The following is a 68,789-nucleotide window of genomic DNA, read 5'->3' on the forward strand; positions in this document are numbered from 1 at the left end:
CACCAAGCACATCGTAAACCTTGTACGTCTGTGCCCTCCGTCAGAGAACAAGAAAGGGACTCCTTCCAACACACCGTGTTACCCTCACCATTGATCGGAGAGCAGTAGCAGCTGGATTATGGAATTGCCGTCCCATGCGTAGGGTGCCGTTAACACCACAGCACAAACGGGACCGGAAAGCACAGGATGCTGATGAATGCCATTGCGTTACATTCAGCAATGAATCTCATTATTATCATCGGGCTCCGCTCATCATAACACAACCAAAACGATCATGTTCGACAGTGCTGGAGAATGGCAACGATGCAACTGTCGAACATGATCGTTTTGGTGGTCCAGTTGGTGGTGTGTGGGGAGGCATAATGTAGAACGGATGTAATGACCTTCAAATTTTGTAAAACTGTACACTCATCGGTCAACTTTGTGACACTATACTCCTTCCCCATGCTTTTTTCAGACCTGCATTCAGTTCTGACTTCATGGATAACAATACGCGACCGTATGCAAGAGCGCAGATGGAACTCTTGCAATGATGTCATATTCGGCGACTGGACTGGACCGGCCTGCCCGTTTCCTCGACTTTCCGTCTATTACATGTATGATGCGTTTGGGAGAGGTATCGCAGCACGTCCAAATTCCCCAAAGACCATCCAGCAGTTGGCGGAGAAAAGGAACAACCTATCTTAAGAATTCCCTACCAACCTTGTGATCGTCATAGGAGCAAGTTGCACAGCATGAATTGCTATCAGTGGTAATCACACGCCCTCTTGACAACCATGTGTCGTCTCTTATAATGTTCAGAGCGCCATCATGAAGCACAGTGACTTCAGTGTAATTATTGCCACCAAGAGAGGTGGCGCAGTGGTTAGCACACTGGACTCGCATTCGGGAGGACGACGGTTCAATCCCGCGTCCGGCCATCCTGATTTAGGTTTTCCGTGATTTCCCTAAATCGCTCCAGGCAAATACTGGGATGGTTCCTTTGAAAGGGCACGACCGACTTCCTTCCCCATCCTTCCCTTATCTGATGAGACCGATGACCTCGCTGTTTGGTCTCTTCCCCCAAACAACCCAACCCCAACCCAATTATTGCCTTTGAATAAAAGTGTCGCTTCTGTTCCTCTCATTGCGTATTTCTTTCAGTTACCTACTGTACTGTAGCAGTGCTGTCTACGTGTGGTCCAAGTTCAAGAGCTGTATTACTTGGCAGTGAATCATCAAGCAAAAGTTACTTTCGTCCGTAAGTTTCACACACCCGCATGATTGCAAAATAGAGACTAATTTACAAAGAACTTGGTCATTATGAGCCCATTTATCAGTATCCTGGATGCATGCACTAATTCGGTTTGCAAAGCCTTTATATCCTCTACTTAGACAACCAGGCAAACAAGTGCTGCAACTGGTCATCAATATCATGGATACTGGACAGAGTTGACGTTTGAGCTGGTCCTTGTAATGTTCTGTTGTGGATTGATCAGGGTATCTTGCAGGCCCTTAGATTACCTCAAAAAATGTAGACATTTCATAGAGACAGGTGCCATGGCTGGCAGGTGAAACGTGAGAGAACACACGAGGAGGGAAGATACCCGTGATGTACCGTTGCGCCACCAGACTCCCCACTCCCCACTCCCCACTCCCCACTCCCCACTCCCCACTCCCCACTCCCCACTCCCCACTCCCCACTCCCCACTCCCCACTCCCCACTCCCCACTCCCCACTCCCCACTCCCCACTCCCCACTCCTCCTCCTCCTACTCCTACTCCTACTCCTTCTTCTTCTTCTACTTCTACTCCTCCTCCTCCTCCTCCTCCTCCTCCTCCTCCTCCTCCTCCTCCTTCACTATTACTACATTATGTCATATCGATGGTTCCCCGCACAATGTCGCCAGGAGTACCACCACTGTGCTTCTTTAAAACATTGTAAAAAGAAGGGACCTCTCCCCAGGTCGCCGCCACATTTTCCGACGGTGGTCTTCCAGTATAGTGCGACACTGCGCTTGATCAATGAACAAAGAGCGACGCCAATCATCATAAGTCCACGAACTACTCCAAATGCAGCCGCTGGCACTTTATAAAATGCTTGAGACACAAATGCTGACTTACTTTATATTTTATTCCGACGGCTTTCGGTTATAAACCACGTTCATGGTCGTCGGAAAACTCATCTGCAGCCAAAATTTTTCGACGACAGTGAACATGGTTTATGACCGAAACCGGTCGAAATAAAACAAAGTCAGAATGTGTGCGTCATGCACTTCATAAACTGACAGCTGTCTTAAAAAGATATCCGCATCCGTTTGTGTTATGTTAAGGACAGCCGACAAATGGGATGGTAATTTATTAGGCCAGTTGCTGCTATTCTATGACGAATGGTGCGGGAGACATAGAAAGTTGCAGTGATTACATTCCTTGTTCTATAATGGCAAGCGCAGATGTGAAGGGCTTAGAATATCATTGGAGCACAATAGGGTGATCCTCAAATGGCTCTGAGCACTATGGGACTTAACATCTGTGGTCATCAGTCCCCTAGAACTTAGAATTACTTAAACCTAACTAACCTAAGGACATCGCACGCATCCATGCCCGAGGCAGGATTCGAACCTGCGACCGTAGCGGACTTGCGGATCCAGACTGAAGCGCCCAGAACCGCACGACCACACCGGCCGCAGGGTGATCCTCCCTTGTGGTAGTCGGATATGGTCGACCAGAAAATTGGCAACGAGTACGCTATCCCTAACGCGCTCTTAAAATCCTGCATTGGGCCATTGTCACATCTGAAAGCTCCAAAAAACTGGATAGTGCACAATTCCACCAGCCATCCAAATCGAGACCCTTTCAAATTCAGTCAGTGGAGGACCAGTGGACATACGGTCCCAAAAGGTGCTCTTACATCAGCATTCCTAGAATTCTGACATCATCGCATTCGGTTAATTGCATCAAGGCCATGACCTCAACGCTCGCAGAATTCTGACATCATCGCATCACCAAGGCCATGACATCATCAGTCCTGGAATTGTGACATCATCGTATCACTGCACCATGAAGGCAGTTTCATCTTGGTCCCATTTGATTTTTATATGTTTCCAAAATCTGAAGAAAATCTTTGAGAACTTCACTTCGCTAATGATGAAGCGGTTCAAGCAAAGGTGAGGTTGTGGCTTCATCAACAAAGACATTCTACAGCGGTAGTATCAATCAACTGGTACCTCTTTGGAAGAAATGTTTTCATCACCAGTGTGACTATGTTGAGTAATAAATATGTAGAAGTGAGGAAAAAAAACTTAAAATGTTAATAAAGTTTATTTCAAAAGTTTTAAGAGCAAGGATATCAGTAAGATTCACTAATGAGACTGCTATCCTCAGTGAAAGTGAAGAATTACAGGATTTGCTGAATGGACTGAGCAGTCTAACGAGTCCAGTATATGGACTGAGAGTAAGAAAAACGAAAGTAATGACAAGTAGCACAAATGAGAACAACAAGAAAGTTATCAGGATATGTGATCACGAAGTAGAAGTAGTTAAGGGATACTTCTGTTTAGGCAGCAAAATAACTTAGGACAGTCGGGGCAAAAAGAAATAAATAAACGGACTAGAACTGGCAAAATGTGCATTTATGGCGAAGAAAAGTCTATTAGTATCAAATATAAGAATTTGAGGAAGAAATTTCTGAGAACAGCGTTGTATGGTAGTGAAACATGGACTGTGGAAAAGCAGAAAAAGAAGGAAATCAAAGCATTTGAGAGGCGGCGCTACAGAAGAATGTTTAAAATTAGATGGATTAATAACGTAAGGACTGACTAGGTTCTCCAGAAAATGGGCGAAGAAAAGAATATGTGGAAAAAGTTGACAAGAAGAAGGGACAGGATTATACAATATCTGTTAAGACATCATGCAATAACTTCAATGGTACTAGGGGGAGCTATCAACGTTAAACTGTAGAGAAAAACAGAGGTTGGAATACATCTAGGAAATAATTTAGTATGTATATTCCAAGTAATAATCTGAGATAAAGAGGTTGGCACAAAAGAGGGTTCCGTAGCAGAGCACATCAAAGTAGTCAGAAGACTGATGCCTCAAAAAAACAGTTTTCGCTTTAAAAATTGGGAGGCATTACTTTTCTGCACTCCCTTCCTATCGTGCACTTACTCTAATATCAAAGTGTCTTATATCAAATATTTGAAAAGCAGTTGGGAGCCAAATAACTGTGATGCTGACATGACATCAAGAATTGTGGGAGGAAACTCGTGTAGTTGGAATAACATAATTCATTTATTATTCATAACAAATACCCTCTGAGTATGTAGCACAGAGCCAATTGTTTGAAAGCAGTGAGTCTGTTCGAACGATTGACCGAGAGTGCAGTGACGCTTGTGAAATCGAATTATTGTAGTTACACTTCAGCGTCGCGTCAGTGCGCAGGTCGTTCGGATACTTTGGAGCACAGTACCTGAATGTCACAAATGACACACACACACACACACACACACACACACACACACACACACACACACACACATTGCCTTAAGTTCATAACTTGGAGAGCAATAGTGCAGACCGTTTGGATACATTGAAGCATGCTACTCTCGACACAATGCACACGCAGCAAATTATGAACACTTAAATGTGGGTAAAGATGCGACGTGATGCCAGTGCGTTATCCATGAGATGCTGATGTTACACCAATGTGACATGTGTGACGTAATCAGGTCGTTCGGATACTTCTGACCACATTTCCATTAACGACAAGTAAAGTCATGACAACCACGAGTTAAATAGCATCACGTGCAAATCACTTATGAGACAAGCAAGGGTGCAGGAGGCGAGAGTACAGGCGTTGCGGGGCCTTGGGTGGCAGTTGCCTTCACGTGCAGTGACGATGATATCGGAATTCGAGGAGTGATCATGCTGGTGCGAGCCGCTTTTGAGCCCGTATGCTCATTGATCCTCTACTTCTCAGGTGTCGATAACACTGATACATACGACTACGTGACATCTCCGTGTCCTTCGCCGTTTCACAGTGATCAGTCAACATCTGACGCTGTTCATGCCCCTTATGCTCGTATATTCTATCAGGCCTGGTACCTGGTAACAACACTGAACGAGTCAGTGGACCGGTCTTCTTGTCACTGAGAACTGTGTCCTTAGTCATTTACACATCCACCGGTGTTGCGTACGAGTAGAAAGTTGCGACAACCGACCATTCTTTCTAGGCTTTTTTTTTTTTTTTTGCAGGCAATATATGTCACGCTGAATCAATAGCTGAGTAATACGTGGTAGCTTTAAAGTGCGTAACAAATACAGGACGAATTCGTTGCACAGAGATGTATACCGCGTAAGTTCCGCCATATTTCATGTTGTACTTGCAAATAATCATGAATGTTTCTGTGAAGGTAAAAAAGGAAAGATCTCTTCTAAATTTACGGGACTGCGAACGAAAACTTCGTATGTGACCCAAGCCACGAAAGAGCACAAAACAAGGCTCCCAGTAGGAAAGAAATTCTTTAAGATGCATCTAAAGATGGATTCGTAACAAAATTCGAAACTGATAATGGTTTGTTTTAAACAAACTCCTTTAAATAAACTTTTTAAGCCATTCTTGTGGTTGGTTGCTGTTTAAATAGAAGAAATGGTTCAAATGGCTCTGAGCACTATGGGACTTAACATCTGTGGTCATCAGTCCCCTAGAACTTAGAACTACTTAAACCTAACTAACCTAAGGACATCACACACATCCATGCCCAAGGCAGGATTGGAACCTGCGACCGTAGCTTAAATAGAAGCTGCATAATTGTACTGTTTTCAGAAAGTCAACTTTTGACAAGAGCATTGACATAACTTTTACTATAAAAAATGTTTTTAATATAGGATTTAGAAAATTGTCCTGTGTTTTCACACAGTTCATGCATTACTGGCTTGGACAAAAATGAGGAAACACCGCGAGAAATGCATGGTCCAAAATGCAGGCGCTGGCCAATCCTATTGGTCGTTCTGTTATATTTGAGCACGAACAGCACCTGTGCAATGTCCTCAATACGTAACAAGTGCCATTTGTGGTCAGAATAGCATTCTATGTAGCTTTCAGCGCATTATGTCGGAGCTAAATGAACGTGTTGGTGCTGAAACTTCCCCTTTGTATGTAAAGAATTACAGTGCTGGAAAAACTCTTACGTTATTTCATTTTCAAACAGCTGAGCATAACTCAACGTACTCAGTTTTCTCTTTACTTATTCTGATCATCATCACTAAACTGACAATATTTTAGCGCAAAGCAATCTGACTTTCAATAATCCCTACAAAAGAATGGCCCTGACTAACAATAACTTTTACCTTTCATGAATCACTTACCTCATAAAAATCTTCGTGACTAACCACTGCAATACAGCGAGCGCCAATACTGCCAGCTAAATAAAAGTTTCTGACTACTGAAGGCACTAACTACTGATAGGCATCGTTAGCAAAGGAAAGATTGATAGAGAACAAACAATGTATTTCCCTTAATAGCGTTCAAAAATCATATAGATATATAATTTGTGACCTCCAATAAAACAAATTTCCTTTTTATGACTGACACGTCCAGATCGTCCGGTCATAGTAACCTCTCAAAATTCTGGCATCCCTCTCTCCATATCCACCACTGCTGGCGGTTCACCTCCAGCTGCCCAACACTACGCGCTGTTCACATCCAACTGCCCGACGCAACACTAACCAATATTCCAAAAATGAGTCCAGCCAGTCTCAGACTGCACACAGCGCAGTCAGCGGTTTTCATACAGAGCGCTACGTGGCGTTACCAACATAAAAACCTGTTCCAGAGGAAGCGTCTCGGCCTCCAAGGTCTGGGCATTTACAGAGGGTGGCTTTGCTGGTAGTTGGGATCTCCAACGTTAGGCGCGTAATGAGCCCCTTAGGAACATGGCTGCCAAGGAGGGGAAGAAAGCCAGTGTGCACTCCGTGTGCGTTCTGGGGGGAGTCATTCCGGATGTGGAAAGGGTGCTTCCGGGTGCCATGAAGAGTACAGGGTGCAGCCAGCTGCAGGTGGTGGCTCATGTCTGTACCAATGACGTGTCGCATTGGATCGGAGCAGGTTCTGTCTGGTTTCGGGCGGTTAGCGGAAATGGTAAAGACTGCCAGTCTTGCTTCCGAGATTAAGGCGGAGCTCACCATCTGCAGCACTGTCGATAGAACCGCCTGTGGTCCTTTGGTGCAGAGCCGAGTGGAGGGTCTGAATCAGTGGCTCAGTTGGTTCTGTGACCGTGTAGGCTGCAGATTCCTTGATTTGCGCCATCGGGTGGTGGGTTTCCGGGTTCCGCTTCATAGGCCACGAGTCCACTACACACAGGAGGCGGCTACACGGGTAGCGGGGGCTGTGTGGAAGGGACGGGGTGTTTTTTTTTTAGGTTACAGGGTCTCAGAGAATCACAGAAGCGGCGTCCGTCTAAAAGCGGGCAGGTAAAACACAGTAAGGTAGTTTTAGAAACGATTGGTGTTGTATATTGTCATAGCCGGGTTGGGAAAGAACCAGAGCTCCAAGCCCTAATAGAAAGCACTGAAGCTCAAATAGTTGTAGGTACAGAGAGCTGGCTAAAGCCGGAAATAAGTTCAGCCGACATTTTTCCAAACGTTGCGACAAAATAACAGAACGAGGGCTACAACGTCGCTGCAGAACTGAACGTCTCATTCGCGAATCCTGTCAGCACCAAAACACGAAAGGAGCTCCACAAGCGGAGAATTGTAGGGCGAGCTAGAATTCCAAAATCACTCATCAGTAATTGCTGTAGCAATAAAACCTAGACTATGGAACTTTGGAACAAAGTTGCCCGGACGTGTCTTGTTTCACAGTGTATGCAACTTCTGGCCGATTTTAGTCTAAAGAGTGAAACATGGAAACGACTTGATTTGGGTAGCCCTATCGTGATATTCCATGGGCCCCCAGGCTACTCGGGAAGATCGCATTAGTGCCATTTTGGCTGATCATGTCCATCCTATGGTACAATGCTTACTCCTCGTAGGTGATGGCGTGTTCAAGACGAAAGGGCCCCCTGTCCACACAACTCGCGTCGTCCTGGACTGATTTTGTGAGTACGAGGCTGAATTGTCACTTCTCCCTTGGCCATCAGCTAGACTTCAGTTATTCAATCTTTATGGTATAATTTCGAGAGGAGGGTGTGCGATCACTATTCATCCCCATCATCGTTACTTGAACTTGCGACTATTTTGCAGAACGAATGGAATAAGATTCCCTCTGAAAGCATACAGGACTTTATCCATTCCGAGACGAAAGGAAGCTGTTTATGACAACGGGTTACCTACACCGTATTAAACAAGGTAACGTGTTGTGTTTTGCTATTTCCATATTTTTGTCCAACTCTCACGAGGTGGAACGGTTGTAAATACAGCGATTACACATTTTTTGATAGAACGGTCACTTTCTGCGTCAGAGAAGGAGACGTTACGGAATAGTGTTTTCACTGAGAAGTAAACTGAATGGTAGTATTTGTATATACATGTAAAACCTATTCAGATATAAAATTAGAAAAGTTATGATTTTTCTAATCAATCCATGCAGTGAATTGTCATGTTATACAGGTAGCCCTGTATAAGTGTTGGTGAAAATCTGTATTGGTATTCTTTTACAAATTGTGTAACTAAGTACTTTTACACTGACATGTTTTAGTGCCACATTACAAAAACTAACATCTGGTATTCGATCTCAGGTTAGTTCAAGAAATCGCTTCTCACTTCTTTCAACTGTCATTTATATGAAAACGGCATATTGCATTGCAATTTAGCATCCACATTAAAGTGGAGATCTCACTACAAGTGGATACAGTCTACGAAGGTCCGAGGAAAATTTGGTTAGCGCACCTGCAATGCGAACACGTGGTGTTCAAACCAAATGTTGGAAATTAAGACAGCTTTAATTTTTACTAGAAAGTATAGTAAAGTAAAAATTCCATCCAGAACAAAATAAGTGAGCAATAACATGTGCTGTCATGTGTTTGTAGAAACCTTGAGCACAGCTATAATCATCTCAGTCTATCTGTCGAATATATTATGTTTCGCAGTAAAATAAACCCACTGATTATGGTGCCACCCTAACACGTAGAGGAAATATCGAACAAGAACAAAAATGAACATGACTATCAATGTTCAGAATCCATTCTTACAGCTGAATGCAATACTGTAATCTTCACATGGTTACCTACAAAGTTATTGACAAACAGTTACAGTTTGTTGTCCAAGACTTTTTACGGTATTGCTGTATCAAGCGGTAAAAACGTTTCGAGGTTGGCTAAAAAAATAGAGAAAATAGTTTTAATGAGTCAGGTGTTCTGTCCCTTATTTCAATAGGAAGCGTGCGGAATGTTAATGTAGCTATATGAAACTGTTAGAAAATCCCTTTTGAATCTCTTTGATCTCTGGCGTCACGGCTTGAATGTTATGTCGTCAAAGATTAGGCCCTCCGCGTGAATTTTGCACTTTATCTTAGGTACGTATTTATAACACCAAGTCCCGTCATCTGTGATGTTTCCCCAGAAGAAAAAAAAAGTCCGCAGTCTGCATTTCAATCAAATTGCTCCAGGTGCCCCGCATCGCTGTTTTTAGTTTGGGACTCAAGCTTTACGTAACGTTTTGGACACGCTATTCCCTTCCAAACATTCTAAAGAAAGTCTTTAAACGATGTTGCTCCATCGAGATCTGTGAGACAACAACGCTGACACACCTCTACCGTAGGTCCACTCTAACACTGCCTAATAACTGATTTGTCAAATGCATATCTGTTTACACTTGTTAGTTAAAGCTGCCAGCGTAGTTAGCGCACTCAAGTAGTTTATACGCCAGGAAGGCGTCTCGCAGTTTTTTCGGACTGTGTGTACATGACGCTTTTAAGGGCCTAATCAAAAAGCAAAGCTTCAGAATAGGTGGTATCAGAAACCAACGTCCAAGCCCGCTGCGACTTATCGTTGACTACATCGGCATGATAGTGGAAGTCCTCTTACTTTAGCAAAGTGTGCCTATTTTCCCCTCGTGCGTATGCCATATATTCTGACATTGCTCAAGAAGAAAGTGCTGAAGCGATCCCAGATTGTGATGCTGCAAAAAATCGAAGGCTGTTCCCTACCATCGAATTTTTGCTTGTGGTATCTACTGCCTCCTTACAACTTGAAGAAACTTGTTACTAAAATAGAAATAAGCAATATTTGCAAGAATGGTCAAACATTTTAAAATCTGCTTCAACTTTTTTCCTGCTGTATGCGCTGTTTTCTGTGATCGTAGCTATATTACTCACTGCACAATACGCGCTATTAAAACGTCTATCATACAGTAATCTGTTCCGATGTCTTTTCTATATTAGGTGAGTATTTCGGAAAGTATAGTTTTTATACAGTAAGGTTGTGCGTGTGCTTTTAGTCGTGTTCGGTTTCTGTTTGTATCCTGATTCTGCAGTTCTTCATGAAGAAAACTTCTGTAGGCCAATGCTGTGGTCTGTCCGTCTATTTGTTCGGAAAATTTTCGCAATATATTTTAAACTAACTTTCAGATGAACTAATGACTTGACATTTTAAACATAGCTAAGACCTGTATGAGAATGCAATATTAACTCAATTTGTCTTCCGTGTGGTAAAGGATACTTTGTGTAAGACTGCCATCTCGTAGTTTGCAGGAAAACAGATTGCTGTTAAGCCTACGTGAGCTCTAATCTTTCGAATTTCTGGCTTCATGGTCTTTTCGCGGGATATACACAGAAGGGAATGGTATTTTGCTCGAGTCACGCGAAGAGAAACTGAGCATTTCATGTATGAATAGTCACCTGCTTACTATTGTATATTCATGCCGTCACGTTTTTCGTCTTAAATCTTTCAAGTACATTCATAGCTTTCAAAAATTCAGAATCAAAGTTTACGAGGTATCTGTACGGGGTTAGGTATCTGTTTGGCGCTAGGAGAAATATTTTCTAGTCCAATTTGAGACATTAAAAATTCCACTTTCATTTGAATAGTTATTCTTTCCACTACGATCTTTTGTGTGTAACCTTCCTCCTCCACGGTTAACTTCCGAAGAAGGCCACCGTTGCAGTGTTTAACAATTTTTACATCAGTTTCAATGTTTATTGGCGTATGGTCAATGCTTTTCTGAAAACAATGAGCGCAGACTATCATTTCTCAGTTGCCTTTAAAGGTTCAAATGGCTCTATGGGACTTAACATCTGAGGTCATCAGTCCCCTAGAACGTAGAACGACTTAAACCTAACTAACCTAGGGACATCACACACATCCATGCTCAAGGCAGGATTCGAACATGCGACCGTAGCGGTCACGCGGTTCCAGACTGAAGCGCCTAGAACCGCCCCGCCACACCGCCCGGCTGCCTTGAAAGGCACGTAAAGTCTCTGAGAAGTGATTGTGCATACTCACTGTTTTCAGACGAGTGTGGGCATTGACCATACGCAAATGAACACAGAAACTGACGTAAAAATTGTTAAATACAGCAACGGTGGCCCTCTTCGGAAGTTGATCATTGACGAGGACTGTTATATCGAAACAAATTCGTTCATGTACACAAAAATGGGCTATACCACAGTCGTTTTAAGATGCTATGGGACCAAACTGTTGAGGTCATCAGTCCCTAGGCTTACACACTACTTAATCTAACTAACTTACGCTAAGGACGACACACACACACACACACACACACACACACACACACACACACAGAGTATTAAGAAGCCTATGACCGTGCAGCGGCTACACCACGGCAATTTCATTAACAAAAATTCTGCATCCAAGTGAAATTGTTTTCCCTGAACTAATTCTTAAATCTATTTAGTTGTGTCCTATCACAACACTATTTATTGTAATCATATTCGTGCCTTACTTAATTAGTAAGGCTTAATTTATTCGATTTATAAATATTATGAAACATCTCGCTTATATTAGCATAGCGACGTTACTTAGTACTTAATTTAGCTCCTTTACTACGTAATTTTGTCTGTAAATATAGATTTTACAATCTAGTTACATCACCTATAACATTCTTTGTTGTATGAAGATGCTTTCCGATTAAATTTGTTTCGTTAAAACACTTATTCCACGAAATAAATTCCGTTTCCGAAATCTGTTTGTACAGTAAAAGTTAAAAATAAATTTAAAGCAGGCTAAGAACTATACAATAAATAAGCAAAATTATTTCAAAATATTTATTCTCCTTTAGCACAGAAGTGTTGCAATGCTTTAGGACATCTTTAACACAAAATACATCATAAAAACAAATGCTCTGATGTGATTGATAAATACATGCGTCAGTTACACCAAAAACGTAAAATTCCCAGAGAAATAACTTTACAACAAACACATGCTGATTAGACGTAGTAGTGATTGTACTGTTGCACAACAGAAGATTCATGCTGCATGTATCTGCTTTTCGGACGATCCCATGACGTGACGTCAGGTCGGATTGCAGCTAGCCAGCAAGTGGCGAGCACCTTCCTTTGAAGCTCACTTCTACATCTGAAATACAAAAGCCGAGAAAGTTAATTTGTGCGGAAGGAAAAGAAAATGTTGTTCATATTTTCTCAGTGCTCTATACAGGGCAGTTTTATGTCATTTACGTAGTAGCAGAAATATCTACGTCTACACCTAGTTTAGAAAATACGAGGGCAGTTCAATAAGTAATGCAACAATTTTTCTTTCGGCCAATTTTGGTTGAAAAAACCGGTAATTTCTTGTGGAATATTTTCAAACATTCCCGCTTCGTCTCGTATAGTTTCATTGACTTCCGACAGGTGGCAGCGCTGTACGGAGCTGTTAAAATGGCGTCTGTAACGGATGTGCGTTGCAAACAACGGACAGTGATCGAGTTTCTTTTGGCGGAAAACCAGGGCACCTCAGATATTCATAGGCGCTTGCAGAATGTCTACGGTGATCTGGCAGTGGACAAAAGCACGGTGAGTCGTTGGGCAAAGCTTGTGTCATCATCGCCGCAAGGTCAAGCAAGACTGTCTGATCTCCCGCGTGCGGGCCGGCCGTGCACAGCTGTGACTCCTGCAATGGCGGAGCGTGCGAACACACTTGTTCGAGATGATCGACGGATCACCATCAAACAACTCAGTGCTCAACTTGACATCTCTGTTGGTAGTGCTGTCACAATTTTTCACCAGTTGGGATATTCAAAGGTTTGTTCCCGCTGGGTCCCTCGTTGTCTAACCGAACACAATAAAGAGCAAAGGAGAACCATCTGTGCGGAATTTCTTGCTCGTCATGTGGCTGAGGGTGACAATTTCTTGTCAAAGATTGTTACAGGCGATGAAACATGGGTTCATCACTTCGAACCTGAAACAAAACGGCAATCAATGGAGTGGCGCCACACCCACTCTCCTACCAAGAAAAAGTTTAAAGCCATACCCTCAGCCGGTAAAGTCATGGTTACAGTCTTCTGGGACGTTGAAGGGGTTATTCTGTTCGATGTCCTTCCCCATGGTCAAACGATCAACTCTGGAGTGTATTGTGCTACTCTTCACAAATTGAAGAAACGACTTCAGCGTGTTCGTAGGCACAAAAATCTGAACGAACTTCTTCATGACAACGCAAGACCTCACACAAGTCTTCGCACCCGAGAGGAGCTCACAAAACTTCAGTGGACTGTTCTTCCTCATGCACCCTACAGCCCCGATCTCGCACCGTCGGATTTCCATATGTTTGGCCCAATGAAGGACGCAATCCGTGGGAGGCACTACGCGGATGATGAAGTTATTGATGCAGTACGACGTTGGCTCCGACATCGACCAGTGGAATGGTACTGTGCAGGCATACAGGCCCTCATTTCAAGGTGGCGTAAGGCCGTAGCACTGAATGGAGATTACGTTGAAAAATAGTGTTGTGTAGCTAAAAGACTGGGAAATAACCTAGTGTATTTCAATGCTGAATAAAACAACCCCTGTTTCAGAAAAAATGTGTTGCATTACTTATTGAACTGCCCTCGTAATTTCCAATATAGGAAATAATTTCAAATATAGGAAATAATTTCAAATATAGGAAATAATTTCAAATATAGGAAAAAATTTCAAATATAGGAAATAATTTCAAATATAGGAAATAATTTCAAATATAGGAAATAATTTCAAATATAGGAAATAATTTCAAATATAGGAAATAATTTCAAATATAGGAAATAATTTCAAATATAGGAAATAATTTCAAATATAGGAAATAATTTCAAATATAGGAAATAATTTCAAATATAGGAAATAATTTCAAATATAGGAAATAATTTCAAATATAGGAAATAATTTCAAATATAGGAAATAATTTCAAATATAGGAAATAATTTCAAATATAGGAAATAATTTCAAATATAGGAAATAATTTCAAATATAGGAAATAATTTCAAATATAGGAAATAATTTCAAATATAGGAAATAATTTCAAATATAGGAAATAATTTCAAATATAGGAAATAATTTCAAATATAGGAAATAATTTCAAATATAGGAAATAATTTCAAATATAGGAAATAATTTCAAATATAGGAAATAATTTCAAATATAGGAAATAATTTCAAATATAGGAAATAATTTCAAATATAGGAAATAATTTCAAATATAGGAAATAATTTCAAATATAGGAAATAATTTCAAATATAGGAAATAATTTCAAATATAGGAAATAATTTCAAATATAGGAAATAATTTCAAATATAGGAAATAATTTCAAATATAGGAAATAATTTCAAATATAGGAAATAATTTCAAATATAGGAAATAATTTCAAATATAGGAAATAATTTCAAATATAGGAAATAATTTCAAATATAGGAAATAATTTCAAATATAGGAAATAATTTCAAATATAGGAAATAATTTCAAATATAGGAAATAATTTCAAATATAGGAAATAATTTCAAATATAGGAAATAATTTCAAATATAGGAAATAATTTCAAATATAGGAAATAATTTCAAATATAGGAAATAATTTCAAATATAGGAAATAATTTCAAATATAGGAAATAATTTCAAATATAGGAAATAATTTCAAATATAGGAAATAATTTCAAATATAGGAAATAATTTCAAATATAGGAAATAATTTCAAATATAGGAAATAATTTCAAATATAGGAAATAATTTCAAATATAGGAAATAATTTCAAATATAGGAAATAATTTCAAATATAGGAAATAATTTCAAATATAGGAAATAATTTCAAATATAGGAAATAATTTCAAATATAGGAAATAATTTCAAATATAGGAAATAATTTCAAATATAGGAAATAATTTCAAATATAGGAAATAATTTCAATATAGGAAATAATTTCAAATATAGGAAATAATTTCAAATATAGGAAATAATTTCAAATATAGGAAATAATTTCAAATATAGGAAATAATTTCAAATATAGGAAATAATTTCAAATATAGGAAATAATTTCAAATATAGGAAATAATTTCAAATATAGGAAATAATTTCAAATATAGGAAATAATTTCAAATATAGGAAATAATTTCAAATATAGGAAATAATTTCAAATATAGGAAATAATTTCAAATATAGGAAATAATTTCAAATATAGGAAATAATTTCAAATATAGGAAATAATTTCAAATATAGGAAATAATTTCAAATATAGGAAATAATTTCAAATATAGGAAATAATTTCAAATATAGGAAATAATTTCAAATATAGGAAATAATTTCAAATATAGGAAATAATTTCAAATATAGGAAATAATTTCAAATATAGGAAATAATTTCAAATATAGGAAATAATTTCAAATATAGGAAATAATTTCAAATATAGGAAATAATTTCAAATATAGGAAATAATTTCAAATATAGGAAATAATTTCAAATATAGGAAATAATTTCAAATATAGGAAATAATTTCAAATATAGGAAATAATTTCAAATATAGGAAATAATTTCAAATATAGGAAATAATTTCAAATATAGGAAATAATTTCAAATATAGGAAATAATTTCAAATATAGGAAATAATTTCAAATATAGGAAATAATTTCAAATATAGGAAATAATTTCAAATATCGGAAATAATTTCAAATATCGGAAATAATTTCAAATATCGGAAATAATTTCAAATATCGGAAATAATTTCAAATATCGGAAATAATTTCAAATATCGGAAATAATTTCAAATATCGGAAATAATTTCAAATATCGGAAATAATTTCAAATATCGGAAATAATTTCAAATATCGGAAATAATTTCAAATATCGGAAATAATTTCAAATATCGGAAATAATTTCAAATATCGGAAATAATTTCAAATATCGGAAATAATTTCAAATATCGGAAATAATTTCAAATATCGGAAATAATTTCAAATATCGGAAATAATTTCAAATATCGGAAATAATTTCAAATATCGGAAATAATTTCAAATATCGGAAATAATTTCAAATATCGGAAATAATTTCAAATATCGGAAATAATTTCAAATATCGGAAATAATTTCAAATATCGGAAATAATTTCAAATATCGGAAATAATTTCAAATATCGGAAATAATTTCAAATATCGGAAATAATTTCAAATATCGGAAATAATTTCAAATATCGGAAATAATTTCAAATATCGGAAATAATTTCAAATATCGGAAATAATTTCAAATATCGGAAATAATTTCAAATATCGGAAATAATTTCAAATATCGGAAATAATTTCAAATATAGGAAATAATTTCAAATATAGGAAATAGTACCTAGGTAATGCTACTATAAACGAAAGCCAGCTTTCTTTTTAAGTCTTGAAATCGTCATATCCTTAAAAAGCTGGCGAAGCTTTCTTTTTTTAACATGTTCCATGTAAAATATCAACATAAAGTGACAGGCCAGGTTATTCAAGGGAACAAAGTTATTAAAAGTAAATACTAACGTAAGTTTACGAGGAATGCCGTCAATCATTTTGACCTTTCATGCAATATTGTAAGGTGGCGTTATTTTACAACTTACAAACCGCGTTTACATCCAATACGACATAAGTAAGCCCCTTCAATGATAGGAAAGACAGGTTTGTGCTCGTTCATTAAAAACGTGTATGAGACTGACATCGTCTAGTACATTTAATTTAGTTCATAATGTCTGCATGTTGGGTGACGTGGGAACAAACAGAGCTGTTAAACTCGTGGTAGAACGGAAGGACACAGGAAGCTCTCACATTCCTTCGGACAATAGGACGGCACAGCCGTTTCCGGCGCTAATCCCGGAACCCGCGCGTGAGCTGGACCACCTGCAAAAAGGGAACACGTGGCCGGCATGCAGGGGTGAGAAAACGGCCTGGTCAGTCAGGAACACATGGCAGCAGGTATTCGCGTACTTTCCTACAGACATGGAAAGAACTTCCAGAAACTTCTATCTGGGTTCTAAACTGCGACTGGTCCCCGTTCAGAAACTAGCGCCTTCCTGAAAGATGATTCGCCACCCAAATTTAAGGGGGAGAAAAGACTTAGCAGCGAAAAGACGAGAGAGGTAAAAAGGGAGTCGTTGCGGGGTCGTGGAGCAGGAGAGTTCTCTTGGAAGTCCACGGCAGTCGACGGACGTCTTCGGCTGTAGTTTTAGTGAAGTTCAATTTTGCTATTATCTCGCTGAGGCGAGAAGTCCTGCGGTTATAACTTCTGATCATTACGGTGATCTTGCTTATGCACCGGCTTGTAGGAAACTGTATTTACATTGGTGAATCACGTGTTCCACTCCGTTCTGCACTAAGGTTTCACACTGCTCATTGAGACAGTAGTTCCTAACGGGGGATATCAGTTACTCCGCACCTAATCACAGACAGCTAGTACATTATAGGGCAAAGTCAGACAGTTTAAGGGTCAGTATAAATACAGGGAGAACCTGAGGATTCCTCTCTCTCCTCAGCGATCACAGGCCCTGTAGACCACGCGCTGCATCAATGATCTGCTTCCACCGCCTTCTATCTCTCGCAGCCTCTCTCCACCCTGCGGACATTCCTAATGCTGCGATGTCCTCCTCTGTGTCATCTTTCTACCTTTTACACTACTGGCCATTAAAATTGCTACATCCATAAGAAATGCAGATGATAAACGGGTATTCATTGGACAATGTATTATACTAGAACTGACATGTGATTACATTTTCACGCAATTTGGGTGCATAGATCCTGAGAAATCAGTACCCAGAACAACCACCTCTGGCCGTAATAACGGCCTTGATACGTCTGGGCATTCAGTCAAACAGAGCTTGAATGGCATCTACAGGTACAGCTGCCCATGCAGCTTCAACACTGTACCACAGTTCATCAAGAGCAGTGACTGGCGTATTGTGACGAGCCAGTTGCTCGGCCACAATTGACCAGACGATTTCAATTGGTGAGAGATCTGGATAATGTGCTGACCAGGGCAGCAGTCGAACATTTTCTGTATCCAGAAAGGCCCGTACAGGCCCTGCAACATGCGGTCGAGCGTTATCCTGCTGAAATGTAAGGTTTCGCAGGGATCAAATGAAGGATAGAGACACGGGTCGTAACACATCTGAAATGTAACGTCCACTGTCCAAAGTGCCGTCAATGCGAACAAGAGGTGACCGACACGTGTAACCAAAGGCACCCCATACCATCACGCCGGGTGAGACGCCATATGGTGATGACGAATACACGCTTCCAATGTGCGTTCACTGAGATGTCGCCAAACACGGATGCGACCATCATGTTGCTGTAAACAGAACCTGGATTCATCCGAACAAATGACGTTTTGCCATTCGTGCACCCAGGTTCGTCGTTGAGTACACCATCGCAGGCACTCCTGTCTGTTATGCAGCGGCAAGGGTAACCGCAGCCATGGTATCCGAGCGAATAGTCCATGCTGCTGCAAACGTCGTCGAACTGTTCGTGCAGATGGTTGTCTTGCAAACGTCCCCATCTGTTGACTCAGGGATCGAGACGTGGCTGCACGATCCGTTACAGCCATGCGGATAAGATGCCTGTCATCTAGACTGCTAGTGATACGAGGTCATTGGGATCCAGCACGGCGTTCCGTATTACCCTCCTGAACCCACCGATTCCATATTCTGCTAACAGTCATTGGATCTCGACCAACGCGAGCAGCAATGTCGCGATACGATAAACCGCAATCGCGATAGGCTACAATCCGACCTTTATCAAAGTCGGAAACGTGATGGTACGCATTCCTCCTACTTACACAAGTCATCACAACAGCGTTTCACCAGGCAACGCCGGTCAACTGCTGTTTGTGCATGAGAAATCAGTTGGAAACTTTCCTCATGTCAGTACGTTGTAGGTGTCGCCAACCTTGCTGTGATATGCAAATGATAAGCTATTCAGAGAATTCACATCTTCTTCCAGTCAGTTAAATTTCGTGTCTGTAGCACGTCATGTTCGTGGTGTAGCAGTTTTAATGACCTGTAGTGTACGAGGTCGGCCCAATGCCCTTGTTGCCTGTAGAGTTCCTTCAAATGCTTTCTTGGCGGTTCTGTTGGTTTCCATTCTGGCCACATATACAGCCCACTGCAGTCTCCTACTTTTTAATTTCTGGATGATAGTGGGTTGCTTCGTTAACTGATAAATTTCACTATTCTTTCTTATTTTCCATACGCCATTCAACACAGGTCCCCAGATTTTTCTCATTACTTTTCTTTTGAAAACGTTCAGTTTTTCTCTATCTTTCTTTGTAAGCGTCCAGCTTTCTGAACCGTACAGTACCATGGGGCAGATAGTGTTGTGTATCTTGATCTTTTTGGTGATTGACAAAGCTTTACTTTTGAGTGGGTTGCTTAGTGAGTACAGACTTCTTGATCCCGGTGATATCCTTTCAGATATATATTTATAGGCAATCTGCCTAGGAAATCATTTAGTTTCTTTAAATTGTTTTTTTAATGAATAAATGTGTTAAAATCGTAGCATTTATCCTTTAGTAGATATTATTTTCCTGTTCCAATTAATCTTGTCTCTTGTGAACATTTTAAAACTTATTCGTTAACAGTGGACGATTTTGTTGGCTTATCCTGACACTATCGTTTCCACAAGATAAGATTAGGAAAAGGGGTGGTTATCACATGACAGTTTACATAATGAATGAGAATGAGTTAATCCTACTGGGGGACGTACAAGTGGCAGGGCGACTTCAGGAACGTTAAAATATCCATTGGGAAAATTATCACTTGTAAGTAGTGATGGCAAGTTTCTTCCATCAATAGCCAGTAGAAGTGGAGGTTCGTTAGAATATTAGCGGAATTGAGTACACAACTATTTAACGACATGATCCTGTTCGAATATGTTCCCCTGGTCATGCACATACCTGCACGTTTCGAACTATTTTTCTGAAATGCCAATAGCGTAGAAATAACTAAAACAGACGGTAGAAATGACACTCAACAAACAAGTTAAGCCTCAGTCATATTTCTAGGAGAAGTCTAAGTAGAATGTTTCCCATTTCTAACACCTACGTAGCATGATTTCTAACGATGACACCATTAAGCAGAAAGTACTCAGCAAGACACTGAAAGCATCCATTTTTTTTACAGTCTAATCAGGAAACTTCTCTGGGACGATAAAATGTCACGAAAAGCAAAACCGATCATGTACCACATCTATTTCGTACCAGTGTTTACATAAGATTTAGAAACCTGTACCCTACTAAACAAAGACCTCAGCAGAATTCATGCAACACAAATGAGATTTGTTAGAACCATGACTCAAACAACCAGAAAGGACAAAATCAGGAATGAAGTGAACAGAAAATTAGCTGGTAATAAGCTTCCTATTTCCAATGTCAGAGAAACGCAGGCTTCAGTGGTATGGGCAAGCAGTGAGAATGAACAGCGAAAGCCCCGCCGTAAAGTATTTCAACCTGAATCGTGGTAAGAACCAAGAAAATTCTGGAGAGAGACTAAGATAAGATGTGGAGGAGAAAGGACAAATGGGAAGATGTCGTGGAACAGAAGGTATATGAAGATAGGAGATGGCGAGCGCTTGTACACCACACCCAAGAAATTGCACTTGAAAAACTATGAATACATCGTGTACTACCTCATTTCGCCCGGCATAGTTCAGCAACTATGTGGCATGAATTTAACACAGGGTGACTGTTATTGGACTATATGAAATAAAAGCGTCAACTTTTGAATGGTTTACGACAGGACGTTCAAACTGTACGGTTGTCCGCGAGGGGTGATGGGAATTAGTATGCGCATGTATGGTTTGGTTTAGGGACGAAGCTCATGGGCTCGTCAACAACCAAAATTTGCGCATATGGGGGACTGAGAATCTGCATTTCGCGATCGGGAATTCCCTTCATCCTCAACGGGCGACTGTGTGGTGTGCAATATCCGGTCACAGAATTATCGCTGCGATATTCCTTGATGGCACAGTGAGTACCGAACGGTACGTAAAGGTTTTGAAAGCCCCGTTATCAAAAGTTACTCCGATTTCGACAAGCTGTGGTTCATGCAAGATCGAGATCAACCCCATCGAAGCAGGAGAATGTGATGTCCTGGAGGAGAACTTTTTTGTTTTGGTTTTAGGGCGCAAAACTGCTATGGTCATTAGCGCCCAGCCCGTGACTTAGGAAACAGTAAAAGACCGAAATTGAAAACCAGCAGCAATGGGAACAAAGTCACAGAATTGGAGAAACTAAAAGCAGAAGGAAGGCTTAAAAATCTACTACAGAAAGGGGTTGGTAGTCCCAAAAAAAAAAAAGAAAAAAAAAAGCTTCAAATGACTGACGTCATTTCACTGGCACTAATAAACTGGAGAACGCGGTCGGCTGAGCGCGTGTCATCTGCTAAAATCGACGATAGATCAGGCGATAGCTGTAGACGGGAGCGTAACGGATTAAAATAGGGGCACTCAATTAAAAGGTGTCTTACCGTCCACAGCTGAGAGCAGTGGGGACAGAGTGGGGGAGGATCGCCGCTTAAAAGATGTTGATGGCTAAAAAGACAGTGCCCTATCCGGAGTCTAGTTAAAATTACCTCCTCCCGACGACGCGTTCGGGAGGAAGAGGTCCAAGCACAAGGAAGAGCTTTCACGTCCCGCAATTTATTATGGGTAAGTGTCGACCAATGCGTGTGCCATAAATGAACAACACGTAGACATAGAACGCTCCGTAGATCGGCGAAGGGAATCGATTGAATAGCTGGCCGAGGAAGAGAGACTGCAGCCTTGGCTGCAGTATCGGCCGCCTCATTTCCACAGATACCAACGTGTCCCGGGAGCCAGAGGAACGTCACCGAGACGCCCCCCCGGTTGAGCAAGCGAAGACAGTCCTGAATCCGGTGGACCAGAGGGTGCACTGGGTAAAGAGCTTGGAGACTGAGGAGAGAGCTGAGAGAATCTGAGCAGATAACGTACTGTATCTGCTGATGGCGGCGGATGTAGTGGACAGCCTGGAGAACAGCGTAAAGCTCCGTAGTATAAACCCAACACTGGTCGGGAAGCCGAAAGTGATTTGGGGTGTCGCCAACAATATAGGCACTCCCTACACCTAACGATGTTTTCGAGCCGTCGGTGTAAATAAATGTGGCGTCCGTCATTTGTGCACATAGACCAGCAAATGCCCGACGATAAACAAGTGAAGGGGTACCATCCTTGGGAAATCGACAAAGGTCACGGAGCAGGCAGATCCGGGGACGGAGCCAAGGCAGTGCTGTACCCCAAGTTGTCAAGAAGGTTTTAGGAAAGCGGAAGGAAAGAGAATGGAGTAGTTGACGGAAGCGGACTCCCGGTGGTAGTAGGGAGGAGGGGCGGCCTGCATACCCTACATCCAAGGAGGCATCGAAAAAATGTCATGGGCTGGATTAGCAGGCATGGAAGACAGATGGCTAGCATAACGACTCAGGACTGCTCGCCGATTGGACAGCGGAGGTTCAGCAGTCTCAGCATAAAGGCTTTCCACAGGGCTAGTGTAAAAAGCTCCAGACACTAAACGTAATCAACGGTGGTGGATAGAGTCGAGACGCCGAAGAATAGACGGCCGAGCAGAGGAGTAGACTATGCTTCCATAATCCAATTTCGAGCGCACTAAGGCGCGATAGAGGCGGAGAAGGACCACTCGGTCCGCTCCCCAGGAGGTACCATTCAGGACACGGAGGGTGTTGAGGGATCGCAGACAGCGAGCCGAAAGATAGGAAACGTGGGAGGACCAGCACAGTTTTCTGTCAAACATAAGACCCAAGAATTTAGCGAAGTCTGAAAACGGAAGGTTGACAGGACCTAGATGTAAGGAGGGCGGAAGAAACTCCTTACGTCGCCAAAAATTAACACAAACGGTCTTACTGGGAGAGAAACGGAAGCCGGTTTCGATGCTCCAAGAGTGGAGGCGATCGAGACATCCTTGAAGACGTCGTTCAAGAAGGCTGGTCCGTTGAGAGCTGTAGTAGATCGCAAAATCGTCCACAAAGAGGGAGCCAGAGACATCAGGAAGGAGACAATCTATAATTGGATTTATGGCAATGGCAAACAGTACAACACTCAGCACGGAGCCCTGGGGTACCCCGTTTTCTTGGGAGAAAGTACGGGAGAGAGTAGTGTTCACCCGCACCCTAAATGTGCGCTCTGCCATAAATTCGCGAAGAAAAAGGGGTAGCCGACCTCGAAAGCCCCAAGAGAACTGTGTGCGGAGGATGCCTGTCCTCCAACAGGTATCGTATGCTCTCTCCAGATCAAAAAATATTGCTACTGTTTGGCGTTTCCGGAGAAAATTGTTCATGATATAAGTGGAGAGAGCAACAAGGTGGTCAACTGCAGAACGATGCTTTCGGAATCCGCATTGGGCAGGTGTGAAAAGACTGCGGGATTCCAGCCATCACGCTAAACGGTAATTCACCATACGCTCCAAAACCTTACAGACACTACTCGTGAGAAATGGGGCGATAGCTAGAGGGGAGATGTTTGTCCTTTCCAGGTTTCGGAACAGGAACGACGATAGCTTCCCGCCATCGTCTGGGAAAAGTACTGTCGGTCCAAATTCGATTATAAAGGCGAAGGAGGTAACGCAGACTGTGGGTTGATAAATGCAGCAACATTTGGACGTGGATACCATCCGGTCCTGGGGCGGAGGAGCGAGAAGCAGAGAGTGCATGTTGGAGTTCCCGCATGCAGAAAACAGTATTGTAGCTTTCGCGATTTTGAGAGGAGAAAGCAAGAGGTCGCACTTCCGCTGCACGTTTCTTCGGGAGAAACGCTGGCGGGTAATTGGAAGAGCTCGAAATCTCAGCAAAGTGCTGACCCAACGAGTTAGAAATTGCGACGTGGTCCACGAATGTATCATGTGCGACAGTGAGCCCAGAGACCGGGGAGAAACTAGGCGCGTCTGAGAACCGTCGAAGCCGACTCCAAACTTCCGAGGAGGGAGTGAAGGTGTTAAATGAGCTAGTAAAGAATTTCCAGCTTGCCTTCTTGCTATCGCGGATGACACGACGGCATCGCGCACGGAACTGCTTATAGCGGATACAGTTGGCCAAAGTAGGATGGTGGCGGAAAACGCGGAGTGCACGTCGCCGCTCACGTATTGCATCACGGCATGCCTCGTTCCACCAAGGAACTGGGGGGCGCCGGGGCAATTCAGAGGTGCGTGGTATTGAATGTTCCGCAGCTGTAAGAATAACGTCGGTAATATGGGTGACATCGTCGACGCTGGGAAAGTGACGGTCATCGAATGTCGCTAGAGACGAAAAAAGTGTCCAATCAGCTTGCGCAAACTTCCAGCGTCGCGGGCGCATATATGGCAGTTGAGGCTGCAGTCGAAGGACACATGGAAAGTGGTCACTCGAGAGTGTATCATCAAGGGCGAACCATTCGAAGCGCCGAGCTAGCGGAACAGTACCGACCGCAAGGTCCAAATGAGAGAAATTTGTCGTGGAGGCAGTTAAAAATGTAGGGACCCCAGTGTCGAGGCAAACTAGATCCGCTTGGTGGAAGACGTCTAGCAATTGTGAGCCACGTGGAGAAGGATGTGGAGATCCCCAAAGCGGGTGGTGGGCATTGAAGTCCCCAAACAGCAAATAGGGGGGTGGAAGCTGACCAAGGAGATGAAGGATATCAGCTCGTGCCATTGGTGTGGACGATGGAATGTATACAGTACAAAGAGAGAACGTGTATCCGGAAAGGGAAAGACGGACGGCGACAGCTTGGAAGGAAGTGTTTAAATGGATTGGGTAATAATGGAGAGTTTCATGGAGAAGAATCATGAGTCCTCCATGTGCTGGAGTGCCTTCAACAGAGGGGAGAATATATCGGATGGACTGAAAATGAGGGAGAACAAAGCGGTCATGGGGACACAGCTTTGTTTCCTGAAGACAGAAGATGACCGGCGAGTAGGATCGTAAGAGGATAGACAATTCATCCCGATTGGCTCGAATACCGCGGATATTCCAGTGGATAATGGACATAGGGTGAACAGAAAATGGAGGAATGTGACCAAGGGTGCTGTCAACTCAACGACTGCTCAGAGCTTGCGACCGACAGCATGGAATGGCATTCAGCTGAAGGCAGAAGATCCTGATCCATAGGTTGGTCAGGAGCAGCTCCTGCCACCAGCGATCGGCCGGTTGACCGGCCACCAGCAGTGCGCCTCGGCGACACAGAAGATGGCCGAGGGCGATTTCCGCCAGGTGGTGCTGTAGATGCGACACGCCTTGGCGGAGAAGGAGAGGAACTGGGTTTCTTTGTAGCCTTCTTGGAAGTATGATGTTTAGATGAAGGAGGAACCGATGGCTGTGAAGTTGCGGTGCGTAAAAACTCTTCACGAGTATGCTCTTTTTTCGAAGTCTTGGTGTCTGACTTTTGGGCTCGAGATTTAGCAGAACCCGACGAAGGGTGAGCCATAGAGTGGGCAGGCGAAAGTGGTGAGGTTGAACGGGCGATCTTTGCGCTGGCCGATCTGACGACCGTCGCACTAAAGGTGAGGTCGCAAGTCTGCGTGGCCGCCTCCTTTGTTGGCCGAGGAGAAGCAAGGAGTGCTGTATTTTCCTGTCTGAGGCACGGTGGGCTGTCGACTGGCGAATAATTTTCGAGCAGCAAAGGTCGACACCTTTCCCTTCACTCTTATTTCCTGGATGAGCTTTTCGTCTTTAAAAACGGGGCAATCTCGAGAGGAAACAGCGTGGTCACCCATACAGTTGATGCAGCGAGGGGATGGAGGTGGACAAGCACCCTCATGGGCATCCTTGCCACACGTAACACATTTGGCCGGATTGGAACAGGACTGGCTGGTGTGATTGAACCGCTGACACCGATAGCAACGCGTAGGGTTTGGGACGTAAGGGCGAACGGAAATTATCTCATAGCCTGCTTTGATTTTCGATGGGAGTTGAACTTTGTCAAATGTCAAGAAGACTGTGCGGGTTGGTGTGATGTTCGTGTCAACCCTTTTCATAACTCTATGAACAGCCCTGGTCAGACAGGTAGTGCTGAATTTCTTCGTCAGACAAGCCATCGAGGGAGCGTGTATAAACGACTCCACGTGAGGAATTTAAAGTACGGTGCGGTTCCACCCGGACAGGGAAGGTGTGTAGTAGTGAGGTACGCAGCAATTTTTGTGCCTGGAGGGCACTGAATGTTTCCAACAACAGGGTGCCATTCCGTAATCTGGAACAAGACTTTACAGGACCTGCAATTGCGTCGACACTTTTCTGAATAATGAAAGGGTTGACCGTGGAGAAGTCGTGACCTTCGTCAGACCGAGAAACAACAAGGAACTGTGGCAACGATGGAAGAACTGACTGTGGCTGAGACTCAGTGAACTTACGTTTGTGAGCAGACATAGTGGAAGGTGAGGAAACCATTGCGGAAGAATCCCCCATGATTACCGGCGTCTCCGATGGCGCGCTCCTCCCTTGTGGGGGCCCTCTCTGAGGGCACTCCCACCTTAGGTGATTGTTCACACCTCAGGTCACACATCCCGACAAACGGACGGAGAGACCAATCGGCACTTTCGGAAGTTATCAGCTCGGGTAATCACCCCTCCCTGGGCCTGGCCGTTACCAGGGGGTACGTATGTGTCCTACCTGTCTACCCGGGGCAGGGAATTACGCGTTACCCCGTCACCGGCTACGCATGGAAGTGCGTGGGTCGGCCTTCAGACACGCACAGGGAGGAAAAAAGAGAAAGGGAAAGGAAAGAAGAGGGGTCTCAAACGCCGCAGCAGAGAAAAGGGCAAAGAGAAGAGGGAAGGAAAAGAGAAGGACAGAGGAAGGACGAAGACTTGCAAGTGTAGAAAGCAAGGATTTTGTAACAGTTTCGAGCGTCCGTCTCTGGACGTAGGCACAAACCATACTCCCAGAGGGGGAGAAAGAGAAGGAAAGAGCCAGAGGTGAGGGGGGGTGGGGCGAAGATGGGGGACGGGGAAGGATGCGGAAAGGGAAGGTATGCAGCCCGGAAAGGTAGGAGGGCCACATTAGCTCGGGGTCGTGTGCTCGCTACGCGCGTGTCCACAAAAGAGTTGTGGACCCCCTGGGGGGGAGGAGAACTTTAGGGAACGCTTTCTGGCTCTGGGGTACCCAGAACCCACTGGCATGGGCCTCAGTTGGCCGCCATGTTGTTCTAATCTGAGCAGATGCGACTGCTTTTTGTGGGGCTATATTAAAAAGGTGTACAGCAGTAACCCCAAACCCATTGCTGGGCTGAAAACACCCAATCTGCAGATCATCGATATTCAGCAACTTCAACGGGTTATGCAGAATTTAGCTATTCGTCTGCGTCACATCATCGCCAATTATGGCAGACATATCAAACTTGTTATTACCTATATCGAAATATCTGCAGTCTTTTATATGTTGAATAAAGGGTGTGCACGCCGTAGTTTGTAATGAATTTACTTTTTTCCTACAGTTCAGTAATTGTCACCCCGTATACCACTTTAAGTCCCGTGCGGAAATGCTGAGCCATGCCGCCTCTATAGCTCTTCATAGTTGCTAAAGTGTCGCCGGTGCAGAATTTTGTGCACGGAAGGACCCCTCTATTATGTCCTGTAAATGTTCGACGGGATTCATGTCTATCGATCTGAGGTGCCATATCATTCGCTCTAACTGTCCACGATGTTCTTCAAACCAACTGGGAACAGTTATAGCTCAGTGATATGACCTATTGTCATTCACAAAAATTTCGTAGTCGTTTGGGAACCTTACGTCCGAGGATGGCTGCAAATGGTCTCCAAATAGCCGAACATGACCATTTACAGTCAATGGTCGGTTTGGTTCAGACAGTTCAAATGGCTCTGAGCACTATGGGACTCAACTTCTGAGGTCAACTTAGAACTGCTTAAACCTAACTAACCTAAGGACATCACACACATCCATGTCCGAGGCAGGATTCGAACCTGCGACCATAGCGGTCGCGCGATTCCAGACTGTAGCGCCTAGAACCGCTCGGCCACCCCGGCCGGTAATGGTCGGTTTACTTTGATCAGAGACCATTCCATGAAAACAGTCCACACCATTATGAACCCCATCATCAGCTTGCACAGAGCCATGTTGAGCACCTGGGTCCATGGCTGCGTGGGGTCTGCGCCACACACTAACCCTACCATCAGCTCCTACCAGTTGAAATCTGGGTATGTCCAGACCACAGTTTTCCAGTCTAGGATCCAACCGATATGGCCACGAGCCCAGGAGAGACTGTGCAGGCAATGTGCTGTTAGCAAAGGCACTCGCATCTGTCTCTTGTCATAGCCCATTAACATCACATTTCGCCGCGCTGTCCTAACGGACACGTTCGGCGTACGTTCAACTTTCATTTTTGCCGTTATTTCACAGTTTTGCTTGTGTGTGTATATGTGTCAGCACCGATAACTGCGCAAACGCCGCTGCCTCGGTCGTTAAGTGAATGTCGTCGGCCACTTTTCTGTGGTGACAGGTAATGTCTAAAATTTAGTATTCTCAACACACTCTTGTCACTGTGGATCTCTGAATATGAAATTCCTAACGATTCCCCAAATCGAAAGTCCCATGGTTCTACATCCAGTCAACATTCCACATTCAGAGTGTTAATTCCCGTCGCATGGCGATAGTCACGTCGGAAACCTTTGCGCACGACTCACCTGAACACAAATGACAGCTCCGCCAATGCACTGCCTGTGTGCTTGATACTACCATCATCTGTATACGTGCTTGTCGGTATCCCATGACGTTTGTCACTTCAGTGTCAATATGTTGGGATTACGTGGGAATAAAAGGCACCGTCTACGAGATTCAATCCAGTGACCTCGGGTTTACTCTCTAGTCTACCAACTCGTAATACTAGCGACTACGAGGAATATAAACACGCCTTAGTTGTTCACTGTTTATTATCTCAAAAACAAGACCCGCGTCTTCCCGTTTACATACACTCAGTCGCAAAAATATTCGGACAGCACGTAATGGCGTATAATTTTGCAGTTTGCCGCATGAACAAATATAAATTGTACTTCGTAATGTATTTGGGACTCTGGGTACGATGTCGCAACGTGAAACATGCATCGCCGGCCTTTGGTAGCCAAGCGGTTCTAGGCGCTTCAGTCCGGAACCGCGCGACTGCTACGGTTGCAGGTTCGAATCCGGCCTCGGGCATGGATGTGTGTGATGTCCTTAGGTTAGTTAGGTTTAAGTAGCTCTAAGTTCTAGGGGACTGATGACCTCAGATGTTGAAAAAACACGCGTCAAATACGAAGAATTGTTGTTGGGCATATGTCTGTTACGTAATATTTCCCGAAAACGGCATGGGAAGGTGCAACAAAAGTATTCGGACAAAGACGGACAACGTGAGAGAATAGTTCATTCAGAGACGCACAGAGGATGAAGCGACTGCAGTGTGTCCGACATTTCCGCGAGACGATAGCGATGATTAGTAAACACGTATCGCGGACCTGTGCAAGTCGACGATGGGACGCAGAGGGGAGTGTTTTACGTTCGAACAAAGGCAACTTGTCGTTTATCATCACGCAAAGGGGAAAACCTGCAGGGAAATTGCCGCAATAGTGAACATGAAGGAAAGTACAGTTCACGACATTACTAAACCGTTCGAGAAATAAGACCGATTGGAATTCCGTTGCAGTACAGAACGGCCACGGACATTTTCACAGAGAGATGAACGTGTGATTGTGCGAAAGGTACAACAGAATTCGAAAATATCTGCGATACGAATTGCAAGTGAGGTGGAGGGAGACCTTGGTGTAAAAGTTGATCCCGAAATCGTGTGGAGAGTACGACGACGATCGCAGTACCATGGTCGAGTGGCACGACGAAAGCCATTCATAAATGCAGTGAACCAGAAGAAAACTTATGCAGTTTGCGAGGGAATACGCCGAATACGATCAGGCTTGCTGGAATCGGGTGATATTTTGCGACGAATGTAAATTTACATTATGGCAAAGCGACGGAAAGGCAAACGTGTGGCGAAAGACCAATGAAGAGCTGAATCCCAGGAACCTCAAACCAACAGTAAAGTTTGGAGGTGGGAGCATCATGGTGCAGGGATGCATGTCCGGCAATGGTGTGGGTGAGTTAGTGTTCATTAATGATACGATGAACAAGGAAGCGTATTTGAATATACTGCGAGGACATTTGAAGCAGAGTGCACGACATCTAGGTTTGCGAACAACTTTCATTTTTATCAGAATAATGATCCCAAGCATACCGCGCATATTGTACAGATGTGGTTGCTCTTCAATTGTCCGAAAGTATTGCACCCCCCTCCCCAATCACCAGACCTTAACCCAATCGAACATCTGTGGGATAAATTGAAACGGACCCTACGCGCGTACAACATCTATACGAAGGAGACCTTGAAAGAGAAACTGCGCCAAGAATGGGCAAATATAGGCCCAGATTTCACGAAAAAACTCGTGGAAAATATGCCTAGTAGATTGGAGGAGGTATTGAAAATGAAAGGTGGACCCACAAGGTATTGACATTTTCGTCGTACAACTTATGAACATTTATTGGACAGTGTCCGAATACTTTTGTAGCAGCAGGGTGTGCAGGATGTTTCATTTTTGTTGTTAACTTTTCTGTTATTTATGTTTTGGAAACGGAATAATACAATAATTCTTTTGTAATTAATGTTGTTACGCATATATATTGCTAATAAATGTGTTTGGGTTTCGTAGTGTTTCTCGAGTACTCATTGTGAAACTTCCCACTGTCCGAATACTTTTGTGAGAGTGTATGCCGAAGTCCTAGTCGTGCCCTAGGCTGTCAGTATGAAAAATTGCTGAGCAAAGTTCGTAGAGTTCAAATAACTTACGAGTTTGCTGTCGGGTGACGTCGTCGAACACCGCCGATATTTCGACAGGAGCACACCCTGCCATTCTCAAGGCACAAATGCAAAGAAGAAATGTGCATGGAAATTTAATACCTCGATTCACAGAGGAGAAACAAGGAAGACCCCACACAGAGAACAAGTGTCAACACAAAGATAACCAACATCAGAAATATCGATAGTTACTATTAATCAACACGTGAGGTAGCACTAATTCTGTCCCTCTGTTTTTTGATGAGACAGAATCGGATTCCAGGCAGCATTTAAACAAAATCTACCATCTCTGTTAATAAGGTTGCTTGATAGTCTGATTTCAACAGCTTCCTTAACAACACTATACCAATAGTTGGACGTGCAAGCCAGAATCTCCGTGTTGTATTCCATAGGATGACCGGTGTCAAGGCAATGTTCTGCAACAGCGGATTTGCTCGGCTGTTGTAAGCGTGTGTGACGCTTATGTTCACTACACCGGTCTTCCACAGTCCTGATTGTCTGACCAATATATGACATGCCACAACTGCAAGGAATACGATAGACCTCAGAAATATCGGCGGTGTTCGACGACGTCACCCGGCAGCAAACCCGTAAGTTATTTGAACATTCAATTCGCCGGGAAAAGTTAAGGTCTCACAAACTTAGTACAGTCGCTTGTCAGTGTTTTACCCCTTACTACCCCGAGAATTTTGAAGATTGTACTTAGTGCCAACTAAGTAAAACGATCGCAGTGAGCAAGTGAAATGAGGCTGAGCAGCTCACCACGTCCACAGCGCTGCGCGCAGAGCAGCAGCTGGAGGCTGTTGTAGGTCTGGTTGTCTGTGCCGCAGACGGGGTCGTACTGCAGCGTGGCCGGACACGGGCAGCCGCCCACCGCGGCCTCTTCGTCCGTGCTGGGCAGCGGGGGCGGCGGCGGCTCCGTCGAGGGCTCCGACGGAGTCTTCTGAGGCCGGTTCGCGAACACACCCAACAGCAGCGGTCGCGCCGCCGCCTCGGCATGCAAGGTGGCTGCGGATAGAGTACTCTGCTCACTACCTACAACCAATACTGAGATTACTCACTGTCTTACACTTGTAGAAATTCACCAGCCACCTGCCGGAGGGGCAGCCGGGCTCTAACGAGCTCAGTTCCGTCCTGACGAAACTCCAAATTTTAACTTAATCTTCGCCTTCTACAAGCTTTCGGAAGAGTCCGTCGCGACCTGGTAATGGCCGAGGTGCACTCAAAATGTAACTACTTTATGCAGCTTCAAATTCGAGAAAATTCTTTGCTTACGTCAGCGTGAGACCATGTATTCGTACACATCTTCCACTGTTCCAAAAGGCGCCAATTTAAAATTCAGCCTGCCTCGCAAAGTGGGGAACAGCATGTTATGGACTAACCACACAGCCATTCCATTCCTCGTTGTCTAGGAATCCTGGGTCTGTTAAATTTCTTAAATATTTGAAATGTTCAGAATGCAACCATATGGACAACTAAATTTGAAATATGAATGTAAAATGACTCATTTCCATATCATTACGTTTTATCGTGAAAAATAATCTGTGGGCCAGCCAGCCGGCCGACTTTAAAATTTCCTGCCGATCTACTGCGTCCATCTTAATCAGAGTTGCTAAAACTGGATATTTCGCGCAATGGGCACCCGTGCAGTTCGCTGGCAGCGTTATAAGTCTTGCCGCAGTCACAGCTGGTGCTACGAATGCGGATTCAGCTGGAAAGATGCATCCTAGTGCAAATAGCGTTCGCCAAGAATCCCAGTGGAAAGGGCGGTTGCTTTTCGTGCCAATGTGAAGGTGCTAAATGTTTAGCATGTCGACATTGTTACAGCGACAGAAATATAATGTTGAGTGATACTGCAAATTGAAAGGCGTAAATGTACCAGGGGGGTTACAATTAAACTTCAGCTACTCACAGATCACGTGTGGGCTGTGACCACCGTATCGCACCGAAACTTTGTAGATATTCCAATGCTTTAATACAGAACCAATTTAAGCTGAACTAATTCCAATTTTGTACATCAAGTGCATATCTGGCATTGTACAGCATCTCGTCGATGTCTAAAGCTCATATTGAACAAACTATGTAAGCGGCCGTTAATAATATCAACATTATCCGTTTCCCCACTGGTCTGACCTTTTCTGCCTACGTCCCATTACTAAACCATTTGCAGCATCATATTTGCACTCGGTGGCCAAAATTGCATCTTTTTCCAGCGTAAATCTGTTCGGTATTAACGTATGAGAATATGTATCAATTTTCGCTGCCATACGATAACAGCAGCTCACAATGGACCTTTGAGTAGTTGCACCTCAGTTATGACCAGCCAGTGTTCAGGAAGGCGAGCGTTTGAAAGTAATTACAAGGTTAACAGAATTGGTTCCCAGTGAGAAGCTCTTATTTCATTTAACTTGATACAGACTTAATATTATTGAAATTGCACTGCAGCCTTACGTTCCAGCCTTATTTCTAGGAATGTGAAGCTACAAAGTGAGTGCGAGCTTTAAAACTGCTCAGGAACTTCGACCACTCTCCATTGGGCCATTTGTGAAGGAATGGTTCGACAATGCCAGTGGATCCCCATGTCCTCCATAATTTAGAACTATCTCGTCGGGCAACTGCACACCGTATGTAGGATCTTGGTGCAGCTGTTGATCGACAAGTAACGTTGAGAGGGCATCAGTTCACTGCATATTCCCTTTGCCTTGATGAAAATACCGGCGTTACCGATACAACACAAATGGGTACTTTCGACAGTGCTGTGGGTACAGATCTGACAATCACAAAAGAACCAAATGAGACATGTACTGGCAGTGGAACATGTTCTTGAGAATAATCTAGTTTCCGTCGCCACTATCGGCACGCTAAATATGGCCAGCTGTGATGGATTTGTGGGTCTTCTAAAAACTAAGTAGGACCCAGGACAGAAATTTGGCTTTGTACAGAGTGAGAGTGTGTAACAAGCTTGTAATGAGGTTAGATCTGTAAATTTGAACGGTTGGATTCGCTGGAATCTGATTTCAATGATGTACCATATTTTTGGTAGGTATGATGGTTAAATAATAGTAAAATCTCTGAACGTTCCCTTTTTTGCTTGACCAGGAAAATCTTTATGGATATGAAAAGAAGGTTTGTTCCTGAGCTTCCTGGTCCTCAATGACTGTACTAGCATATTTACTGTTATAACTAGTCATTTGAGTACCGTCAATGACTCTTTGCAGGGAAAAACTATTTTTTAAAAAAATCCCAGCAATGCAAATGAAATTGGAGATCTGGAAAAGTCTGTTCCAAGACAGTAGTCTTATTTTACGACTGGTGAAATTAGCAAGTAACCATAGGTAACCGTCTTGAGTCATTCCTTAAGTCTATTGGTAATTTAGATGAAGCACTCACGAAAAAACACTCTGATTTTAGGTCACTTGAGCCAGATTTTGATATCTTCATGTGACCATGTTCGGCTGACGTCAGAACTGTGTCCGCAGATGTGCAGTTAGAACTAATACACCTGCCATGTGACTTATTGAGGATAAGCTTAGAACGGTGAACAACATTCAGTCTGGTTCTTACCTTCCACGGTAGAGGTTTCCTAAAGTACATGCAAAAGCGGCAGTTATAACGTGCATTTTTGGTGCCGCATATTAATGTAAACATTTTCCTCAGCCTTTAAGCTTTTCAGATCGAAACACTGTACACAAACGACAGAACCACCTGAGCGCAGTTCTTCGACTGCACACCACTAGTAGTATTTGTCCAGACATTCCCTCGCTCACAGCAAAACATGGGAAACATACGAGGGCATTCCATTAGTAACGCAACATCTTTTCTCTGAAAGCGGGTTAGTTTTATTCGGGATTCCAGTACATCGTATTATTCCCCACTCTTTGGATTTAAAGGTATCTCCCTTCAGTGCAACGGCTTACGCCAACTTACTGGGAGCGTCGGTACGCCAGCACGGTGGCACACCACTGGCCGACGTCGGATCCAATGTCTTGCTGCAACAATAACCTCCCCATCATCTACGCACTGCTTCACGCGCACTGCATCCTTCATTGAGGAAAACATATGGAAGTCAGAAGGTGCGAGATGATTAAGTAGAAAAGTCCAATTAAGTTTTTTGAGCTCTTGTGTGCGCAGACTGGGGTGAGACCTTGCGGTGTCATGAAGCAGAAGTTCGTTTGCCTTTCTGTGGCGACACTGCAGAAGTCAGACGTGCGCGTCCGGCCGGCACGAGGGAGATCGGACAGACTTGCGTGACCTAGTTACACCGATGACACGCCTCGCCCAACGACTCACCGTGCTTTTTCCATAGACATTCTACAAGCGCCTGTTAACATCTGCTACGCTTTGGTTTTTCGCCAAAAAGAAAATGACTGCTCTGCTTGGAATGCACCTCCGTTATAGACTGCATTCTCTAGGCTATGTATAAAGACATCACCTAATGGAACTTCATGAACTATAGGGGCTGGAAAGGAAAATATAGGTACGAAGACGGTAACTGCGATGGAACCATAGGTAACAGAATAAATACTTCAGCTGATCGATGAAAGGAGGACGTACAGAAATGTTCAGGAATACAGAAATACAAGTAGCTGAAGAATGAAATAAGTAAGGAGTGCAGGGAAGCTAAGACGAAATGGCTACATGAAAAAGTGAAGAAATCGAAAAAGAAATGATTGTCGGAATGACAGACTCAGCATACAGGGAATTTCAAACAACCTTCTGTGAAACTGAAAGCAATGGTGGTAACATTAGAAGTGCAACGAGAATTCCACTGTTAAATGCAGAAGAGGAAGGAAATAGGTGGAATGGGTGCTTTGAAGGCCTCTATGACGGTGAAGATTTGTTTGATGTGATAGAAGAAGAAATAGGAGTCGATTTAGAAGAGATAGAGGATCCAGGATTAGAATTTCAGAGAGCTTTGGAGGATTTAAGACCAAATATGACAGAAGGGGTAGATGACATTTCATCCGAATTTCAAAAATTGGGGGAAATGACAAGACGACTATTCACGATGGTGTCTAGAATATGAGTATGGTGACATACCATCTGACTTTCGGAATTTTGTGAATGATATTTTTTCCGAAAACTGCAAGAGCTGACAAGTGCGAGAATTATCGCACTATCAGCTTAACAGCTCATACATCCAAGTTATTCTTGTAAACAACACACATAAGAATGGAAAAGAAAATTGAGGGTGTTAGATGACGATCAGTTGACTTTAGGAAAAGTAAAGGGACGAGAGAGGTAATTCTGACGTTGTGGTTGATTGGTTGGTTGGTTGTTTGAGGTTAAAGGGACCAAACAGCAAGGTCATCAGTCCCTTGTTTCAAATAGACTCCATTCTGCTAACGGGACATCTCAGTATAGTCAGAAAAATAAAACGGATAAAGGGGAAACGTAAAAGGGCAGTCACGTTGTCATTAGTAAAAACAAATGAGGGAAGTTGGCAAGAGAACGAACCCAACACTATGCTGAAACAGCATAGGCAAGACCACCTGTGACTTAAAAGGTACAACTGCTATAATGCAGAAAGTACGTATGGGAATAGAAAAACTAACCAAGCCTTAAAAAGAAGGGGTAAAAACAGAGTAAAAGGGAAAGAAAAGAGGATTCTGGTCAGGGAGGTGAATCGGGAATCTCTGAACACTGCCTACAGTGGGAGACACCCAAACACTCACCGCCCTGCCCCAACACCAGAGGGAGATTAAAAACTTTAAAACTGAGAATAAAAACCACTCTCCCAGAGGAAACCTAGAACCAGAGAGACCATCCGGGAATCGTCAGCCAACATCAAAGGTAAAGTGTGGGGGAGTCTGTACTTAGCACGCAGAGCCAAAAGAAGGGGGCATTCAACCAAAATGTGGGCCACTGACTGGAAGGCTCCACAACCACATAGCGGGGGTGGCTCATCACGCAAAAGGAAACCATGTGTCAGCCTGGTATGGCCAATGCGGAGACGACACAGTGTGGTCGAGTCCTTGCGGGAGAGGCTAAAGGAAGAACGCCATGGGCCTGTATTCACCTTAATGGCACGAAGTTTATTAGACAGTGGAGTAGCCTCCCAAGAATTGGCCCATGACTGTGCAAAGTGGGATTTGATGTGAAGCCGTAAATCCGCTGCAGGAGGGGTTACAGAAAACGGGGGGTAAGTAACTGCTCCCCCAGCCAAACGATCAGCGAGCTCATTACCCGGGATACCCACATGGCCCGGTTGGTTGGTTGTTTGAGGTTAAAGGGACCAAACAGCAAGGTCATCAGTCCCTTGTTTCAAATAGACTCCATTCTGCTAACGGGACATCTCAGTATAGTCAGAAAAATAAAACGGATAAAGGGGAAACGTAAAAGGGCAGTCACGATGTCATTAGTAAAAACAAATGAGGGAAGTTGGCAAGAGAACGAACCCAACACTATGCTGAAACAGCATAGGCAAGACCACCTGTGACTTAAAAGGTACAACTGCTATAATGCAGAAAGTACGTATGGGAATAGAAAAACTAACCAAGCCTTAAAAAGAAGGGGTAAAAACAGAGTAAAAGGGAAAGAAAAGAGGATTCTGGTCAGGGAGGTGAATCGGGAATCTCTGAACACTGCCTACAGTGGGAGACACCCAAACACTCACCGCCCTGCCCCAACACCAGAGGGAGATTAAAAACTTTAAAACTGAGAATAAAAACCACTCTCCCGGAGGAAACCTAGAACCAGAGAGACCATCCGGGAATCGTCAGCCAACATCAAAGGTAAAGTGTGGGGGAGTCTGTACTTAGCACGCAGAGCCAAAAGAAGGGGGCATTCAACCAAAATGTGGGCCACTGACTGGAAGGCTCCACAACCACATAGCGGGGGTGGCTCATCACGCAAAAGGAAACCATGTGTCAGCCTGGTATGGCCAATGCGGAGACGACACAGTGTGGTCGAGTCCTTGCGGGAGAGGCTAAAGGAAGAACGCCATGGGCCTGTATTCACCTTAATGGCACGAAGTTTATTAGACAGTGGAGTAGCCTCCCAAGAATTGGCCCATGACTGTGCAAAGTGGGATTTGATGTGAAGCCGTAAATCCGCTGCAGGAGGGGTTACAGAAAACGGGGGGTAAGTAACTGCTCCCCCAGCCAAACGATCAGCGAGCTCATTACCCGGGATACCCACATGGCCCGGTTGGTTGGTTGTTTGAGGTTAAAGGGACCAAACAGCAAGGTCATCAGTCCCTTGTTTCAAATAGACTCCATTCTGCTAACGGGACATCTCAGTATAGTCAGAAAAATAAAACGGATAAAGGGGAAACGTAAAAGGGCAGTCACGATGTCATTAGTAAAAACAAATGAGGGAAGTTGGCAAGAGAACGAACCCAACACTATGCTGAAACAGCATAGGCAAGACCACCTGTGACTTAAAAGGTACAACTGCTATAATGCAGAAAGTACGTATGGGAATAGAAAAACTAACCAAGCCTTAAAAAGAAGGGGTAAAAACAGAGTAAAAGGGAAAGAAAAGAGGATTCTGGTCAGGGAGGTGAATCGGGAATCTCTGAACACTGCCTACAGTGGGAGACACCCAAACACTCACCGCCCTGCCCCAACACCAGAGGGAGATTAAAAACTTTAAAACTGAGAATAAAAACCACTCTCCCGGAGGAAACCTAGAACCAGAGAGACCATCCGGGAATCGTCAGCCAACATCAAAGGTAAAGTGTGGGGGAGTCTGTACTTAGCACGCAGAGCCAAAAGAAGGGGGCATTCAACCAAAATGTGGGCCACTGACTGGAAGGCTCCACAACCACATAGCGGGGGTGGCTCATCACGCAAAAGGAAACCATGGGTCAGCCTGGTATGGCCAATGCGGAGACGACACAGTGTGGTCGAGTCCTTGCGGGAGAGGCTAAAGGAAGAACGCCATGGGCCTGTATTCACCTTAATGGCACGAAGTTTATTAGACAGTGGAGTAGCCTCCCAAGAATTGGCCCATGACTGTGCAAAGTGGGATTTGATGTGAAGCCGTAAATCCGCTGCAGGAGGGGTTACGGAAAACGGGGGGTAAGTAACTGCTCCCCCAGCCAAACGATCAGCGAGCTCATTACCCGGGATACCCACATGGCCCGGGACCCATAAGAAGTCAATGGAACAAGCAGCACGGTGAAGATCAGCGAGATGGTCATGGATGGCAGAGACCAAGGGATGGCGCGAAAAACACCGGTCAATAGCAAGAAGGCCACTCATCGAGTCCGTACATAACAAAACGCGGTTGTGTTGGGATTGTTTAATAAAGGTAAGGGCCCGGGAAATTGCCATCAATTCCGCAGTAAACACCCCACATGAGGGTGGCAGTAGATGATTTTCCGTTCCAACGAAGGACGTGAAGGCATACCCAACATGATCAGCAGATTTAGAGCCATCAGTGTAAAAAACAACAGCATCCCGAAACTCCCATAAAATTTGGCGGAAAAAGGAACGGAACACCACCGGGGGGATGGAATCTTTCGGACCGCGGCGGAGATCCATCCGAATTCGAGGCCGAGGAACTAACCAAGGAGGGGTGGAGGGGAGGGAGCGAGGAAGACAGGACAAAGAAGGAAGCCGAAAATCACGGGTAAGAGACGCAATGCGCAGCCCAACCGGTAAACCCGCCCGAGGGCGGGAGTCAGGCGGGCGACGTCCATGGTCTGGGAATAGGATAGAATAGGAAGGATGAGCGGGAGAAGAACGGATAGTAAGGGCATAAGACACCAGAAGCTGGGACCACCGAACAGAAAGGGGGGGGGGGGATCCCAGCTTCAACCAGGAGACTATCAACAGGGCTAGTAGGGAAGGCACCGGTGGCCAAACGGATACCACGATGGTGGACTGGATCCAGCACGTGCAGCGTGGAAGGAGCAGCTGAACCATAAACTTGACAACCATAGTCCAAACGTGACAGAACTAGAGCACGATAAAGACGGAGGAGGAGGGAACGGTCCGCAACCCAGGAGGAGTGGGCAAGGAAGCGAAGGACATTGAGTTTACGGAAACATCCTACCTTCAGGAGTCTGATATGGGGCAGCCAAGTGAGCTTGTTGTCGAAAAGAAGACCTAGGAAACGAAACTGTGGAACCACAGGCAATCTTTGTGCAGCGAGATAGAGCTCTGGATCAGGGTGGACCGTAGTACGGCGACAGAAGTGGACCACCCGCGATTTTAAAGGAGAGAATTGAAACCCGTGGGAGAGGGTCCATGCAGAGGCACGCCGTATAGCCACCTGGAGCTGCCGTTCTGCAGATGGCATCGAGGAGGAGCTAACCCAAATGCAGAAATCATCCACATACAGGGCAGGGGCGACCAAGGGACCGACAGAGGCCACAAGTCCATCGATAGCAATGAGGAAAAGAAGGACACTCAAGACAGAACCCTGTGGGATGCCCGTCTCCTGGGTCCGTGGAGAACTAAAAGCAGTACCAACTCGAACTCTGAATGACCTATGGATCAGGAACTGGCGGATAAAAATCGGGAGTGGGCCCCGAAGACCCCACTGATGAAGGGTTAGTAAGATGTGATGGCGCCAGGCCGTGTCATAGGCCTTGCGAAGGTCAAAAAACACTGCAACCAAATGGCGGCGCTGGGAAAAAGCCTGCCGAACTGCGGATTCCAAGCGAAGCAAATGATCGATTGGAGATCGTCCCTCTCGAAAGCCACACTGGTAAGGGGACAATAGATCCCGAGATTCGAGGACCCAAGTGAGCCGACGGGCTACCAGCCGTTCAAGTAACTTACAACCAACATTGGTCAAACTAATTGGCCGATAGCTGTCAACAGATAGGGGGTTCTGACCAGGCTTAAGGACAGGAACCACAATGCTATCCCTCCACTGAGAAGGGAAGTCACCCTGGAGCCAGATACGGTTAAACACCCGAAGAAGATGGTGCCGTTGTGGAGCACTGAGATGTTGAAGCAGCTGGTTATGAATGGAATCTGGGCCAGGAGCCGTATCATGAGAAGCAGATAGAGCAGAAAGAAATTCCCATTCAGTGAAAGGTTCGTTGTAAGATTCTGACTCACAAGTGGTGAAACATAAGGTGACAGCTTCAGCCTGCTGTTTTTGATGAAGGAAAGCAGCTGGATAGGAGGCCGACGCTGATGCCACTGCAAAATGGGTCGCAAGATGTTCTGCAAGAACTAATGGGTCCGTACAAATGCCATCTGGGAGGTGAAGGCCTGGGAGGGTGGACTGCCTATGGCAACCTTGGAGAGAGCGAAGTGTAGCCCATACCCGTGACAGAGGGACAGTGGAACCAAGGGAAGAAACGAATCGTTCCCAACATATCCGCTTGCTCTGTTTGATTAAATAACAGGCTTTAGCGCGAAGGCGCTTAAAGGTAGAAAGGCTGGCTACAGATGGGTGCCTCTTAAAGTGTTGCAAAGCTCGACGGCGATCACGGATGGCAATGGCAATGGCCGTACTCCACCACGGGACTTGCCGACGACGAAATTGTCCAGATGAGCGCGGGACAGCAAGGTTAGCAGCGCGAACAATCGCGTCAGACACGTCACGTAGGACGTCATCAATACAACCCGACAAAGAGGGAGAAAACTCGACCTGTGCAGTATATAGAGGCCAATCGGCGCGGTGGAAAGACCAACGAGGTAACCTCTCCATCGGGGAGCGGGAAGGGAGCGTGATAATCAACGGGAAATGGTCACTATCACAAAGGTCGTCGTGTGGCGACCAGTGTAATGAAGGGAGGAGAGAGGGAGAAGAAAGAGAAAGATCAATGGCAGAAAAGGTACCATGACCAGCACTGAAATGAGTAGGGGAGCCATCATTAAGAAGGCACAGGTCGTGGTCTGCAATAAATTGGTCGATAAGAAGACCTCGTCTAGATGGAAAGGCACTGCCCCACAAAGGATGATGAGCATTAAAATCCCCAAGGAGGAGGAAGGGAGGAGGAAGTTGCTGAAGAAGGGTGGTTAAGGCAGCAGGTGTAAGAGTCCTGTCAGGAGGGAGATAAAGATTGCAAATTGTGACTGCAGAGTCTAAGTGGAGCCTAACAGCAACCGCTTCCAATGTAGTTTGGAGAGGAATCCACGTGCTAGCAATGTCTGTACGGACCAACGTACAAACGCCACCAGAAGCCCGCAAGGGTCCGACCCGATTTCGACAGAAAACACGGAACCCACGGAGGGTCGGTGAGTGAGCATCAGTAAAATGAGATTCCTGGAGAACCACACAAGCTGCTGAGTAGGACGAAAGAAGGGATTTCAATTCCGGAAGGTGACGATAGTAGCCATTACAATTCCATTGGAGAACCACAGAACGATGGTTTAAATGAGGGCTGAACACGCTAAATCCAGTCATACCGCCGGGTCCCCACCCGTCACCGACAAGGAGGGGGCGACATCCATAAACGACAGGTCAGAATCCGGTTGTGAAGTCGGGGAAGGGACCTCCGGTGACACCAGAGGCTCTTTGTCCCGGGACTTATGTTTCTTCTTCTTTTCAGGCTGAGATCGAGGAGGGCTGTGTGGCATAATGGAGCCAGCTGCAGCAAGATCAGGAACAGAAAGAGACCGGGCGACCTGGGGGCCGATAGACCGCGGCTCTCGCGGTCGCCGCGCTGCAGCAGACCTTTGACCTGGAAGGTGCCGGGAAGGGGCATCCCGGGAGAGGCGCCCTTGACCGGCAGACGCCGAAGGAGTGGGACACTTCTCCGGCTGGGGAGGGGGAGCAGCGCCCAGAGGAGAAGGTGTGGGAGCCGCAGGGGAGGGGGGAAGGAGAGGGGTCCGGGATGGGGGTAAGGAAGGGGGAGGAAGGGATGAAGATGTAACCAAGGCGTAACTAGATGTCATGGACACAGGGTGCAATCGTGCATATTTCTTACGGGCCTCTGTGTAGCTTAAACGATCAAGGGACTTATACTCCTGTATCTTTTTTTCTTTCTTATAGACTGGGCAATCTGCTGAACGTGGAGAATGACTACCATGACAATTTACACATACAGGAGGGGGAACACAGGGACTCCCCTCATGGAGTGGACGTCCACAGTCACCACAGAGAGGGTCCTGGGAACAGCGAGAAGACATGTGGCCAAAACGCAAGCACTTAAAACACCGCATAGGAGGTGGGATGTACGGCTTCACATCACAGCGATAGATCATAATCTTAACTTTCTCAGGAAGGGTATCCCCTTCAAAGGCCAGGATAAAGGCACCAGTATCAATACGCTTATCTTTAGGACCCTTCTGAACACGCCGAACAAAGTGAACACCCCGCCGTCCGAGATTGTCCCGAAGTTCCTCATCAGTTTGAAGGATGAGGTCTCTGTGAAAGATCACACCTTGTACCATATTTAGAGACTGGTGTGGGGTAATGGACACGGGAATTGTGCCAAGATGGGTACAGGCACGAAGGGCCGCAGATTGGGCAGCCGAAGCAGTTTTTATCAGCTACGAACCCGACCGCATCTTGCTCAGGGAGTCCACTTCACCGAACTTGTCATCAATGTGTTCCAGAAAGAATAAAGGTTTGACACTGGTGAAAGTATCTCCATCAATCCTGGTGCAAACTAGATAACGCGGGAAAGGTTTTGCCCCTAGACGACGGGCCTGACCCTCCTCCCAGGGGGTAGCCACGGAAGGGAAGGCCGAAGGGGCAAGAGAAGCAGCACTTGAGGAATCAGTACCACACAGAGAGACAGCCGCAGAAGAGCGGCCAGAGTTTTGGACCCGTATGCGTTTCATCTGCATAGCGTCCGCCCTGATACCACCAACTCCGATCAGGGGCTCTCCTCACGGGCGCCACCCAGCCACAGCAAGGGCCGTCTGGCACGGCGGCCATTGCCGGGAGTTCCGATGCTCCAGGATGACGAGCAACCACTCCAAGGCATGCATGAGGAGGTCACAGCTCAGGTATCAGAAGTGTGATCCCTGTGTGTTCAGGGGGCTCAACCAAAAGGGTACATAGCGACCCCACCACACGGGCTGGCTACCGTGCTGGCTATGCACCCTAGCATCAGACAACGACGTAAAAGAAAAGGTGGAATGTACTAGGAGGGCACACGTCGGAGACACTAGGTAAGGTGCTCTTCCCCAAATGGCTCACACTACGGAAGAGAAATTTTGGAATGGAGGTCAAACCCCAGAGGGGGACCAAGGAATGCCAAAAGGAGGAGATGATTACGCAACAAAGCCGGAGTGTAAAACCAACAGAACCAGGAGGATAGCGGGGGCCAACATAAGCAAGGACACCAATAGAGGGAGAGGAGAGGAGAGGGCGAGGGGAAAGGGGTATGGAGGGGAAAGGAGGGGAAGGGAAAGGAAATGCAGCCCGGGAGAGAAAGAAGGCTGCAACGGCTCGGGGCCCCGTGCTCGCCACGCACGTATCCACAAAAGAGTTGTGGACCCCCTGGGGGGGTTGGTAAATTGCCCGCGTTTGCGTCAGCCCTGCCCGGCTGCACTGGAACACGTCTGCTGTTAATAGATCTCATCAGAAACTGAAGTATGGTCCGTTTTATCTGAATGAAGTGTCTTAGAAAAACTTCAGTTTCTGTGGCTGTTTACCAAATACAAATGTCTACACAGATGACTGAGTAGTATAGTTTCCTTGCTTCAATAAAAGTTTTATCTACAGGACTAATGATACAACTACGGCGTTTTAATACAGGAAACAAGATTACTAAACGGCAATGCAAGCTCTCAAAAACAGGGTCACCTTGTTAAAAAAACTGGTTAACGGTCGGAATATACAGGGTGTTTAAAAAATGACCGGTATATTTGAAACGGCAATAAAAACTAAACGAGCAGCGATAGAAATACACCGTTTGTTGCAATACGCTTGGGACAACAGTACATTTTCAGGCAGACAAACTTTCGAAATTACAGTAGTTACAATTTTCAACAACAGATGGCGCTGCGGTCTGGGAAACACTATAGTACAATATTTTCCACATATCCACCATGCGTAGCAATAATATGGCGTAGTCTCTGAATGAAATTACCCGAAACCTTTGACAACGTGTCTGGCGGAATGGCTTCACATGCAGATGAGATATACTGCTTCAGCTGTTCAATTGTTTCTTGATTCTGGCGGTACACCTGGTCTTTCAAGTGTCCCCACAGAAAGAAGTCACAGGGGTTCATGTCTGGCGAATAGGGAGGCCAATCCACGCCGCCTCCTGTATGTTTCGGATAGCCCAAAGCAATCACACGATCATCGAAATATTCATTCAGGAAATTAAAGACGTCGGCCGTGCGATGTGGCCGGGCACCATCTTGCATAAACCACGAGGTGTTCGCAGTGTCGTCTAAGGCACTTTGTACCGCCACAAATTCACGAAGAATGTCCAGATAGCGTGATGCAGTAATCGTTTCGGATCTGAAAAATGGGCCAATGATTCCTTTGGAAGAAATGGCGACCCAGACCAGTACTTTTTGAGGATGCAGGGACGATGGGACTGCAACATGGGGCTTTTCGGTTCCCCATATGCGCCAGTTCTGTTTATTGACGAAGCCGTCCAGGTAAAAATAAGCTTCGTCAGTAAACCAAATGCTGCCCACATGCATATCGCCGTCATCAATCCTGTGCACTATATCGTTAGCGAATGTCTCTCGTGCAGCAATGGTAGCGGCGCTGAGGGGTCGCCGCGTTTGAATTTTGTATGGATAGAGGTGTAAACTCTGGCGCATGAGACGATACGTGGACGTTGGCGTCATTTGGACCGCAGCTGCAACACGGCGAACGGAAACCCGAGGCCGCTGTTGGATCACCTACTGCACTAGCTGCTCGTTGCCCTCTGTGGTTGCCGTACGCGGTCGCCCTACCTTTCCAGCACGTTCATCCGTCACGTTCCTAGTCCGTTGAAATTTTTCAACCAGATCCTTTATTGTATCGCTTTTCGGTCCTTTGGTTACATTAAACCTCCGTTGAAAACTTCGTCTTGTTGCAACAACACTGTGTTCTAGGCGGTGGAATTCCAACACCAGAAAAATCCTCTGTTCTAAGGAATAAACCATGTTGTCCACAGCACACTTGCACGTTGTGAACAGCACACGCTTACAGCAGAAAGATGACGTACAGAATGGCGCACCCACAGACTGCGTTGTCTTCTATATCTTTCACATCACTTGCAACGCCATCTGTTGTTGAAAATTGTAACTACTGTAATTTCGAAAGTTTGTCCGCCTGAAAATGTACTGTTGTCCCAAGCATATTGCAACAAACGGTGTATTTCTATCGCTGCTCGTTTAGTTTTTATTGCCGTTTCAAATATACCGGTCATTTTTGAAACACCCTGTAGCTACTCACAGCAATAAGTAGTCTTCTCTTGTATTTTTGATTGAAGTTAGCTGGAGAAGGTATCAAATATTTCGTAAATATCGCGTAGTGAATAAAAATGATAAATATCATATAGACCTGTTAACATAAATGCAGAGCCGTATGTACGGCATGAAACTGAACAGTTCCCTTCTTACTTGATATTCCTTACAAGGGAACCTCCCCATCGCACCCCCCTCAGATTTAGTTATAATTTGGCACAGTGGATAGGCCTTGAAAAATTAAACACAGATCAATCGAGAAAACAGGAAGAAGTTGTGTGGAACTGTGAAAAAAAAATAAGCAAAATATAATTAAATCTGAGGGGGGTGCGACGGTGAGGTTCCCCTGTTAGAAATACGCACTAAACTGAATTCTACTCCATTTCATCAAAAACATCGCAATTTCATCGGGAAGTTCGCTTCAAATATTAAGAAATATTTTGTTATTTACTGAATTGCTTTCAACATCTATTAAAGTTAAATGTATGTCTTTTTCTTGTTGAGGAACCATCTACCTTACTAACTGGCTAGATCTCCATTATTACTCTGCAATTCACAATTAAGTTCTTGGCAGCTTTAAGTTACTTCTCTACCGTTCCACTGTCCAACAGTGCGCTGGAGAAACGAACACTTAAAGGGTTCAAATGGCTCTAAGCACTATGGGACTTAACATCTGATGTCATCAGTCCCCTTAGAACTACTTAAATCTAACGACATCACACAAATCCATGCCCGAGGCAGGATTCGAACCTGCGACGGTAGCAACAGCGCGGTTCCGGACTGAAGCGCCTAGAACCGCTCTGCCACAAAGGATGGCGAACACTTCAATCTTTCCATGCGAGTCCTTATTTCCTCTTATTATATTATGAGAATCATTTCTCGCTATGTTGTGGGCTCCGATAAAATGTTCACGCTGGACAGAAAGTTGTTGAAATTTCATGGTAAGATCCTGCCGCAACGAACTTTGTTCTAATTATTGGGACCCCAATTCGTGTATCATCCGTGGCGCTCACCTATTTCCCGATAATACAGAACGCTCTGCTCTTTTTCAACTTTTACGATGTGCGCCGTCAATCCGTTATGATCTGGATGTCACACGGTACATCAATACTACTGAAGAAGGTGGAAAGGCGTAGTCTAAGCAGTCTTTAGTAGACCTATTGCTTTTTCTACATTTTCTGCCGATCGCAGGCTTTGGTCTGCTTTCTTCACAACAATGTCTATGTGATAGTTCCAGTTTGAATTATTCGTAATTGCAATAGTTAAGTACACATTCATGCAAAAAAAGACGCACCACGACGGAATTATCCAAATGGGATGGAACACGGTAGATGTGATGTACGAAACAGACAAAAATTAGACGAGTTATTTAAGGGAGAACGCTTCACTGAGTCAAATCACTGGTCGAACTATGGCTTTTAGGGAAGCAGTTATACGGCTTGGCATAGATTGAGAGTGTCGTTGAATATTCTCCTGGGAGATAGAGCAAAATTCTGTACAATTTGCGCGTTAGATCGTCATAAGCCTGAGATGGTTCGAGAACTCGGTCCACAATGCTCCAAACGTTCGGAGTTGATAAATACAGTGTTCTTACTGGCCAAACTAGGGTTTGAAAACACGAAACAAGTAGGAGAAACTCTCGCCGTTTGAGGGCGGGAATTATCTTGCTTAAATGTAGTGCCAGAATGGCTTGCCATGAAGGGCAGCAGAACGAAGTGTAGAATATCATCGATGTAACGCTGTGCTGTGAGAGTACCGCCGATGACAACCATAGCGGTCCCGCTATGAAAGAAATGGGACGCCAGAGCATCTGATGATTGTCGGGTCGTATCCCACCACTGTCTGGAATATCGCCCGACACGTCTTCAGCCTGCAATCTCTGACTGGAGTAGGACCAGCGTAAATGTGTCTGGAATTGCCTCAGATAGCAGTTGGGTATTACGCTGACAATCGCCCGCCATATTGCCCGACAACCGGCGTTAATTGTTTAGGGTGCTATTTCCTTTCATCGTAGGAATCCTTTGGTTATCTACGGCACCCTTATAGCACAGTGGTACGTATTCTACACCCCGTTTTGTTGCCCTTTATGGCAAGTGGACCCCAACAAAAATGTTACCAGCCTATGTCGGATATTGCATTCACGTGTCTATCGCCCGTGAGAGTCGTTTGTGGTTCCTGGCGAAATGCATTCTCGTTACCTGTCAGGCATAGTTTACAACAGAAATGCCTTCGTCTACAGTTCGTGAATTTCGATGCAACACTGGACTAAGCTGTGCGGTCCGTTACGGCCATATGAGAGAGATGTTAATAATCCCTAACTGTAGCGGTCGCGCGGTTCCAGACTGGAGCGCCTAGAACCGCTCGGCCACACCGGCCGGCTGAACGGTATTACTGAACCATTTACCAGATATTATTCTTCATTTCAGACTCAGTGCTGACCTCTAATTTAACGATTTCACTTTTCAACTTCGTCTGCTGGTTTCTCACATTCTGAGCTTGGGGTAACGATCTTTCCGGATACACAGAAGAGGGCTCTGGTGGGCCTATGCAGTCCCTGAATGTCTCCATCGTCTGAATTAACTAATGATATTCTTTCTAGATATTTAACTTCCACAAATATGAGTCTACTGCCTCTGTCGTCTTCACATATTTGGGGAAAACTGTATTTCATCGTCTTTAACCGCCCAATAATTAATGAAGCCATCGTACACCACAATTATTATAGTCTCAATTGTTGCTATTAATTTTCTGCTATTTTAGCGTTAAGTGATGGCAGACTACAGGTACTCTGCATTTCAAAGTGTTACGCTCTGGGGAAATACCAGGTGTATCTCGTAAGAGCCGTCAGGATCATTTTGTTCGACGTTTTGTAGAAAATTTGTAGTATCTTGTCATCTGTGGATCAGTTCATACCAACATTGTTTCATTCGACATCTGACAACGAGGAGAAAACAGAACGAACAATTTTTTTAAAGTGGACTTATGTGCGTATTGGATAAAGCTGTCCATGCGGGCCGGCCGGAGTGGCCGTGCGGTTCTAGGCGCTACAGTCTGGAACCGAGCGACCGGTACGGTCGCAGGTTCGAATCCTGCCTCGGGCATGGATGTGTGTGATGTCCTTAGGTTAGTTAGCTGTAATTAGTTCTAAGTTATAGGCGACTGGTGACCTCAGAAGTCGCATAGTGCTCAGAGCCATTTGAACCATTTTTTTGTCCATGCGGTATTCGGTTTATCGATGTGTGTTAACAGAGAAGGCGAAACAAAAAATAGCCAGTACCGTAGCAGCTACTGACGAGGAGAAAACGTCAAGTGCCATATCCCGATTTCCCAGAATCTTCTCTCAGTGAAAGGAGTTCAAAATAGGAGAAATGCCTTTTAATGCGTGTTAAACTCAGTCCAACTGGTGGCACAGTGGCTAGAATCACGCCCCCACTTTCGCGTCCCGTTTTCGAATCCCTATTATTGTTTTTATTTTTGTTTGGTCTTTTACCTATTCGTGTCCTTAGAAGGCTACATCGTCTTATTAATTATGGGATACAAGGGCATTACATTAATTTTAGAATTACAAATGGTTCTCTCAATAAGTGTCACGCATTTATTATGAGTTACGTTATTTCCAGCGGTTACAATCTTTTTAATTTTCCTTTCATTTATGCTCTGATTCATTTAGCACACTATTAGACGAATAAGGACAACATTATTTCAATATACGTTAAAAAACATTCGTTGAATATGGACATGGGTAGAAAAATGGAAACATAATATGGTTTCTAACACGAGAGCTAAAAGTGTGAAGCTGCAACGCTAGCCACTTTGCTATCACTTCAGTTTAACTACGTACTCGCTAAAAGGCAAGAAGTACCTCTAAAACTTTTGTCATCGTTTTCTCAGAAATGGTCGAGTGTCTACGGATAAGCCGACACATGTTCGTTTATTTTGACCTTTCCAGTGAGCGAAGTTTCTGGGATATCGGGCTATGACACTTGCTGTGTTCTCTTTAATATCGCCAGCGCATGACAGCAGGAGACAACACGGTGCCTGTCAGCACAACAGACTCCGCAAGGTCGGTTAACGCTTGTCGGAGCAAAGTCCTTGCCAACTTTCACCTCTTGCGCCAGCCCACGCCATGCTGTCTGCTACGACTGCGCAGCAGCGCTACTCAGTCGCTGCTGGCTGGAGATTGGCTGTCCGTGTTTAGTACCGTTAACTTTCTTCTACAATTTACATGTAGCTTAATGAACAAAAAGAAGTTTATTACGCGATTGAACTCAAGTTTTACGCTTAGTTGGATAATTAGTTGAGGGGTTAATGCTTTTTTAGTGGTACAAAGTTTTTCCTTTCTCTGTTTCTTTTAGTATTTGGTTTTTGTTGTTTTAGGATTTTTTGTTTTATAGTCTTCGTAGCACAGAATACGGATGAACAAGAGGACCGCGCCCACTGCGCCACAAGTTTAGTCCAAATTTATGATATACACTGATCAGACAGAACATTATGACCACCGACCTACTTTCTATATAAGCCCGTTCAGGCGATAGCAGCATTGCCTGGCGAGAAATAACTGCTAGTCAGCCTCACGCATGGTGCATGTAGTATCTGCGAGCGTGCTGTCCGTTTCTAGAATGGGGAAGACGCTCGGTCTGAGTTTAACCAAGGGCATTTTGTAATGGCCCGTAGGCTAGGCAAGAGCATTTCGGAAACTGCACCACTCTTCGTGTGTTCGAGGAGTGCTGTGGTGTCTTCAGCAGGTGGTCAAACCACGTCCAGACGCCGTGTGGTTGGGCGGCCACCATTAATTACAAATGTCTGAGGTCGTAGGCTGGCCAGACTGGTGAAACAGGACAGGTGGCATACTATGACAGAACTAAGATTAGACTTTAATGCTTGGCAGAGTACAAGTGTGTACACAGTGCACGAAACACTCCTAACGATTGGCCTCCACAGCCGGCGACCTATGCATGTGCATGTAACACCACGACATCGGCAACTATGACAAATGGCCACGTGACCATCGGCACCCGACGTTGGCGCAGTGGCAGAGCCTTAGTCTGATGAATCCCAATACCTTTTTCAGCAGGCCTATGGGAGGGCACGAATCTGTCGTCGTCCAGGAGAACAGCTCCTTGACACCTGCAGTGACGAACGGAGACACGCTGGTGACGGCTGCATTAGGCTTGGAAACATTCGCTTCGGCATCCATGGTCCAGTGAAGCTGGTGCAAGGTACCACAACAGCCAGGGAGTGTATCACACTGGTTGCAGACCACGTACGCCCCTCGTGCCGATCATGTTTCCCGACAGCAGTGGCACTTTTCATCAAGATAATGCGCCAAGGCCAGCAATGAGCAGGAGTGGTTGGAGGAACACAGTGGTGAGTTCCAGTTGATGTGCTGGGGTCCCAACTCCCCAGACCTGGGCCCGATCGAACACATCTGGGATGTGACAACGTGACGTCAGAGCTCATCGCCTCTTCCCCATGTGCGCAAGTGTGATGCCAATTCCCTCCAGTGACGTACCACAGTCGCTGCCGCACCGGAAAGAACTGGATGGTAATCCGAGACAGTGGGATCGAGTCCCTCAATAGAAACTTAAATTTTAACATTACTTACACTCCAAACTAACCGAAATAATGTTCAATACCTTTTATATCTTAATATTTTCATAGAAGGGATTAAGAGGGAAGACAAAGGAAAGTTTAGGATTGCAAATAAATTTCTAAGAAAGATTTGTAACTTTCCAAAAGGGGGGGGGGGAGGGGGGGAGCGTAATTAATGCGTACAGAATTTCTTACTCCGTTAGTTTCACTTTGACTTCGAGCAGCCCTTGGCAGTTGCCACAATAAATTTGTCATTTAAGTACTGTACAGAGATAAGTATCTCTTATCTCTATGAATTACAGTCGATGGATTAATTTCGCCCTTTTATATGAAACAAACTGAATTCCTTAGAAACCTATGTATTTTCCATTCATCTGTCTAGTTGCAAGTGAGAACGCCATGTCTCTCTTTAACCTAATCATGAATAATCTTGATATTGAGTTAAAATGACTTATTCGTCATTGAATATGTACCTTAAATATCAATAATTGTCTGGACAGTTTGTTGTATGTCTCAGCAACATAACTCCGCCGGGAAGCGGGAGTTCGGTGAGGTTATCATTATGTGCAATCAGCGTGCATATCGTATGCTTTTTTGCATCCTCATAGAACTTGCAATCTAAATTGTCTTATTTGAAGTCTTGGTATTTTTGCTATTCGGTGAGACATATTTCATGGTGTTGTGCTACATTTTATCACGGTCAGTCATCACTCAACTTATCGCTTTCCTACAGCTATCTCTGCCCTTGGTTTCATCATAACGGTAAAACCAACAGCAACGCGCGCAGAATCAGCTAAGCCTAGAGTCTGTTTAAATCTTAACCCAGAACTAAAGAAAACCATTTTCACTCACGCTGAAGCCATTGTGATTATACCTTACATCAGAACAAATGTTATTCTGAGGTACAATGCAATCTAGTATTCCACTTTTATTCTGACTAATTTTTTGGGAAGTATCAGACCGCACCCGAACAATAGGTCCCCGATGCAGGTAATACTGGCCCATCAGCCGTTGGGGACACGCTAGCTAGCTTCGGCTGCCGAGCTTATTCACTTGTTAGCTCTCGACTGAGCAACGTGAATTTTTTTCGAGAATCTTGTGACAACGCAGTGAGACTATTCTTTCTGCGGAGGAAGATCTGAACAGCCCCATAATCGTAAAAATAAGGCGTTTATGAAATTCACAAGACGGCGAAAAATTTATTGACTCCGCTGTTTGTACGGAAAATATCAGCCCGCGGCGTGTAAATCAACTGTTAAATAACGCCTGTAATTTTATGTGTAAAGACTGAGTCTTAATCCCTTTTCGGAAATGTGCAATTCCCAAATTTTCCCTTGTCTCTTTCGTGCCTTTTACGAACATATTAATACGTTTTGTTGTGCATTATTTCGGTTTATTTGCAGTATAAAAAAGGTAAACATTTAAAATGAAAGCGTAGGGACTCGACTCCACGACCCTCGGATTGTCAGTCTATACTCTTTCCACTGCGCCATCCGCTGTCTGGAACTACGCCAACAATTGGCTCTTATGTCGCCCAAACCTCGCCAAAAACTTAATTTTTCTAAACGCTTGGCGATCAAGAGCTCCTGCTCCTGCCACATTCAATGGCCGAAATCTGTAGGCGAGTCCTCTTGTAAGGACAAACTTTAGATAGAAGAAAGTATATAGGATTACCAGAAATTAGATTAAGGATAAGCTTCAATCGACGCTACCTTGGAAGCAAATTATGATGGTGAAAGAAGAGACGACTTAAAAAAGGCTAGCACATGCTAAGACTGTATTCCTGACCAAGGGAATTGATTGATTGAGAGGTGTTATGGGACCAAACTGCCAGATCATCAGTCCCACGATTCCGAAGTGGGTCACAGAAGAAAGAGAGTATACTAAAAGTGGACCGATCCAGTCAGAGGAGTCAAATTATAAAACAATGATCATTAAACACACACAGTAAAGGCATAGAAGATGAGACCTAATCTAAAAACTGAAAAAAGGGGGAGGGCGGTCATGGGGTCACAGACCGAGAAGGCTGTAAAAGTAGTCCCAACCACAGCCAAATCGCCCCTGCTCCGAGACTAAAGTAGAACCTTATTCCTGGAAATAATAACCACTTTCACCGAGGAAACTGAGGACCAGTTCAACCATCCGTGGATAGTCTGCTAATATTAAATTTAAGGAATCGGAAAGACTATACTTAACACGAAGGGCCGAAAGAAGGGGACATTCCACCAATATGAGGTATATCGTCGGTCTGCTCCACGACCACATTGTGGGGGTGGATCGTTACGTAGAAGGACCTGACCAAGGAAAGTCTGCTGGTATTAAACAGTGACCATCTGAGAAAAATTCCTGAGAATGTAAGTTAAAGCGTTGTATCGTAGTGAATCATGTGCTCTGGGAACACTGGAAAAGAAATGACTAAGCATTTGAGGCACCACAGAAAGATGTTCCAAATTAGGTGGACTGACAAGATGATTCAGTTTGTTCTCCACAGATTCGGTGAAGAAAGGAACATATGGAAAACACTGAAATGAAGGGACAGGACACGGGTTTAAGGTATCAGGGGATAACGTTCTTGTTACTACAGATAGCTTTAGAGGGTAAAATTATAAAAGGAGAGAAAATACAGCCAACAAATAATTGACGTAAAGTGCAATCACAACTCAGATTAAGAGCTTAGTGCACGAGAGTTTCCTCTCCTATACTAAGCTACCTGTCTATATGTATGTATGCACAAAAATGAATTGTCTGTGCTAGTTTGTGGTCGAGCGGTTGTATGCTCTTCAGTCCGGAACCGCGCTGCTGCTACGGTTGCAGGTTCGAATCCTGCCTCGGGCATGGATGTGTGTGATGTCCTTAGGTTTAAGTAGCTCTAAGTCTAGGGAACTGATGACCTCAGATGTTAAGTCCCATAGTGCTTAGAGGCATTTGAACCATCTGTTCTAGTTTAGCTTTACAGAGAGACTAAGTGTGAAAAATGAAGAAAGAAAAAAGAATAAAAATTGCCCTATAAACACATCAAACACATTTGACACAGAGGGCTACAGGATCTGTAAAGGAAAACCGGTCACAAAGAATAAAGTATCTGCGTGGAACAGCTTTCATGGTCAAAATCTAACAATCCACAACGAATTTCGCGTCCCCATCAGACCGAATATCTCTTCTCTCTGTTAGATCTGCAAACAAGGGCTATACCATCATAAACTCACATGCACCTACCAACAACAACGACAACAGAAGAAATCTAACAATTTTGGAAGACACTAGGAAATAAGACATCAAAAAGCACGAAGTAAAACTACTCGTAGGACACTTCAGTGGACAGATTGGCAGAGAAGAGAAATACTAGGTAATAGTAGGAAATTTTCCTGCACACAAACGCATCAATAAGAATTGAGATGGGCTCATCAACTTCTGCAGCCATTTTGACTTAATGTCAACCTTTCTCAAGAAATTGACAAGGAGAGAGAAGACCTGGTGGTCTAATAGACATTTAGGCTATGAATGTGTCAAGAGATGAATAGCACAACTTTTTAACAGAAATCAAAGCCAGTTTCAATCAAAGGTCAAACGTCAAAATTAAAAACGCCATACAATTAAAATTTGTCAGTACAGGAACGAATTGGTCAAAAATCTTCACGCATAGAAGATGAGAAACTGGGATAAAACCAGAAGAATGATAGAAATGATGAACGATTACCAATGACAGACAACTATGAGCTACTAGCTAATTAGTTCAAAAATTTTCTAAACTGCGAGAGCCAACACAGACTAATTTTCAGACAGCCTCAAGAAGAAAACCCACATTCAGAACCATCATCACTGCATCAAACTGAACGATACATCGGCCAGCTGAAAAACAGAGCGTCAGGTAAAGACGGCATATTAGCTAAGATGTCTAAGCTGAGGGCGAAGAGGGCAGCTGAAACTATTTATGAGGCTATTAAAGATTACAGAAAGAAAAATATCGGACGATTCGAAACAAAGCATAATCCATCCGCTACACAAGGAGGGTGACAAGACAGAGACAAACAATTACCGAGGCATATGTCTACTTCCAGTCACCTAAAAAATTATATCCAAAGCTCTACCGAATAATATAGATCAAGCAGAACACACAATTTTCGAGTACCAAGTAGAGTTCGGAAAAGAAAAGATCGTGCCCAGAACAAATTTTTAACTTTAAAACTACGTCTGAAATTCTATAGTAAATTGTGGTTTCCATCACTTTCATCACTAGGCACTGCTGCATTTCCATTCGCCGAATGCAACTGTCTTAGTCACGTTCTGCGTCACCACTTTCAAATGCAAACAGACAGCATTATAACCTGTTCAACATTTTTGACGTTATGCGTTTTAGCCCAGTCTGTTACAAGTACTTTTAAGCAGCTTCATGAGTGTCCTCCCACAGATTAGGGATATTTCTTGCTGATACTTATATTTAATGGTGTGACAGATCAGTTCCACTGTATTTAAATCTGAACAATATGAAGCTAATCTTAGAACAGCAAATCACGTTCAGTAGTGAAGCCTGTCTCCATTCTGTTAAGCTCTATTACAGCGCCATCTATCACAAAGCGACGAAAGTGGTCCAACTAAAACATTCATATTCTTTACGTACTTCACGAATGTGTAATAAAAATGGGGTTACTATTTAAAAAAACGCAGCTGATATCCGTTTGACCTATAGCAGTGTCATCTAGCGGGCCATCCATAGCGCCACCTGGTTTCCCCCTTCAAGCTAGACGAGATTCGTTCTTTGTAGTTTTTTCGCTTGATGCTTATGTAGCGAGATATTTGGCCCGGTCACTATCAATGGACCACCCTGTAGACACTCCAAGGCCCCACAATCCCGTAAGCTTTCTACAGTGAACAGCTGTCAGTTCTAAAGGTGGCCACTGTCTTACTAAACTCATGAGCCTTTGGTTATAACATCTGTGTCAAACAATGTTTCATTTGAGTATGTAACCACGAGACAGCAATTTATGAACAAACGTCAACCAGTCACTATTTACCGATTCTTTTTTACGTTTGACAAGAAATTTGCCATTCTTCAGCTTCCAACATTATCGTAACTTTGTTCAGAACCAAAATACAGCTTATAACGTTAAAGCGAACGTGGGTTTTAATAAGTCTTTCACTGCTCCAAATTTTTTAAATTTGAATTTATTTTCGAGCCTCATATCCACCAGTACTATGGGACGCAGCAGCTACTGTCAAAAAATAAAGTTAGTGACGTATCCCTTCTGAAAATTTAAGTGCTATGGCAGTTCATTATATTAAATATCTGCACACACGCACGTATCTGTGTAAGATACTATTTGTTCCTTTTCCGAATTTATTCGTGCAATTAAACGCTATTTTTCTTCACGTACACTAGGATGTGTAGGCAGTTCAGTTACGACTAATACTGTTTGTATGCATGAAACACACGGAACAACTGCTAGGTCAATCGCATTTTCTTTACTACCATTCTCGGTCTATCAGACAGTTTTGATGAACGAAAGCATCATTTGCATACACATATTCACATTATAATAAATATGTTTATCATTTCAGTCTGTGTCAGAACTTCTTTAGAGTCCCATCAGAACAAAAACCCCGCATTATATATTCTTAATGGGCGATATATGAGCGTATATTCCCGAAGATGTTCTTAAGCGGTTCATCTAGCAGCTATCAGTGGGTATACATTATTTTACAAAAAAGCAAATCTTACCCTCTGCTCAGAAAATAGCAGCACAGAGACAGAGAGGCCGCAATATCGGGGAATAAAATCAGGTAGCTTAGGTTGGAACGTTTAAATATCTAATGGTAATATTATGAAGTGATATGAAATGGAACATATGGAATTAAAGTAGGTAAGGCAAATTGAATCCTTAAGATGTGCTGAGACGTTTCTGGGAGAGTGAGTGTACTTTTAAACTACGTACAACAGGTTGTGAAGACTGATTCTAGAACAGTCCATTGTTTGGAGCCTAAACTGACATACACTGCTAGGATCGCAACAGCTCGTATCAAATTTAAAAGGGATTCTAACGGAATTTAAATGAGAGTCTCTGGGAGCATAGCAATGTTCTTGCCAAGTCCTGTTGCGTAAATTTAGAGAATCGATATTCAAGCAGGATCGTGTTAAAGTTGTGCTGTCTCCGCCTTGTATCGTGCGTAGAGATAAGAACAAGATAAATTTTGTCCCGTACAGAGGCACTACTCTATACGCCACTGAAGGACTATTACTGGTTAGTAACAGCACGAAATACCCCAGACATGTCATTTTGGCTTACGCAGTACATGAACGTTTAAATATAGAGTTAACGTTACGCCAAGTATGTCCATGCGAAGGAAAGACACCAAAAACAAATATTTCAAAGCAGGTTGAGAGTCAACGTTTGTCATTTTGGCATCTGCGCAAAACCCAGCCAAGAGCTTTACTATGATCTCATTCTAGTGGTCTGTAGCTGCCTTCCTCCGTTGTTGAAATTGGCTCGGCCAGTTGCTGAAACCTTTCCATTCGTAATCAGGCAATTTACCACTGAACCACCAACTCAATAGAACTTAATTTAGAAATGTTACATCAGAGTACAGTCACGTCCTCAAGATTCCCACCTCAGTATCGACAATAGGCAACTAAGTCTTAAAAGGTTTCGCTGATTTTGAAATAGTAGATTTTGTAATTTCATCATCTGTTTATGTACCTTAGTGTTTGTATCAAAAGTAAGTCATGAATACAACATTAAAAATGAAATTGGTTTTCTTCTGCAAGATGATTCAAGAAAATGCTTGCGTCTCCGAACGCAGATTACGAAAATGACTCCGTTCATTAAGCGCTTTATATCTGTTCCTAAACATGGCCTCTAGATTGCGACACAGACGCATTAAGGGACTGTTCCAGACAGCGTCTTGAATGTTGTTAAATTTCAAGATCTCCACTAACTCCCTGCGAGCATTCCACCTATGGTAAACAAAAATCCTATGTCTTAAGACAATGTCTAGGAGGCATCAGCCAGTTTTTGTAACAAGTTCAATTAGATCGCAGTCATCTTAATTTTTATATTCCAGTGTTTGACATTTCGTATGTCATTGTTACGCTACTTCGTCGCAACGCTTTCCGTAAAACGCTTTCCGCTAGTAGCAACATAATATTCCAATCGTCATACCAACATACTTGGCATAAAATCCATGCCAGATATTTCCGATGAAATAAATTATTTTTATACATTCAAACTTATATCAATATAACTGATGCAGAAAATGGTCACTCCAACAAAATTATTACTTTTCTGTTCGTTATTTTTTATCCTGCCGATATTACTCAAAAAATCATTTACATTGCATCACACATCAATTACAATACACGTTACTTAACCTAGCCGTAATTAACATGCCTTATGCTTCCACATATTTACATAAAGTCATGGCTAACTTGGAAATAATTCAAGTTTCTTTGTTTTGCCGAGAGAACGGCAGTTGGTTATCTAAGTAATGAAAGAAGGGAAAAGGGACAGAAAAAGTAAATAAAAAGAACAAGGAAGGGAAAGTACTTTAAGCAGAAACGAGGATTTAATTCAATGTTGAACGAAGAGAAATGTCCTTTAATTTTTGGGAAAAATTACTGGGGCTACAAAAGTGAAGTCCTTCAACTTTTTCTTAATGGTACCAGATTTTGCGTGCAATACGGAGTGACTTGTACGAGAGGCGGACAGCAGCAATGGAGAAGCACGACAACGTTTTTGTTTTGTTAATAGGTACAGCAAGGGAAGTAAGACGATCTAAACGCGTGTAAGGTATTACTGTACACGGAAGTACGGCTTAAGTAAATTTACAGCAAACCACAATCATTGGCTTACTACAAGACAAAATTTAATCAAGAATGAAGGAGACACGTCGCACAGAAATCCGAATGCAGTTGTACTTACCTAGCAGTAAAACCACGCTCGTCATCAGACACATCTCCGGGTGTCGGCTCGACTGCATTGTGAGGAGGAAGCTGGAACAGTGCTTCGCAGTGTGAGTCGCCGCGGAATAAATACACATGTGGACAACACGCCGGTTGCGTCCAACGGGAACTGGGAAGAACAGTGACGTCACAGGTCCATTCCGTGGCGTGAGGCACGACGTTCACCTCCCCTGTGTCTGCTTTCCCTCGTCATCGGTCCTGCGCGGGGAATCAGAGTGCATGCGTCACAGGCAGCATTGCTGTTTCGGTTTCGTTCCTGAGGGAGACCGTTTACAAGGAAGAATTTTTGTTTTCGTTGTGCCAGCCATCTATTGGCACTAAAGAGGATTGTATTTTATTTTATCCAGTAGAAATGCTTGCCGAAAACCTGCGACTGTAAAAAAAAGGGTTTGTATATAAAAATAACTTTTGCTGCTACCACGGCACACGATTTACTTTTATGAGTTCCTACAAGATGCGTTTCGGAAAATTATTCCCATTTTCAAGTGCGTTTTTCGGGTATTATGAAATGTATGTGCAATGTTTACGATGTTCTCTCCCAGCTGAAAATGGTTCAAATGGCTCTAAGCACTATGGGACTTAACATCTGAGGTCATCAGTCCCCTAGACTTAGAACTACTTAAACCTAACTAACCTAATGACATCACACACATCCATTCCCGAGGCAGGATTCGAACCTGTGACTGTAGCAGCAGCGCGGTTCCGGACTGAAGCGCCTAGAACCGCACGGTCACAGCAGCCGGCTGTCTCAGCTGAACAAGTTAACTGTTTTAATTATTTAGGAAACCAAATACGTTGTCGGCACAATATAGATATAGACAACAAGCTTCATCAATTTCATTGTATATGTAGCTCTATGAATAGAATCTTAGAGAACAGAGTTAGAAGGGAAATAAAAATAAAGTTTTATAAAACTATGGCTGTGACGCACTCTGCTGTGTGGAAGTGAAACCGAGATTCTCACAGAGAAGGGTAAGAGTAAAATATAAACAACTGAAATGAGATTTCTATGAACGGTAGAAGGTTGTACACGTCAATACCGGATTAGGAATGAACAAATTAGAGAACTGGCCGTTGAAGGGGTAAACAACACAACAGAGAAATACAGAAACAGGTGGAAAGGGCAAGTGAGCAGAATGAAAGGAGAAAGACTGATGTGACAGCTGCAGAGATACAGTCGGAGAGGGAAAAGAAGCCGCGGTAGGCCCCAAATGAGATGGGCCGAACAATAACCTTTGAAAACGGAACAAGCAGTTAGCTTACTCCCTGTAAGAGAAGATGATGATGATGTTTTCGATCTGTGAGGTGCTGAATTACTCTGTTACCTTTGCTGTAATACATAAATAAACACAATTTTCTGATTAATGATGGATCATAAGATATATGTAATAGCGGATTTGAAAAAAAAACTTCCAGTTTTCTTGTAGGACACTACTTACGCAGAAACCCACACATATTAAACATCGCTGACAAGATTTACAATGCACACTGTACATTGAAAACAGCAAACGCACAATAACAAACAGCCGCAAAGATATTTTGTCTTACCTGTATATTAAAAGGGAAAACGTTTGAGAGCTCAGTGGAATCTGTTATTCTATGGTATTTTTTATACATCCATGGCGTTCTTGCTAGCGAATAATTCGTTTCCTGGGAATAAAACTTTTGTTAATGAAACGATGTTGGTCGATCTTAATAATTTTTGCAACAGGTTACGGAACAAGGCCATGTACAATTAAATAAAACATAGTTTTAGAAGAAGATTGGGTCATTCCAGTGTATGATGATTCTATTTTGTTGAAAAAACTCGTACGATAGCGGGAATCTTCAGTAAGAACTTTTTTTGTCATCAGTCTTCTGGCTGGCTTAATTCAGCCCGTTACGAACTCTTCTTCTGTCTTAAACTATTCTTATCAGAGTATCCCTTGCACCCTACATCCTCAATTATTTGTTGCGTTTATTCCAACCCATGTCTTCCCTTACAATTCTTATCCTCTGCCTTTCTTCTTGTCAGTGTTTTCCAAGTGTTCGTTCCTTCGCCGATTCTGAACAGAACATCCTTATCCTATCAACCCACATGTTTTTCAACATTCTTCTGTTGCACCACATCTCAAACCATTCGATTCTCCTCCGTTCCAGTTTCCTCACGGTCTATGATTCACTGCCATGCTTTGCTGTGCTCCAGACATACATTACCAGAATTTTCCTCTTCAAATTAAGGCCTATGTTTCACACTAGCAGACTTCACCTTGCCATGAATGCTCTCTTTGTCTGTGCTCGTCTGTGTTTTATGACCTCCTTGCCTTTTCCGTCAGGGCTTATTTTGCTTCCAAGGAAGCAGAATTCCTAAACTTCATCTACTTCGTGATTCCCAGTTTTTATGTTAAGTTTCTCGCTATTCTCATCTCCGCTAAATTTCATTACCTTTTTCTTTTTCTGGTTTACTCACACTCCATATACTTTATCCATTATACTGTCCATTCCATCCAGGAGATCCTGTAGTTCTTCTTCACTTTCACTTGAGAATGGCAATGTTTTCAGCGAATCTTATCATTGATATTCTTTCAGCCTGAATTTTAATCCCAGCCTTCCAATCTCATTGTTCTCTCTTGGTTCTGGTACGTATTTTATATTACCCGTCTTTCTCCAGAGCTTACTCCTATTTTTCTAAGTATTTCGAATATCTAGCACAATTTTACGTAGTCGAACGCTTTTTCTAACTCGATGAATGCTAAGAGCGTGTCTTGATTTTTGTTCAGTCTTGCTTGGACTATCAAGCGCAACGTCAAGAGCACCTCTCTGGTGCCTTTACCTTCCCTAAAGCCAAACCGATCCTCACCTAACAAGTCATTAATTTGTTTTTTCTGTTCTTCTGTGTATTATCTTTGTCAGCAGCTTGACTGCATGAGCTGTTAAGCCGATTGTGCGACAGTGCTCAAACTTCCCTGTCCTTGCTATCTTCGGAATTGTGTGGATCATGCTTTTCCGGAAGTCTGATGGTACGTCGCCAGTCTCGTACATCTTGCTCACCAACTTGAACAGTCGTTCGGTTGTCACTTCACCCAATGATTTTAGCAGTTCCGATGGAATGTTATCTCATTTATTTAATCCCATGTGTTTCGGGTCTCCTTTGTATTCTGACTCTAATACCGGATCCCTTATATCTTTCATGTCAACTCCTGTTTCTTCTTCTGGCACGTCATCAGAGAAATCCTCATCCTCATAGAGACCTACAAAGTATTCTCTCTACGTGAAGAAAGGTCTCTTCTGTGTTTAACAGTGGAATTTCCATTGCGCTCTTAGTGTTACAACCCTTATTTTTAATTTAATCGAATGATGTTTTGACTTGTCTATACGCCGGATACATCCTCCTCCCAATCATTTCTTTTTTCGATTTCTTCAAGTCCTTCCTGAAATCATTTCGTCTTATTTATTATTAATTATAAAGCGAATAATGATAACTTGAAGGGGCCGACGATTGGGCAAAATGAAAATCGCACGTCTCTATAGTGCTTCGTTCATAAGAACTCGAAGACGTTATTAAAGGTACCAGCGAACGTGTGGTATGACATAAATATCAATATACGACACGGGACTTTTAGAAACTAACATACGAATATTAAATTTAAGTATTCGTATGTTTGCTTCTAAAAGTCCAGTGTCGTATATTGATATTTATGACATGCCCTACACATTATTTAAGTAATTACAAATGTAATGTGGTGGCTGAAACCATTTTAATCCTTATCCGCGAAGATGGTCTAAGACTGAAACCGACTGGTATTTGGGTTTAAAATAGAAACAGCTGATGGTCAAACATGCATTTTATACATTACTTGACGGCTGCTGATAGTCACCTTCCAAAAACGTTTGTTTTCTGTTTTCCTTGTTGCGTGAGCGACGCAGAGACGTGACAAAAGCTAACCGCTTTCTTCGAACGACACGGGAAGTTCATCGGATTTAAACTTACTGGTTCGACGGTCATTCAAAGCAAGAAGAACCATGAATCCGTCCCAAATGTCCTGTGCAATTTATTACTAATAATGAAACAAAAAAATGAATCTGAAAAATTGTAATGTTGCTGTTAATGTTCTTACCAGCTGTGTTCTGTCCGCGATACAGAACACCAATATGCACTTATATTTGTACTTAAAGTTTGTCAGTACGTAGCACTACGATATAGTCTTTGGTGTTAACAAACCAAATTCACTTAATGTTGAAGATAAAAAACAATGCTTAAGTTTTGCAGATTTCTTGATCGATACACGAAAAAGTTTGTTTCCATGATAGACCTTTTATGAAAATTTAATCAACTTAATCCATACAACGAATGAAGTACTTATATTGTGAGCAGTACAAAAAAACTGAGTATATCAAGGATATTTTTGGCTTCTAAATAGATCAACGAAACATTTTCTCGTTTAAACTGACCAATATTGGAATGTGAATGAAAGCCGTTTAGTTCATTTACTGAAAATAGCTTCGAAGTACGTTAAAGCGGTAACTGTTAAAGTTCATATTTGAATAACAGAGTAAATTCCAGTGGTCCAGTGTATTTAGGTGTGCGCTAAATTAAACACAATTGATGGTGGTCCGAATAATGCAGCAATCAACAACTATACTATGACGACTTTAATACAAAAATTTTTAAGAAGCAGTCATCATACTTTGTCGCCCCCATTCTACCTCAAGAGTGGCGAACCCGCATACCGAAAAATATCAATAAACGGTGAACATATAGCAAAAATTTGTAACATGTTCTCATTTATAATGAAGTATCATTCGCTTCGTGCAGACGACAGTCAAATCGTCACAGACTTTTACGACCATGTCTGGAGTTAGTGTATTTACTGCTGTTGGACTGCGAGCGGCATTAAAGTTCACTCAAAGTTGTCGGAAGGAAAGTCACGTAGATGGAGACCTTCAAAACACATCCCGCCATTCCCACCTCGTGTATTGTGATTCAGGCGATCGTGAAGGCTAGTGCTACAATGCAAGATCCGTAAGCCAAATACACGGTAAGAGATGCAGTCCCGCGTTCTCGAGAAAAACTAGTTGTAATTGAATTGCAAGTGTTGAAAAATTGAACGCAAAACGACTTTTTCCTCTGTGTTATCGACATCTCGCCTCGAAGCAGAGCGAACAACGAACGCTCGAACAAGGCAGCTACACAGGGAAGGCCCCTCCACTAACCTCTTCAATCTGCAACTTTCACCTGGCGTCGAAGCGAAGTTTTAGTTTCGAAGTAAGTTAAAATTCACCACAAGTTTTTATCTTCAAGCATATAGAAGAAAATTCTTGTGAAATCAGATGAATCTTTTTGAATCACTATGTAGAATTCAGAGCTTTGGTATTAACGCCATCTCAGTCATTATTCAAAATAAATCGATGAGGCGATCTTAAACAAAGACGATAAACTGCTGACGTTTTTGTTGGTGTAACCGATGTAGCAGAAGAAGAATTTAGTTTGGATACTGGTAACAAAGATGTAAGTACTCCGTATCTGGGAAGAGGTCCGTGAGCCTAGGATTAGTCAACTCCGAGTCTGGAACAGAGCCCAACCAAAGTACCAGCATATGATGTGAAGCTGTGCATTCGTTCACTGCTCGTGTGGAAGATGCAAGCTGTGTATTCGTTCACTGCTCGTGTGCGAGGTGCAAGCTATGCGTTCATTCACTGCTCAGGTGTGAGGTGCAACTGTGCGTTCGTTCACTGCTTGCGTGCGAGGTGCAAGCTGTGCATTCGTTCACTGCTCATGTGCAAGGTGCAACTGTGCGTTTGTTCACTGCTCATGTGCAAGGTGCAACTGTGCGTTTGTTCCGGCCGCGGTGGTCTAGCGGTTCTGGCGCTGCAGTCCGGAACCGCAGGACTGCTACGGTCGCAGGTTCGAATCCTGCCTCGGGCATGGGTGTGTGTGATGTCCTTAGGTTAGTTAGGTTTAGGTAGTTCTAAGTTCTAGGGGACTTATGACCTAAGATGTTGAGTCCCATAGTGCTCAGAGCCATTTTTTTTGTGCGTTTGTTCACTGCTCACGTGCGAGGTGCAAGCTGTGTGTTCATTCACTGCTCATGTGCAAGGTTCAAGCTGTGCGTTCATTCACTGCTCATGTGTGAGGCGCAAGCTGTGCATTTGTTCGCTGCTCATGTGTGAGATGCAACTGTGTGTTCGTTCACTACTTGTGTGCGAGGTGGCCGTACCCTGTCTCATATTACATGTTTTACGACTCATGTGGTTCTGCACGGCCTCTCTACCAAACACGACTCCCTGGCATGAGCTGCTGTTTCACGATACGCCTCAGACATTCACTTCGGCTTTTGGTATCTCTGAGTCTTTAAGGTGTCATTTCTAGGATTTAGGGCTGACGTAAAACAGGCGCTGAACGCCGTCCAACATCCTCTGAAGACTAGTGTACCCCAGTATTGGAAATTATTTACGTGTCTGACTCTGTGTGAAATGCTACGCTACCTTGAAAACATTTTAATGGAATCTGGTATGGCCCTGTAGGTTTAAGATATGGTGCAGTGTATAATTGGTTCAAATGGCTCTGAGCACTATGGGATTCAACTTCTGAGGTCATCAGTCCCCTAGAACTTAGAACTACTTAAACCTAACTAACCTAAGGACATCACACACATCCATGCCCGAGGCAGGATTCGAACCTGCGGCCGTAGCGGTCTCGCGGTTCCAGACTGAAGCGCCTAGAACCGCACGGCCACACCGGCCGGCCCCGTGTATAATTGAGACTTTTGTAGGAGATCGTTATGATTTCATTTTTGTAATTCGAGAAAGAGCTGATCACATTATAAAAGAATTTTGTGATGAAATAGACATGCTACTTTTACCTTTGCGTAACTGAAATCTTATGTAAAGCTTTTCTTGAATCTGTAGAAATTACAAAAAAAGGAGAAATTTTCACTGACAGATATTTTACATCTTCCAGTTCGAATACAAAAATTTTGTGTCGATTCGAAAATACTACAAATTTTAATTTGCTTCTGGAGAAAGCTTAGATAAATATTTTTATGAATTTCTAGTGATTATACAACCATTCTCTGAAACACCGTTGCAATGTCACGCTAGAATACCGTTCCAGAATGTAATTTTGATCTTAACAAACGTTTTTAAGAATTTAATATCTCCACAGAATGATTTCATTCTGCGAATTCATTCTCTAACTCTGATATCTTGAATGAATGCGATGTTTTCGTTGTCCTAAGGCTATTTCAAGCTATGCTGCTAACTTAGCAATATTTTCTCAGACTTGTCGGTTTTAGTATAGTCTACGCAATTGATAATTTTCAATAAATTTTGATGCTTTCAATGTAAACAAAATATTTCATTTTCAGCCGTCCTGGTTATCTTATTTCTCCTGGGGATTCTTCTACTTCAGTATCGATGAATCCTTTTCCTTGTGACATCATTACATTACTGAGACATTTAATTCTCCTATCTTGTAACTCTGCTATAACGGCAGGAGCTTTAAATACGTCAGATGTATCTATATTTTTCCATGGTTTCTCCAGTTTCCACGTACACAGTCATTCACAGCTCAAACACTTTTCTGTAGCATCACGAGGAATTCTGCATTTTTTGTTTATTCCATTTTTATTTTTCATCTGAGACCAATTTCACATATTTGTGTAACTTATAGATTCGTAATTTAGTTATTCTGCAGACATATTTGCTGTCTGAGATATTCGACTAACATATACATTTTACTTGACTTCAAAACTCTAATTTGAATTCAGTCTTTTAGATTTTTTCTGTAATGAAGGCAGCTCACAGATACTTAAATGTCGACTCATTCAAATTTCAGTTTGACTTAAGGTATCATTATCTTTGCAAGCACTGGTCTGAACAAAATATTTTACTTTGTAGACCTTTAATTACAGATCTGTTCCTCTGATGTTTCTTTTTACAATTATTTCATCAAGGAGCCTAAGAGCATTTTTTTAAATTTTTATCCTCATTTTCGAAAAATATCATTCAACGGTGAACATATAGCAAAAATTTGTAACATGCTCGAATGGCTTTTTCTACTACTGCCATTGAGAGAACTAATGATAGACTCTGTCTGAACCAGAGTGGTTACTAGAGCCGCCTGTAATGAAGTTTTATTATTTTGATTAATATTTTCCATGTTTTCTTTGGTTAGAGTTATACGGTTTTTGAGATTATGAATTATCTCACAGTCTCCAAAATTAGTACAACATGGTGAAATAGTGTCATCAAAGACCACAAATTCTAACAGTTCTTCTTAAACAGAATTCTTAGTGCAAACATTTGATCCACAGCAGACCTGTTACTTTGGAACTTGGCTTGGGCATCACCGAGTAATCTCAGGTTTAGGTTGAGAGTCTTAATAATAGTATATTATTTGAGATATTGTCTGCTGCATTTGCAAACGTGGATTCTGACAATTTAATAATAAGTTATGAAATGCAGACTACACATGAAGAAATTTCCAAATGATGCGCTCTGATTAAGTTCAAACAAGAAGGAGCTGTAGAGTGCTTCAATGATTCGATTACGCAATGACTAACTGTAACAGAGGAAAGGAATACAATAGATGAATAAGCAGCATAAACAGATGAAATATTTTTTATGACTTAATTCTACCATTTTTACTCTCTGACATATCATTTTTAATCAAGACACAAATAAAGTAATGATCCCTTAGCTGCCAGTGACGTTTGGTTGAAATCAATGGGTAAAGTTGAAAACTTCTGCCAGACCGGGATTCGAAT

At 43.3% G+C, this 68,789-nt stretch overlaps 1 protein-coding gene across 1 annotated transcript; it reads right to left on the reverse strand.

Moving 5' to 3' along the window:
• Nucleotides 1-12,351: 12,351 nt before the first annotated feature.
• LOC124715501 lies at nt 12,352-60,067 on the reverse strand. Its single transcript, XM_047243102.1, has 3 exons — nt 60,002-60,067; nt 31,987-32,232; nt 12,352-12,508 (listed from the first exon to the last, which is right to left on the reverse strand). The coding sequence occupies exons 1-3, from the start codon at nt 60,057-60,059 to the stop codon at nt 12,462-12,464; spliced, it is 351 nt and encodes a 116-aa protein (XP_047099058.1). The 5' UTR covers nt 60,060-60,067; the 3' UTR covers nt 12,352-12,461.
• Between the last annotated feature and the right edge of the window lie 8,722 nt (nt 60,068-68,789).

This window comes from Schistocerca piceifrons, chromosome 1 (assembly GCF_021461385.2).
Source record: "Schistocerca piceifrons isolate TAMUIC-IGC-003096 chromosome 1, iqSchPice1.1, whole genome shotgun sequence".
NCBI classification, from domain to species: domain Eukaryota; kingdom Metazoa; phylum Arthropoda; class Insecta; order Orthoptera; family Acrididae; genus Schistocerca; species Schistocerca piceifrons.

Bases quoted from the DNA above. Each gene is read 5' to 3' on its own strand.
- LOC124715501 (XM_047243102.1), bottom strand. From the start codon at position 60,059: ATGCAGTCGAGCCGACACCCGGAGATGTGTCTGATGACGAGCGTGGTT. The intron at 32,233-60,001 runs GTAAGTACAACT...CTCTATCCGCAG, and splicing joins GAGCGTGGTTTTACTGCTAG to CCACCTTGCATGCCGAGGCG. The intron at 12,509-31,986 runs GTGAGCTGCTCA...TTTGTATTTCAG, and splicing joins CGCGCAGCGCTGTGGACGTG to ATGTAGAAGTGAGCTTCAAA.